At 40.1% G+C, this 63,351-nt stretch overlaps 4 protein-coding genes across 7 annotated transcripts in view; all 4 read left to right on the top strand.

Moving 5' to 3' along the window:
* Positions 1-2,644: 2,644 nt before the first annotated feature.
* Positions 2,645-10,561, top strand: cops2 (COP9 signalosome subunit 2). The gene is made up of 13 exons (XM_005939138.3): positions 2,645-2,804; positions 3,287-3,400; positions 3,502-3,579; positions 3,669-3,794; positions 3,888-3,977; positions 4,063-4,140; positions 4,421-4,595; positions 4,723-4,901; positions 5,322-5,374; positions 7,675-7,772; positions 7,856-7,938; positions 8,823-8,881; positions 9,958-10,561. Exons 1-13 carry the CDS (start codon positions 2,751-2,753, stop codon positions 10,100-10,102), a joined length of 1,332 nt encoding a protein of 443 aa, XP_005939200.1. The 5' UTR covers positions 2,645-2,750; the 3' UTR covers positions 10,103-10,561.
* A 117-nt stretch (positions 10,562-10,678) lies between these two features.
* secisbp2l (SECIS binding protein 2-like) lies at positions 10,679-29,051 on the top strand. Of its 2 annotated transcripts, none has more exons than XM_005939137.3 (18): positions 10,679-10,940; positions 13,908-14,101; positions 15,453-15,780; positions 15,899-16,037; positions 16,618-16,841; positions 17,516-17,540; positions 17,695-17,807; positions 18,125-18,235; positions 18,340-18,450; positions 20,628-20,795; positions 20,954-21,095; positions 22,088-22,263; positions 22,345-22,477; positions 22,586-22,748; positions 23,451-23,671; positions 25,567-25,721; positions 25,847-26,066; positions 26,500-29,051. In XM_005939137.3, the coding sequence occupies exons 1-18, from the start codon at positions 10,920-10,922 to the stop codon at positions 27,093-27,095; spliced, it is 3,240 nt and encodes a 1,079-aa protein (XP_005939199.1). In that variant the 5' UTR covers positions 10,679-10,919; the 3' UTR covers positions 27,096-29,051. The 2 variants fall into 2 exon arrangements, with proteins under 2 accessions (XP_005939199.1, XP_005939198.1); XM_005939136.3 differs by having other exon boundaries at positions 17,692-17,807.
* A 1,287-nt stretch (positions 29,052-30,338) lies between these two features.
* On the top strand, positions 30,339-45,545 carry LOC102299430 (SHC-transforming protein 4). 3 transcript variants are annotated; one of them, XM_005939135.3, is made up of 14 exons: positions 30,339-30,701; positions 30,901-30,979; positions 31,058-31,620; positions 34,655-34,725; positions 38,039-38,099; positions 38,198-38,317; positions 38,419-38,472; positions 39,959-40,010; positions 40,107-40,233; positions 41,764-41,947; positions 42,690-42,762; positions 42,969-43,065; positions 43,164-43,311; positions 43,397-45,545. In XM_005939135.3, exons 2-14 carry the CDS (start codon positions 30,928-30,930, stop codon positions 43,559-43,561), a joined length of 1,767 nt encoding a protein of 588 aa, XP_005939197.1. In that variant the 5' UTR covers positions 30,339-30,701; positions 30,901-30,927; the 3' UTR covers positions 43,562-45,545. The 3 variants fall into 3 exon arrangements, with proteins under 3 accessions (XP_005939197.1, XP_042083411.1, XP_042083412.1); XM_042227477.1 differs by having other exon boundaries at positions 30,901-30,983; XM_042227478.1 differs by lacking the exons at positions 30,339-30,701; positions 30,901-30,979; positions 31,058-31,620 and adding an exon at positions 33,105-33,411.
* A 16,614-nt stretch (positions 45,546-62,159) lies between these two features.
* Positions 62,160-63,351, top strand: part of fbn1 (fibrillin 1) — a 62,018-nt gene continuing 60,826 nt past the window's right edge. Inside the window, exons 1-2 of the mRNA XM_005939134.3 lie at positions 62,160-62,497; positions 62,676-62,951. Coding sequence (XP_005939196.1) covers positions 62,764-62,951 — 188 coding nt within the window. The 5' untranslated portion in view covers positions 62,160-62,497; positions 62,676-62,763. The remainder of the gene's footprint in view (positions 62,498-62,675; positions 62,952-63,351) is intronic.

Below are 63,351 nucleotides of genomic sequence, written 5' to 3'. Positions count from 1 at the left end.
TATTGTGTATCTGGAATGAATTTTAGGTCTCTACGTCCATCCCATGGGGAATGGGAGCAGTAACAAAGGTGTTGCGTTTATATTTTTGTTGAGTGTACAAGCAACTTATTTCTATGCATTTTCTAACTAACATTCACACACCAATGGATGCATCAGAGAGCAACAAGGACCCAAGAATACTTTGGCACACACACTGGAGCAGCCAGGATTGAAACTACCAATACTCTAATTAGCAGAAGTTTAAATATTTAGTTTAAATCTTGTGTTGTTTCATGAACTCACCTAACGCAGAATAAAGTGATTAATGAATAGTATTTTTGAAACCTCTGTAAATTTATATAACACTCCCACATATATATATAACCCAACACTTTCAAACTCACCCATCTCCTATAGGCCACACAAAGCAAATACATAACACACTATGTTAGCGTGTGAAGCATAAGGAGTGTGTGTAGACTTGGCTGCAGTGACTTTGCAGCTCTTTGGAAGTTGGATTTGAAATAACACCCCCAAATGATGGAAGCCGTTGCATAAAATTAAGACACGCTTCTACATACCTTGTAAAAATGAAAACATCTACCAAAAAGTAAAAAGAGAAAAACAAGCAGGCTAGTCACGCATCTTGCTCGAGTTTAAAAGTACGAGCCGCTATGATCGCCTAAGGGTAGACTGCACAAGGTTTGCAACCCTGCATACTGCTGGGGTGTGATTGTTTGTGCATTTATTTTAATACGTGAGTAATCATCTACAAGGGAGTTGGCATAGGGACAACAATGGCTTAATGTGTTAGGCTCTTCTGTTGGCAAAAGTATACAAAAGAGGCAGCCTGCTGGAGGAGAGAAGGAGTAAAAGAGACAGAAAGGTACATAGGCGTTTGCTGTCACGTGCCATGATGGAGATGTATTAAAGACTTTTCTAATGTTTACTAGACTGTCGTGAATGTGATTAAATTAACTCTGCAAAGGTTATTAGGCTCAACATAAAACACTTTTTGGCATCAAAAAATTAAACGGCTTATGAACTGTAGTGTATACATTGATACCAAGGGAATAATATCATTGTACTAATTTTAACAATTAATCCTAAACAGTTACTGAAAATAAGAAGGGATGCTTATGTGTGTTTATAAGGTTTAATACCACACTTCTGGATTGCTGAATAAGCTTTGCAGATTTGCATGGAAAGGTTAAACATCATGATGAACTTGTGTTTATTATACCGTCTGCCTGACTCAATTAGATAAATAAAGTCTTTGGCATTAAGTTGGACCTTGAAGTGTAGTAGAATGAGCTTTGCCCTTCAAATACTATAACATGTCCTCACCACAGCTGGGTCATGCAGTTTTTAGAGACCGTCACTGTGTTACAACATTACTTAGCCTGTGGCCATAACATTGCACTTTAGGTATGTGAAGATGCCATCTAATTTGAGAAGGCGTGTGGGTGACGTGATTACAAAACAGGGCATGTTAGCACCCATGTGTCTTTTATCTCAGACCCACAACTTTTCTGGAATTGTTGATTTGTGCAGAGAAACACTGCTTATTTGTGAAGCTTTTGTGTTGATGCTAACCTAGTGCAATTAATGAAATGATGACAGACACACCACTGATGCTGGAATGACGCATTTCATGCATGCAATAAAGAGGTGCACCGAAACTGTATTGCGTCAAATGCATACATGTCCATACCAATTAGAATATTTTTCTTTCTATTTAAAAATCTGCAGAATTACATTATATAGAAAATGCAATGACTGCCTTCCATGATAAATGACTGGGGATAGTACACAACTATGGCACATTAATACACATACATTTGCATATGGAGTATAAATATGAACCTTTTTGATACTTTAAAACTTAGTCAGTCTGTGACTATAACTTTCTTTCCTCTGGTATTGATGTTAGTGATTCATGTCTGGACATTGTAAATATTATGGCCAACCTGACTGCGCAGGATGATCGACTTTAGTTTTTCACCCACACTCATCAGGATTTTTTTTTTAAATAAACTTATGACACATAACTTGATGACACAGGAAGATGATTGCGTAAATGTTTGCAACTTGAACTAAATCAGTTCAGAAATAAAATCTTTCACATGGTTCAGTGTGGAATGACCCCCAGAGTGAGACAGAGAGGCTAAAGCGGGAAGACATGCTGCCAACGGGCTCTTTGTGTGGCAGCCAAGAGTGTTGAGGAGTCACGAAATCCTGTTGCGGTGAACTTGATTCACAGAGCTAACTGAAATCTAACAAACACAGATAGAATTTAAGTGGATGTTAACTAGCTGAAAAAAAGTACATTATACATTGTACTTATTTGAAAAAAGTACTTTTTTTTCAAATACTACATTAGTATTAGTACAATGTTAGTGCGCTTAAAGGCCAATTAGATTTTTTTAAATCTAAAATAATAAATTTCATATTCTTAGTGACAAGGTTTGCCTTTGAAATCAAAACACTTCAGTTTAACCATAGTACTTGAGTAAATGTACTTTTCTTCCACTAACAGTAAATCTAGTCAACAAGTCAAAAGCATTGTTATAAAAATTATCTTACTGTCATGTCACGTTATGACGTCCACGTGAAACCTCACGTATCAGTCGTGATCCAACAGCGCCATCTATAGACGGAAGTGTACCCTGCGTCTTACCGCCCCGACCCATCACCTCACTGCTGCAAAACACAGCACAGGCCGGGCTACAGCAGTCTGTCTGTGAATAACAACAAGGAACACCAGCAAGATGTCTGACATGGAAGATGATTTTATGTGCGATGATGAAGAAGATTACGACCTGGTATTTATAAATAAAATTATTCTGCTTGCTTGAATATTGTTAACGTTTGTCCGCTGAGCGCTGACACAAGTCCCGACAGTACATGCTAGCTAATGTTAGCGCTTTAGTTAGCCTGCTGGCTAGCACCAAGTTGACAGCGAATGAATAAGGTTAGCTTCCTAGCTGGCTATCCATAGTTGGTTTTGGCTGATATGCTGCTAACTGATATTAATATACTTTAAACACGTAGTTTAAAGCGTATCCAGCTGTCATTTGGATTTGAACTGCAGTCAGGAAAATCAAGTCAACTGGCTAGCTAGCAAGCATGCATGACAATAGCTAACATTAGCTCATGGTTAATATTAATAGAATATTTTCACAGGCGGTCTGGCATGCTTAGTTTTTGCGTTAACTTGCTGAGAGTTTGTGGTGAACATGTGTTTTATACGTTTGAAGTGACTTTTGCGATCTAAGTTTTTACATTCTTGTATACTTAAACTTAGGAATACTCAGAGGACAGCAATTCAGAGCCAAATGTGGACTTGGAGAACCAGTACTATAACTCCAAAGCCTTGAAGGAAGATGATCCCAAAGCAGCGCTTAGCAGTTTCCAGAAGGTGGAGTCATACGCCAGAACAATAATTTCTTCTGTGTAGCTCTCTATTCAAGTTACTTAAAAATGGAATTTACTAACGTATGTTGACTTTGGTGTGTTCAGGTGCTGGAACTAGAAGGAGAGAAAGGAGAATGGGGGTTCAAAGCACTTAAACAGATGATCAAAATCAATTTTAAGCTGGTATACTTTGTAAAACCTTTCACCATTGTCTTTTACACTTACCCCACAAATTATTGAGAGGTGGTTTAATGTGTTTCTCGACTCTGTAGACAAACTTTCCAGAGATGATGAACAGGTACAAGCAGCTTCTCACGTACATAAGAAGTGCTGTTACCAGAAACTACTCAGAGAAGTCCATCAACTCCATTCTGGACTACATCTCTACCTCCAAACAGGTGTGGATAGACTGTTTGACATGCATATGTTTTGGGGACTTGAAGCGTTTACCGTGTTCAGTGTTTTCTAAAATCTACTTCTCTTGTCACTAGATGGACTTGCTCCAGGAATTCTATGAAACCACACTGGAGGCTTTGAAGGATGCAAAAAATGACAGACTGTGGTTCAAAACTAATACAAAGGTATGCAACGATTTCCCACTGATTCCAGGTAGTCTTAAATAATTCTCTAGTAAAATAAATGTTCAGACTTTATTTTTTAATTCAGTTGGGGAAACTGTACTTGGAAAGAGAAGAATATGGGAAACTGCAAAAGATCCTTAGGCAACTACACCAGTCCTGTCAGGTAATTTGTTCTGTTAATCTTTATTTTGCAGAATATGGAATATGTGTCTTTGGTTTTATCACAGCATTGTCTTGTAGATCTAATTAAATGCAACGTGGTTGCCCGGTTACTTCAGGCTGAGATAATATCCATTTCTTAATTAAGAGTTCAAATAAGTCTTAATTCACTACTTTTGTTATCATGAAGCTGCTGGTATGTTAGAAGCGTATGTATATTTCACAATAGTAATTATTTAATAAATGGTTGCTTCTCTTTTTTTATTTTTTTTTATGAACTACAGACAGATGATGGCGAGGATGACCTAAAGAAAGGCACGCAGCTGTTGGAGATCTATGCTCTGGAGATCCAAATGTACACAGCACAGAAAAACAACAAGAAATTGAAAGCCTTGTATGAGCAGTCCCTTCATATTAAATCTGCCATTCCTCATCCACTCATAATGGGAGTTATTAGAGGTATGAAGGTGTAGCTCACAGAGCAGTTACATAGTTTAATGTGCAACTGCTACACTATATATTGTCAAGCTTTTTGCTGCATTACTTGTGGTTTTTGCTTTTTTGTTTTTGTTGTGGTCCTGGCCAGAGTGTGGTGGGAAGATGCATCTGAGGGAGGGTGAGTTTGAGAAAGCTCACACAGACTTCTTTGAGGCCTTTAAAAACTACGACGAGTCTGGAAGCCCACGAAGGACGACATGCCTGAAGTATCTGGTCTTAGCAAACATGCTTATGAAGTCTGGAATTAACCCCTTTGACTCTCAAGAGGTGGGAATTAGTTGTTTTATAATTTTTTGTAAGGTTGCTTTCCGTAAATGGTGATAGTGTATCTAGTAATATAAACAACACACAGATTAGCTGGTTGCCATACGTTTTTGCAGGGTTTGTTGTTGTTGTTGTTGTTATTTTGAAAAGACATCCAGTGGATTTTATTCATTAATTTGTAAGTTGAACTGTTTTTACACGAAAAAAAAGTGCACATGCAGAATTACTGAAGCATTCATGAAATGTGCGAACTGCTAATATTGTTATCAGATTCATTTGTTTGTATGCATGATCTGAGGCAAGGCTAAATTTTTAAATACTGATCAGTCACAGATTTGTGCGTGTAACATTTGTATGCATTGTTAATGAATGAATAATGTTTTATGCTTAAGCTGCAAATAAGTCCTTTTTCCCCCCCCCAAGGCCAAACCATACAAAAATGACCCAGAGATCCTAGCGATGACAAACTTAGTAAGGTAAGCATGCATTCATATTCTATTCACTAATAGTACAGCATGCATCACAAAGTTAGTTAAGCGCACAAATTGTTAAACATAAAAAATAGTGCAGGTGTTGTTTAATCCAAAAAACACCTTTTCCGCTAGTACTTACTCAGATCGACTCAATGCAACTAGACTCTACTCTGTTTTGGTCATTTTCCTTTAGCTGAAAGTCCCTCGATGACATTTGTATGCAACAGGAATACCACAGCAACAGTGATGGTATATATTCTGGTTGGTGTATTGCTTTTTGTCAGACACGGGGACCATGGTGTTGTTTTATTTTTTAGCCTTTTCTCGTGTTGTGGGGTTTCAAAAATGTCTGGTTTGATTTTCATAAACGAGATGCTGTCGCGCCTCATTAAGCGATATCACTGACTAGGCAATCGGTGGCTAGTCTGTTGATGTCGCATCTTTGGATAGCCTCAGATCAGTTGGAACCCTGGCTGAATAGGTTTTTTAAAAAAAAGTACCTGGTACAGGTACTACCACCTAATGGAAAACCCTAAGTCGGTACTAGTTAACAAGGGCTATAAGTTATTACATACAAGTAATAAGAATAATCTAGTCCTGAACGGGTCTTAAAATGAGTTAAATAGAACATCAGATGAACTACAAAGTATGACATATTATACTGTGTCGTCGTTTATTTAACAAAAAATAGGGCAAAATGCAGAAACGGTATGCTGAAAACAAAGCTTTTTTAAAAAAAGAGGAGTTCATTGTTGATAAAATGACTGCAAGGTGCCCAGGTCACGTGGCACTTTGCAAGGCAAGCTGACCGCCCCCGTGCTTGACAGTTGATATGAGGTGTTTTTCCTGATATGCTGTGTTTGGTTTTCTTAAAAGGTTGTGCTTTCTGTTATGGTCTCCACCTTAGCCTCCTCTAGCCAAAGGATATTGTTCCATAAGTCTTGTGGTTTGCTCAGATTCACTTTTGCAAACCTAAGCTATGCTGTCATGTTCTTTATAAAGAGAAGATGTTTTATCCTCGCAGATCTTCCAAACAAGCCATACTTGTTCAGTCTTTTCCTCATTATACTGTCATGAACCTTGACATTTAACGTGTTAACTGAGGCCTGTAGAGTCTGAGATCTAGCTCGTGGATGTTTTTTGCAAAATCTCTGAGCATTCCACAGTCTGACCCTGTTGGGATGTTCACTCTTGAAAACACTTGTCTTGAATTTTTTCCACTTGTGAAAACAGTGGTATGGCAGACTTCATATTGTTTGGAAATTGCCTTAGAAACCTTCCCAATATGATGAGCAGCAACACAAAAGATCATTGATGATGCCTTTCCTCCTTGGCGTTGTGTTAACACACACCCAAATGCTCCAAACTGCCAAAACATCTGCTTTCATAGAAGTGGTCACACTTGCTAATAATCAGTTAATCAAGCATATTTGATTCACAGCACATGCTCCTACTTACCTTCTGGATTTCTATGGAAATAGTAAGGATGTATTTAGTTTTTCTCAGACATTGCTTCTGCATTTTGATTTAGTTTTTGTTAAATAAATAATGACAATGTAGAACGTATTGTTTTGTAGTTCATCTGAGGTGATATTTACCGACCTGATCCTTAGTAGTTGTATTTATCTGCTAAGGGCCAGATTGTTTTTATTACATAATGATCTCTATGATCACTGTGTGGTTGTTGCTTGCACACTGTCTCCAGCTCCGTCACTAAACCGTGTCTGTAAGGAGAGAACAAGCTTTAACACAAAAAGAGACTTCTAACTGGCAGAGATTGCCATCAGTCCCAGGCACATCATGTATAAAAATCATTTCTCGGAAATCCCACGTTCTATTCAGGTTTACTTAGGGTGTGTGGGTTAATAATTTAAGTTGTGCAATCGCATGCTAGTTGTAATCGTTTTTAATAGCCTGAACAGTGATATATTAACAAAACTAGTGGTAGTAGGCTTATTCATAGCAGCTCGCAAAGCAGTAAGAGGATTTTTATAAATGATCAGCCCATATTTTTTTTTGTCTTCCTGAAACTTTTACTGGTCTTCTGCTTCTTTTTTTACACTCTTTAGTCTACATGTTTGCATAAACAACAGGCACAATCTTGTGTTCTACGATTAAATTTAAGACTTATTACATAAACAAGAAGCTCGGAATGCACGCTCAAAACTGCAATAAGAATAGTGTTTACATAAAAATGTAACATTTTCGCAATGTGTTTGACAGCTTTCAGGATGAGAGTTTGTGTGTGGGTCACGGGGACACCATAAATACAGTAAAACAACAGTGACTGTTTTCCCTTTCAGCGCCTACCAGAACAATGACATCACTGAATTTGAGAAAATCCTGAAAACAAATCACAGTAACATAATGGACGACCCTTTCATCAGAGAGCACATAGAGGGTGAGTGGTGAACGTGACTTCAGTCCACGTGCTCAGTGAATGAGTTTGAAAAGTGTATCTGATTATGTGATGTTCTGTTGCAGAACTCCTGCGCAATATTAGAACTCAAGTACTTATTAAACTCATCAAACCGTACACAAGAATACACATCCCTTTCATATCAAAGGTAAGACCAAGGGCAATAAAGTTGTCCCATACATTGACTCTGTCTGTAGTCTTTCCTCTTTAGATAACCATTTATGCTCATTTGAATTTTTTTAAGACTTTAAATGGGTTCTACTGAAAAGCATTCACTCATATTCAAGACCAAAAGGCTAAATGTGGAGTACAGAACAAAGATGGTGTTCAGACAGAATCTCATGTTGAAATGGTGATTCTGGTTATACGTCACATTCTTTATTATCAGTCTAGCAGTCTTCGCTTTCAAAACTGAACACAGTGTATACACTATGGGAAGAAAGGTGTAAATGTGACTCAGGTGTAAAAAAAAAAGCTCCATTACTTTTAGTTTAACATCATTGCCTTGGAATGTGCAGCTGTCATTCCGGCACAGATGAAAGGAGCTGATTTGGTGAGAGGCATACGTTTCTGACTGAAAGGAACATTTGGTTTCCCTTCCCAGTCTGTCACTGTACTTTCAGTCTTTAAAGATTAATGGAATCAAGTATAACAGAATTAAATAAAATACTGTTTTGGCATCAACATAACTTTATCCTGATGAAATCAGCATATGGAAGTCAACAGGTATATAATCACATTAATGGATCTCCAGAAAGAAGTACTAAAATAGTATGGTTCTGTGGTATAATATGTAAAAGTGTGAATTCAAACAAAAAAAAGAACTGAAATGTACATTGTAGGTTTATTTCCCCCGTTTATTTCAACCTTGATTAGCAACGTTTGGTTTAAAACAGAAAAGAGAGCTAAAGTGTCTGATAAACTGATAATCTTCACATAAGTAGGGGAATTATTAATAATTCAGAATGTTTAGGTATACTTGTTGGCGTGCATCTGAGTGGATCGGTCTTCACTTCTTCCTTTGTGTTTCAGGAGCTGAACATTGATGTGTGCGACGTGGAGAGTTTGCTGGTGCAGTGCATCTTGGATAAGTAAGCTTCTCACATGTGTGCTGAGAAATTGAGCAGAAAAAAGATCCTTCCTGTAGATAGATGTACTTCCTCATATTTTGCATCCTTTGGCCAATAAGGGAGTAAGGCGGGTATGAATACACAGTTTCAGTTAGATCTTCAGTTTAATTTACAGTCTTACTGTAACAGTGACCTTACGTAAATGCTTGTGTAAATGACATGCCAAGATGTGAAAACAACACACAGCGTGTTTTTACTTTTAGTCATTTTCTTGTTGTCATCTGCAAGGTTTTGCTACAAGATTTAAAGTATCAGGAAAAGAAAAACCACAGTTATTATTTTCTTTTCCTAAATATGGTTTTAAAAACTGAAATCTTTAAGTTTTGCTTCTTTGTCTTCTCAGTTATTCTGCCTTCGAAGGGAGGGCGTATGTAATCGCTTCCCTCTGCTTGTTCCTCTGTTTGTCTATTTGTTAGTAATCTAGTGTCCACAGTTTGCAAGATATCACATTTTGGGTGATGTTAGATTCCAATAATGAGCTGATTTAATTTAGGTGAGAATCAGGTCAGTTTCAAGTTCAATGTGAAAATCAGTAAAAACGTTATATTACTCACAATTAACAACAATATTCTGGGTCTTGGAGGATATTAGTACCTATGTTGGCTTAAGTATTTGAACCTTGACGGACCTTATTAGCGCCCCAAGGTCATTGTTGACTTTGAAAAAAAAAAATTCAAGAAACCATATAGGGTAGTCATGACAAGGCATGGAGAGGGCTGTACAAAAAACTGTTTTATTTTTTTCTCATGCGCTACAAAATGTCACAGTGATGCCATAACAGGGTGATGTCATCATATTGTAATAAAAGCAAAAAATTTTGTATAGCCGTTGCTCTTCGGTGGGGAGTTACACTCGCTGATTGGTCTTGTGTTCTGTATTTTCTTATGTGTTTTTATTGTATTACATGGTAATGGTATTTTTAAAAATAAAAATTGCATTTTAGTGCTGCACTTTTTAAAAATTCACTGAACTCCTATATAAAATCAAGTGGAAGTCTTGTAAACACACTGATACTTTTCTTTCCTTTTCCTTCACAGCACAATCCATGGACGAATTGACCAGGTGAACCAACTACTAGAACTGGACTACCAGAAAAGAGGAGGAGCTCGTTACACAGCTTTAGACAAATGGACAAATCAGCTGAACTCCTTGAACCAAGCCATTGTTAGCAAGCTCACATGATGGCCTGTAAAATCAAGAGACAAGGAGAAATGGCATGTTTGAATACATCCATAAAGTTATGCTACTGTGCTCCTTCAAGTTTATCCTCTGAGACAAGAGGCACAGCACAGGCTTTGAGAATGCGTCAATATCAAGAAGACCTCCAGCACTCTTAAGACAGTGTTCAGAGTGTGTTGTTTTGTGCTGATAAAAGGAAATCACTGGCACTTGTTTTTGTTTTCCGTGTTCCTAATTGGCAAATCCTTCCATGTGCAACACAAAGTTGCTTAAGTTGTGAAACAAAACCTCCAAATGTGTATGAAAACCTGTACACAGTATTTTAATGTATGCTGTTGCCTGTTGGTAATAAAGATTTCTCTCAGCACTAAATGAGTTCAGCTGCCTTTGACTAGCTACAAACTTTGTGCTTTGGGAATTTGATCAAGTAGAATTGAATAAATAAAGGTTTTGAAACTGTTAGCATTGAGATTCATGAGCATTTTCTTTCATGTTACTTTGACTTCCCCTTTGAAGATATTTTTGTGCGCTCGTGACGTAAAACGGTTTCCAGTCGCTTGAAACTTTTTGGACCTCAACGGCTTCCGTTCCAGGTGACACCCATTTTCCCCCTGACAGCAGTCCGCTCCTCGACACCAGCTACTCTGCTGAGAGCGCAGCTAGCTGACGCAGCAGCAACAGTTAACGGTGGGGGTCTGCTTAGAAACTGGGTGTGAGTGACTGTTGGTTATTAATATTTACAATGAAGAAATTAAAAATACTTCAATCCTGACGTCCACACTGTGGTCGATGACGGTCTGGCGCGGCGGCGGTGACTGACATGGACGCGAGTGACAACAAGGTACAGTTTATTTCAAATTGGTGGGTTTTTTTTGGAGTGTTGCTAACGCTTTAGCCTTTAGAAATTGATAAATAACGTTAGTTTATATCGAGGCCCCAAAAATGCGGATCCTGTTTGCATTGTTCTTGAAGCGATAGTGTAATTCAAATGGCTTCGTTGCGTAAATGAGCTTTTTGGTGTCATTATTCGTACTAAAGCTACAATGAGCTTCGGTGTTTTGTCAAGCGACAGCAATAAAAGCACTCCTCTTATTTGGCTAGGAAGCTAATAGTAAAACGGCTAACGGCATTTAAAGCGTTAAGGGCGATTTTTTTTTAAAGGTAGCACACGGTGTGTTTGTTCTCTATTGTTCCAGCATTTTTGTTTCTGGTCATTTTTTTGTCTTGGGAATATATCTGTGGCAGTACTCCTGTGGTTATGGACAGACTTGCTTAAATGTTAGCACGGCTTGCTAACTAAAGCTAACACCTTTGCTGTTCTTTGAGGGTGCTTGTCATTTTAGTCTGAGCGATAGGTGGGCGCTAGCAGTACTTTTTTTTTTTTTTTAAAGTGACTGTGTAATTGTGATCGTAATTTCTTCGAGACTTCAGAAAAAGGTTTCAGTCAGGTGGGTATGTTTGCATGAGTGCTGTTGTCATCGGGGAGGCGGAGAGGTTTCATGGATCGTCAGCAGAGGAATGTCTGGTTCTTCTGCATGTCTGTCATTCCTCTGACGCTGTTAGCTATGCAGAAAGTTGACTTTTCTGTTCGGAGGCTTTTGTTGCCAGTCTCTCAAAATAACCTGGCATCAAAATTGCTCCCTCTTGGTGATTTTTCTGGATGAGACAGGTCAAATGCGATCCTTTTTTCTAAGAAAAGACACGTGACAATGCTGATGATGTTCCTCTCCTTATTTATGTGTAACATTCTCGCTGTCCACCCTGGTTTAAGCACACAATCGCATGCTGTTTGCCGGTGTTTGACAGCAGCTGGTGTGAGAATAAACGCTTGCACAAACAAAGGCTTGTGAGATCAGTAGCCCCCAGTCCATCATCCCCAAGGGATGCACATCTGGGTCTGACCTCATTGCCCTTTTTTCAATCACAGCCGACGCATTAACCATCTCAAAAACGAGGTTAAATCAAGCTATGAATTCTGACCAGCTATGTCTTCCTTCACATTGTTAGCTGGATTCTCTACTACTGTTCAAAATGCAAGATTCACCCAGAGTGCACACAAGGCCTCCATATTGTGGCTTGGCTGATAATTAGCTTATCCTGTCGTACTGTCCCTACTTTATCCTCTCAAACTTAATCCTGTAACATCATCCTGTCAGCCATAGTATGCAATCGCATACATTTAGACCTACTGCTGTAGTTCTCAACTCTGGTGGAAGTATCGTTCTGGTCATGGACATTGCTACCGTTCTCTGGGGGTCTGTGAGTTTCAGAATCTTTTATTTATGGCTGTGTGATCGTCACCAAATTGGCAGAGCAGGCTCCATTTACCATAACTCTCTTTAGATTTAATGAGCTCCATAGGTTACATAAGAAAAGGTGGGAACTACCCACAGACAATAGCAGTGGGAGACAATAGCTGTCTGTGACATCCCCGGGCTGCACTGATACTCCATTCATGCATCCCGACCACAGTTTCACAGAAGTGAGGGGCCATCTTTGTACTCTGAACCCTGTCACCTCTCTTCATCTTTTGCAAAATGGCAACTTAGACCAAGGTCTCAGAGGTTTCTCCCGCTCTTGTAAACAATAAAGGAAAAACTAATAACGCACAAGAGGGGTAGTTATATTTGGTCCGTAGTGCTTTACTTAATATTTTGCATTTTGTTAATATTAATCAAATTTATTTCAAATCAAGTCTTTTTTTGGGGGGCCTCAGGGCATTAGTGTTTTGCTTATTTTTCACCAGGACCTCTTGTTTGTTTATTTCGTCAGACAAGCATTTAAGGAGCATGTAATAAGCTGTAAAGCGTCTTTGGTGACATGATATTAAGTAAAGTTTTTGACTTCTACTTTGAATGCAAATTACTTCCAGACAAATGGCAAAGGAAACATTTTTAGGAGAGTTTGGAACTGAACTGTTAACTTATATTTTGCTTAATTTTTTTTAATTATTGTAACGTTCAAGGCCTCAAACATTATCTTTGAATGTATGATCGCGATTGCCCTAAAAATAAAAATGAATAGACATTGCTAGTTAGGTAACACCCATTATAAATGACATAAATGTGTCATAAAAATATTCCAAACTCCTCTTGGCTTCAGTCGACCATATAAACGGCAAGTGTTCTGTGTATGTCTCCCTTCCAGTTGGGTGTTAAGTCATATCTGATCTCAATGAAGTTTTATGTCCTTGTGTTAAGGCCCTCCTGTTTGTTTGTTTTTGTTTGTTTTGTTTTTTAGCTCTTTAAGACTGTAAACCAACAGAAACTGTATGAGGAAATGTGTGGCATAGTTTATGATTACTACAAAACACATAACACTGGTCAGTCTGCTGGTAGTCAGTGAATTGCACTTTGTCTCTTTTGGATGTTTGCTGCTATAGTATTAATGTTCCTGGGTATAAATTGTCCTCTGTCAGTGTTGTTTTGCAGTGTTTTTAGAATTAAGGTTGTAAAGTGTTTCCATTAGCTAGAATTTTTTTTAACGTGAGAGCGATAGCTTATCAATCATCACAAACCTGCCTGGGCAGAGAACATAGAAGGGTTTTCATGATTATATTGTTATGACCTGTTGCTTCATTCTACAGCTATCTCAAGTAGGTGTGGGGTTGCAATAACAGTACAATAATGTTATTTGTTGCTCTCTTTAGTTACATGTGTGGAAAATGTGATCAGCTGGCTCAGTGACTAGTTAGAATTTGACAAATAGATCTTAGGTGGAGATATGTTTCCGTCTTCTCATGGAGCCAAATATTGTCTGCCTTTGCTCAGCATCTGTCATTAATCTTTCTTCATTCATCTCTGTGCAGAATGTGAAGCTTTCACCTGAAGTGGAACCGTTCATCCCACAGAAGAAAGGTCTTGACGGATCACTAGTCAGCATGAGTCTTTCTGGCGAGGCAGGTGGAGGAGGGGGCGGAGGCAGTGGAGGGGTGGAAAGTACTCCCATTCCAAGCTACCTCATCACCTGCTACCCTTTTGTCCAGGAAAACCAACCCAACAGGTAGTGTTACTCTCCCAAAATGAGGGGACATTTGGGAATGGTAACCTTTAAGGCTGAAACCCTAACTCTTGTCTCTGAGCTGATGGGACTGGTGGTTCCAGGATAATTATGGATTTTTCCAGTGTTGCTAGTGTTGAAATATCGTCTCCCCCCCCCCGTAGCATTGTGGGAAGTCTGGTGACTTTTGAACTGCATAAGAACAATCTGCTCTCTTCTAAACTGTTCACCACTACTTCTATTTTTGGAGTAACTCATTTATTCTTTGTCACTAAAGTCATTGAAAAAAAACACACATTTCATTCCCAATGTTGTGCTTCACAAAATGAGATGCTGATCAGAGCCTTGAAACAATGCGCTGATTCTGAACCATTACATTGCTCTGTACTGTAAGACTGTTTAATTATGAATGGAAACCTCCATAGCTTTAGAGAGTTTATATCGAGGGGTAATCTGTGTTTCCAGTCCCTCTTTCTTTGTCCTGAGTGATCTGTTATATCCTGCGAACATCCGTTCTTTTGTTTCCTTCCCTACAATTTGAATGCAAGGAAATGCCCACTATAGCAGACTGGCTGTGAAAATGTCAACTGGATCGTTATCACCATTTGTGTATTTTGTGCATGTACACCTCTTACAAACCAGCATTACTTATGATAACCTTTCCATTATAGCCCTCTTATTTTGTAGAGGACATATTAATCAGTTGTCCCAGCAGTGCTACATGTTTTAAAAAAAAAAAAAAAACGAAGACACATTTTAAGCACTGGAAACAAATTCCACAAAGTAGAGATGCATTGGTATATAAAAAAAACAAATTTCAGTATTTGCCAATATTTAGCTAACTGACTGGTAGTATTATCGGTAAAAGGGAACAGCATTTACCAGTGTTAGTGGGCAATATTTAATTGTGTCACATCAGCCTTGCAGTAGTTGAACTTTCAAAGATGGTTTGAAGAGGTGAAGACTCTTAAAACATCAGGCCAGAATTCCAGGATTGGTGCATCCCCAGTGCAGAGATGTACACAATGCAGTGATGAATGCCAGAATGAGTTATACAGAGTATTTATTTCTCTTTCATATACCATATACCTACTTGGCTGTTAGTTGACCTGTGTTAAGATGACATCTAGCTCATGCAATGTTCTGTGGCGTACTGTATGTTGTTGTTTAGTGTGCTCAGGGAAGGGGGTATTGTTCTGTTTAAGTTGTTACAGAAAAATTTGAGCTGGCTTTAGACAACTTTCCACAAAAACCCTGTGGTGGAGAAGACATGCTTGATTTTCATGGTTGCGTTTAGTTGAAAGGGTGTAATATTGGTAATAATCTAACATGTCATTTTTCTGCTGCTCCACAGGCAACATCCCATGTATAATGGAGGAGAGCTGCGCTGGCAGCAGCCTAATCCTACCCCTGGTGGTCCATACCTGGCCTACCCAATCTTGTCTTCTCCCCAGCCGCCTGTCTCTAATGACTACGCTTACTACCAAATCATGCCTGCGCCATGCCCACCTGTGATGGGCTTCTACCAGCCCTTCCCTGGCACCTATCCAGGTCCAGTACAAGCTGGAGTGGTCAGTCCTGTGTCTGCAGATGTCAGTGAAAGACCCATGGCACTGGGGCCAGCATATGGAATGACCAGTCAGCGGGGGAGAGGCATGGTCCGGTCTAATGTTCTCCCAAAGGTGCAGAAGATCAACAGCTTTATTTGGATTTTGTTCTACTGATGTTATTCCACACTAAAACGTTTGCCCCCATTTATCTCTATCAACTTTGTGAGAATGCCCTTTCTTTGTTCTACAGCAACATTTGGGTGTGTGCCAGCCTACAAGAGGTCGTCGGCCTCCAACCAGGAGTGTAGCTGTACAGAAGGAGGTGTGCACCTTAGGGCCGGATGGCAGGACTAAAACCGTAATGTTGGTGGATGCAGCACAGCAGACCGGTACGAATACTGTGGCTATAATTAAAGATATGTTTAATTCCTAGCACTCAGGCTGTATGCAGGATTTATATAACAATAAACAATGTCAAATAAGAAAGACTTTTAAGTCTGAAGACTGAATAATCTGAGTTCAAATATGACTACGGTCAGTCATGTTCCTTTTTTCCTATCACTTGAAGGAAGCTGATGTTGAGCACATTCCAGACTTTGTTAGAGTTAATTGCTTTACGTAACAACAAGACTCTTTCCTGTCAGCGAGGAAGTAGGACACAATACCAGTAAGAGCTGGGTCTAGTCCTACAGGTTGATGTTGGTGATGTCTGTGCTTCTAAAAAAAAAAAATAAAAACAAAAAAAAGTGGAATGCTGATTTTCTAGTTAGAGAGGTTAACCTTTCGCAGACAAGTATGTCAGCAATATTTCTTTTGCTTGAGTGAGCTAACAAGCCTGTTTAAATAGTTTGACTCCACAGCTGGGATTTTATAACCATATAATAATAAAATGTCACATTGATGGTCGGAGTAAAGTTGACTGAAGTTTTATTACATTGACGGTCTAAGTTTCCTCTACCTTGTCCTCAGATTTCCCAGGTGAGGTATCAGGGCGTTGTGCTGCCGAGCGAGTAAGTCCTCTGCTGTGGAAAAACCGAACAAAGAGAAGACGGGCTTCCCATCCAGCTGAAAGCTACAACGAGACTGGTGCAAGTGAAGCCGATATAGACAGTGATAGCGGTTACTGTAGCCCCAAACATAACCAGGGAACCGGGGCGATGCAAAGAACAGCAGAGAACGCAGCAGCACCCATGGTATGTTGCCTACTGACAAAGTCCTCCAAAACCAATAAACTTACCTTTGAAATATATATTTTATCAGCAAAGGATATTTTTAACTCTAATCATGTGAAGGATAAAATAAACAAAGCTGTACAGATGTAAGATGGGAAGAGGAAGTTGAATATTTTTAAAGTCACACCGAAAGGTCAGTTACAGTGTATCTAGCTTTAGAAATGTGATATCTGTCAAAATATGTTCTGATGTGTACTTAGAGTGGAACTTAAATGATTGCTTTAGAGCAACACACAGCCTAGAAGCTGCATAAGCCTAAGGACTAATGAGCGAAAGTGATAGGTAGCATGTACATTTTTCATCAGATGTAGCTTAGATTAATTTACAATTTTATAGTAAAGGTGCTGAGGGCACTTTGAATCAGAGGATTTGTTTTTGTTATACTTGGAAAAAGTACAATAAAAGTATAATGTAGTATAAAGTGCCACATTTCCAAATTTCTCTTTTAGTCCATTTTTTTCTTTTTCATGTTTGCTATTATAGTTATAGTTATAATAGAGCCAATTTAAGTATATAGCAGAGCTGACACCAATGAGGGAGCTGTACTAAAGTCTTTAAACTTATTTGCCCACGTAGTGAAACACACAAATGGCTCAGCTTTTTTTTTTTTGTCCTTTTGTCTGTGTGTGTTATAGGGAGTAGAGGCTGGTGTAATGACTGGTAAGTTTGGTCTAAGATATTTTCTGAGCTCAATTTCACTTTGTGTTTTATACTGATATTTATTACGTATCCTGTAGTTATTGTATTAAGAAGGATGGAGGTGCTCCTTTTGTATGAGAAATACTTACCCCCCCCCCTTTATATTTACTAGCAGGTACCTGGGTAAATGTAGCATCTCAGGCTACCTCAAAGTCCTGGGTGGACAGAAACGGTCAGTTTCACAGAGCAGATCAGAGGAAGAATCCCGAGCAGAGAAACTTCTCACAGGTAAAATAGATCCCAGTGGAGCAGAGACAGACTTGTTCAGCATAATGTACTTTAAAGAGAAATAATTGTCATGTTTCAAAATTACATATATCATTAGCATTCTTTTTTTTGTTGTTGCCATTTTTAGATGCCTTGAAATACTGAGTCAGCTATATGTGTGAATTAGTTTATTTTGCTATTTTTGCTCTGGCCTCCTTTCCCAACAAGTTCCCCTCCTTTGATACTAGCTACACAAATAGACCGGGGTTGAGAAACTTGTTGAATACCAGTGGTACCCTGTCTGACTGGTGTGTTCACTCTCTGTTTCTGCCTTTCAGGATTACCACAGTGGGTGTCAAGGGCGTATGCCACTTAACCAGTCGGAACAAAGACATCCGCCAGTAGCAGTCACAGGCACAGACCTCACTCCAGAGCCCCTCTACTTTGAGGTGAGCGAGTGTTATCTGTGAATATCTCAGTACTGTTACCATGACATGTCTTTTTTTTAGAGAATTTGAATTTTGTGCCAAATGGATTTCTGTGGATTTGCTAGGATGAAGATGAGTTTCCAGATCTTGCTTCTGGTGGGGCCGCTCAGCGCAGCAACAAACCAGAATCAACTCCAGCTCAGACACATACGCAACCTAAGCTGCCCAAAAACCTGGTAAGGCAAAACCCCTTTTGAACACAGTTCTCTGTGCCATCATTTGAATATAAGGGCTGCGTATGTGTCCTTCTTATACAGGGAGTGCAGAATTATTAGGCAAATGAGTATTTTGTCCACATCATCCTCTTCATGCATGTTGTCTTACTCCAAGCTGTATAGGCTTGAAAGCCTACTACCAATTAAGCATATTAGGTGATGTGCATCTCTGTAATGAGAAGGGGTGTGGTCTAATGACATCAACACCCTATATCAGGTGTGCATAATTATTAGGCAACGTCCTTTCCTTTGGCAAAATGGGTCAAAAGAAGGACTTGACAGGCTCAGAAAAGTCAAAAATAGTGAGATATCTTGCAGAGGGATGCAGCAGTCTCAAAATTGCAAAGCTTCTGAAGCGTGATCATCGAACAATCAAGCGTTTCATTCAAAATAGTCAACAGGGTGCAAGAAGCGTGTGGAAAAACCAAGGCGCAAAATAACTGCCCATGAACTGAGAAAAGTCAAGCGTGCAGCTGCCAAGATGCCACTTGCCACCAGTTTGGCCATATTTCAGAGCTGCAACATCACTGGAGTGCCCAAAAGCACAAGGTGTGCAATACTCAGAGACATGGCCAAGTAAGAAAGGCTGAAAGACGACCACCACTGAACAAGACACACAAGCTGAAACGTCAAGACTGGGCCAAGAAATATCTCAAGACTGGTTTTTCTAAGGTTTTATGGACTGATGAAATGAGAGTGAGTCTTGATGGGCCAGATGGATGGGCCCGTGGCTGGATTGGTAAAGGGCAGAGAGCTCCAGTCCGACTCAGACGCCAGCAAGGTGGAGGTGGAGTACTGGTTTGGGCTGGTATCATCAAAGATGAGCTTGTGGGGCCTTTTCGGGTTGAGGATGGAGTCAAGCTCAACTCCCAGTCCTACTGCCAGTTTCTGGAAGACACCTTCTTCAAGCAGTGGTACAGGAAGAAGTCTGCATCCTTCAAGAAAAACATGATTTTCATGCAGGACAATGCTCCATCACACGCGTCCAAGTACTCCACAGCGTGGCTGGCAAGAAAGGGTATAAAAGAAGAAAAACTAATGACATGGCCTCCTTGTTCACCTGATCTGAACCCCATTGAGAACCTGTGGTCCATCATCAAATGTGAGATTTACAAGGAGGGAAAACAGTACACCTCTCTGAACAGTGTCTGGGAGGCTGTGGTTGCTGCTGCACGCAATGTTGATGGTGAACAGATCAAAACACTGACAGAATCCATGGATGGCAGGCTTTTGAGTGTCCTTGCAAAGAAAGGTGGCTATATTGGTGCTGATTTGTTTTTGTTTTGTTTTTGAATGTCAGAAATGTATATTTGTGAATGTGGAGATGTTATATTGGTTTCACTGGTAAAAATAAATAATTGAAATGGGTATATATTTGTTTTTTGTTAAGTTGCCTAATAATTATGCACAGTAATAGTCACCTGCACACACAGATATCCCCCTAAAATAGCTAAAACTAAAAACAAACTAAAAACTACTTCCAAAAACATTCAGCTTTGATATTAATGAGTTTTTTGGGTTCATTGAGAACATGGTTGTTGTTCAATAATAAAATTATTCCTCAAAAATACAACTTGCCTAATAATTCTGCACTCCCTGTATCAGGCAGTGATACCATCCCTGACATAAAACATGAACAGATGTGCCATTCTATTTTTTCTACATTAATAGTTAAATGTGATTTATATAAGCAATTTATTTTATTTTTTATTTTAAAAAAAATAGGAAATGCAAACGTTTTGATATAGATGGATAACTATTACTTCATACTTTGTGTATATAGCAAAGTGTCCAGCAAGATTTCTTTATCTAACTAGTGTCAGTGCACATCACCTCCTTAAATAAGTACAAACATTTGGAGTGTATCCTCCTACTCACCATCACTCAGTTGTGACACAATTATGTCTTTCAGTGTGTAAATGTAGTTGATAATTGAAGTTGTACATGATTGAGGGGAAATTGAGAGTACAGTTAAGATGTACCAAATCACACACAGGGTGGAAAAATTGTTTTCTGACAGCTGGATATTTTGTTGTTGTTGTCCCCTGATGGTTGTGTATCAATGCAGCCAAATCACCAAATATTGTATTGGGAAATCTTTGCATCTTTGCTAATGTGTGCATCTACTTTCATAACAGCTGGAAAATCTGCCAGAAAACTCCCCTATCAACATTGTACAGACACCCATCCCCATCACCACTTCTGTTCCCAAGAGGGCCAAAAGCCAGAGGAAAAAGGCTCTTGCTGCTGCCTTGGCCACTGCACAGGAATATTCTGAAATCAGCATGGAGCAGAAGAAACTACAGGTATGAACTCTGTTCCCTGGGCTGGAACAGGCTGGAACTCACCACTTCATGGCCTTAAAATATTATATTATTATTTTTAGCACACAAACCTGGTATTCTTCAGTTGTAATTAACCTTTTAAAAATTCTATGTACTTTTTGTCTCTTGTCATCTGACAGGAAGCTTTTATCAAAGCAGCAGGGAAAAAGAGCAAAACCTCTGTGGAGCTTGACCTGGGAGACATGCTGGCAGCTTTGGAGAAGCAACAGCAGGCTATGAAAGCCAGGCAACTCACCAATACCAAGCCACTGTCTTTTACAGGTATCGGGAAAGTTAATCATATGTTAAAAAAGTGGCTTAAAACCTACAATACAAATTGGAAATAAGGATTTAAGCTAAATCTATCAAAAGTAAGCTCTTTACTTTGAGGCTTGTAGTAGGTTGTGCTCTGTAGATTTGTAGTGATTGTTGCCTAATGCTGCAGAATTTGTGTTGCTGGCTTGGTAACTGTAACTGACTGTTACCTCTGTGTCCAGACAAACCAGGGCTGCACAACTATGGCCAAAATTATATTTTTACAGTTATTTTGTTCAAGAGCATCTCTTAGAAGAAAAAAAAAACTTCAGAATGAAGTCAGGACACTGCTTTCACCACTACAGTGTATTCCTGTTGATCTTTCTAAATGAATCTTAGCAGGAAAGTAAGATGAACTCTTTCATTCCATTAATTATACCCACATGATGGATGTGAACATATGCAGCAAAGCATTCAACAGCTATGAGATCCCTTTTATATCCTGTGACGTTTTGCATACAGCATGGGTTTTGCTACTTTGAAAAAACTAACTGCACGAGAGGAAAAGTTTTTCCTAAAGCATTTGTAACTGTTCTTAGTGGACATGGATCTTTGGCATTAATTCTACTGCAGTTTGTCATGTGTTTTCAGGCAGTTTGCAGGATAAATCTGAAGTACTCCATTTAACAACTATGTAGCAACTGGCTGCTTTGAGTTACAAGTTCTTTGCCTTCTGCTGTGCATAAAGTGCAGGAAACTTCAAGCTGCACACAGTGGGGAGCAGCTGTGATTGGCATGTGGTTGAAGTTAGGCAGCACTTAATTTGCTTTGCATTTTTTTTAATTGGCAGAACATGGAATTTAAATGTTGCCCACCTGCTCATGTTCATGTAATTGCAGGAAGCAAAAATCGTGATCAAGATAAAAATTTGATTTGTCATGCAGCCTTGAACCAAACATCACGACCCCTATGTTCACACACATCTACATAGACTTAGATTTCATTCTCTTTGTCTGCAGTTGGAACAACTACTCCCTTCCACAGCTCAGGCTTTACCAGTGTGCCGTCTATGTTGAGGGGTCATCAGCAGTCGCACTCGACCCCGCATAATGCCTTGGACTCCACTGCACCTCGTATAAAGAGAGGGAAGGAGAGAGAGATCCCCAAAGTCAAACGACCAACAGCCCTCAAGAAGGTTAATAATTTAAGAAAGTATATTAAAGTTCTCTTTAAGTACCTTTGTGTTAGACATTATTTTTTCTCTTTGTTTATGTAGATTATTTTGAAGGAACGTGAGGGGAAGAAAGGGAAGCCATGTGCAGAACAAGAGTCATCAAGTCATGACGAACATGGGGATGAGTGTCTACATTTTACTGATGATCTTACACAAGAGCCTGCTTCTCAGGAAGGTCAGTGTCATTACCAAGAAGTGAAGTAATTCAGTACCCACGCTTTTCTTTTTTTAATCCGTTATAAAGTTCCTCATTCTTATTTGTGGTCTGTTTTTTGTGATCCAGAAAATGGTCTGAGTGTGCCCAGTGATACATCCCTTTCCCCAGCCAGTCAGAACTCTCCTTACAGCATCACCCCAGTGTCCCAAGGTTCTCCTGCCAGCTCGGGTATCGGAAGTCCCATGGCTTCAAATGCCATCACAAAGATCCACAGCCGACGTTTCAGAGAGTAAGTGCTCACTATTACCCCGCGTGAACTGAAAAACTGTGACTATCGAATGGGGCAGACCTTTAGTAAGAAATGCCTGGAATGTCTGCAAAAACCCAGTGTGGTAACAAAACTGGTTAGTAAAGCAAATACTCGCCCCACTCAAAAATCACAGAGCCTCGGCTTGTAAGACGCATACTCTGAATGTTATCGGGTGTTTTTAAGGGCGGATCTGTACAATAAAGAATTGTAGAGTATGGCACAGATGCCGAGCGCATTGTCCTCTCTCGGCAAAAATGTATGCCAGCGGTCACAAATACAGCATTGTCCCTCTCTGGCCCCTGATCTGGGCCTATTGTGCCAACCCACTCGTCTAGAACAGATTTAGCTTTTAAGTCTTCAAAAGGCCTCTGTAGCCACACTCCTCCTCTCAGCTATGACCCCCAGGACACTTGTTCCTCAGACCACACCAGTAGAACTTCCAGTAGCAAAGTATAGTAGCATAAGCATTATGAACAAAGAGGCAAACAAAGCTGTCATGAAGAGCTGCTTAAACTTTGAAAGTCATTTAAAGCCTTGTAGGACATAAGTCAGTCCCAAGTAGATATCTCCTAGTCCTTTTTTGTTAGCCATAAGACACTCTTCAATTAACTGTTACAATTAAAAAAAATGTTTAGCATTTTATTGTCAATTTCATTTTCTTTCTTTCTCCCTCTTCTGCAGGTACTGTAACCAAGTGCTGAGCAAAGAGATCGATGAGAGCGTGACTTTGCTGCTACAGGAACTGGTTCGCTTCCAGGAGCGAGTCTACCAGAAGGATCCGACCAAGGCTAAATCCAAGCGTCGCCTGGTCATGGGTCTCAGAGAGGTCACCAAGCACATGAAGCTTCATAAGATTAAGTGTGTCATCATCTCTCCCAACTGTGAGAAGATTCAGGCCAAAGGTGATTATTGCAGTAATACCTCCAGCATCAAGCCATATTAGGTCATATTGTCTAAGGTCTGACCAGCTGAGCTGCCAATAGGTTTGAGTTCATATGATTATTTGTTAATATATTTATGTTGCAATTGGAAATCAGTCACATGTTGCAGCTAACAGAGAAATGTCTGTTTTTAAGGACCATTACAGCAGTTTTCATATTTTAGCTCTCCAGCCTGTTTTAATTCACTGTTTGTGGCCTAATAGTCATTTTCAGGAACAACAAAAAAATAAATGATAAAAAAAAAGCTAAATAAAAAAACTATACTACTTATTTAGCACTAAACAGCTCACACACTGAGCAATGACGAAGCTCAACCAAAAATGGATTCAAGAAGGGGAATGCAGTACCTGTGTTTGCTAGGCCAATGTGGTTATTTTGTTGCCACGAGATATTAGAGGTACTATTGCATTACCACAAGTAATGTGGTAATGTGTGACCATAAGATCAAATGCACATAGCCACATGTTAGTAATGCATGGCCACAAGATATGTCATTTCCTGCTGGCCATACTGGGCAAGCTCTGCAGTTATTATTATATGAAAGCCGGTTTATCTGCTTTAGATTAATTAGATTTTTTGAGATCTAATTAGGGCAGGTTACCATCACTGATTTCTACAACTAATTCAATTCTGATTCACAAGATCTCGATTTCATTTTATTCTATTCGATTTTGACTCGGACAGTCAGAAAAATCAGAATTATGAGCATTTGTCTTGGACTTGTACTATCTAAACCTTGTAAATTAAAAATATTTAATTCCAAATTATTTGACTATTTCTTTGCAATTAGATCGTTTACACCGAGTTTGTATGTACAAAAGCAGAGCTGACACTTGTTAGACTTAATCAGAGGTGCAAGCATCACAGCAGATGCCTTTGTGTCAGAGTAATTGAGGATAAAACCCAAAAATATGAAGGAGATTTTCCTGACCAGGCTTTTTATAGCAGATAAGCACCTTGAAAATATTCTGCAGTAGATCAAAAACGGAAGGAAGTGAAGCAGAGCAAAGTTACAGAGGTTTTATTAGAGACACAGCAAAGTGCTTTGTGATTTGGCATAATTTGTAAAAGTTTACATCTCTTCAGTACTGAACAGCAGAAATTAGGATTTCTTGTCGGGGAGGGGAAAAAAAAAAAAACCCAACACTGAACACAAAAGTAGACTTGACCATAAAAAGCAAACAGATCTTTGATGGGAATCTGGTCTTGAAGTCAAGTGAGAGAGAGGAGGAAGTGTGATTGTTATCATGGTGGAAGTAAAATGGCAAAAGTAAGAGGGAATACATGACAATGTTTTTCAAACATGACGTGTAGTTTTGGTTTTCTTCTGCTGCTGGTTCAGTGAATTTTGGTCAGAGAGTAACAAAACGTGCAGTTTCGGAATCTGTGAGATATCGTCTTTCACCACCCGACGGCATGTCCGCGTATGTGCCGTTGTGTGACCGGGGGAGTCTGCGCTTTGTGTATACGTTTTTGCGCAGAGTCTGTTTACCTGCTCTTTAATTGTTTGCTGTTTTAGCTATCTGGCGGTTGTTGAAATTGTTTTGTGAGCTTTAAAGATTCTGGTGTTTCTGGCAAAATACATTTATATTTAAAAATCCATGCATTGTACTGTGTGCATATTTTATTTATTTTACCACGGTGTATTAACCCGTGATCGTCACTCATGTCATTGTGGGAGCTCCAAATGTAATGTTTCTACTGTGTGTGTGTGTGTGTGTGTGTGTGTGTGTGTGTGTGTGTGTGTGTGTGTGTGTGTGTGTGTGTGTGTGTGTGTTGGTTTTTTGTTTTGTTTAGTTTTCTCTTCTTCCCAAGTGTGATACATCTGAGTCACTGATTGTTTTTCTGTGCTGCAGGTGGTTTGGATGAAGCTTTATACAATGTAATTGCGATGGCCAGGGAGCAGGAGATCCCGTTTGTGTTTGCCTTGGGCAGAAAAGCTCTCGGACGCTGTGTCAACAAGCTGGTGCCCGTTAGTGTTGTGGGCATTTTCAACTATTCTGGAGCTGAGGTAGGACACTCATGTCATTTTAAACCTTTATCCACATAATCTGCCCAAGTTGGTGATGATGATGAGCTCTCTGTATCTTTTTGTTTGTTTGTTTGTTGTTGTTTTTTTTTAAATGCCTTTCTCAGGGACTCTTCAACCATTTAGTTTCTTTAACCGAAGAGGCTAGGAAGGCCTACAAGGACATGGTGTCCGCTCTGGAGCAGGAGCAGGCTGAGGAGGCTCTGAAGAATGACAAGAAGGTCCCTCATCACATGGGGCATTCCCGCAACCACTCTGCTGCTTCAGCCATCTCCTTTTGCTCCATCTTCTCTGAGCCCATCTCAGAGGTTAATGAAAAAGAATATGGTAAGCCCTGTTTCTGTTTCTTTACTATTTGTTTTATGTTATCAGTGTTATCAAAGAACCTCTTTGGCAGTAGTAGCTGGTTGGAGTAGAGTTCTGTTTATCTAAATGTACAGTATACTAGTTGTTACAAACCTAGGTTTAAAGGTTGAACAGAATTTTCTGTGGATAAATCCTGGGGATGGTGAGATGATTAATGGGGAAACAAGGTAGGCAACACTAAGGTTTAGAGAAATATGGTTGTTTTCTTCGACTTTTCATTAATTTAGACTAAATTCTAGTTCTATTTGGAAGTATTAACAACTCAAACATGTGAAAGGTTGGGGACCACTGGTGTAATGTTTTTAAGATATTGTGTAGTTTATTGAGTTACTTTCCTCACCTGTAATGTTGGTGATCTGAGAAAATGGACCGTGTGGTTGTATTTTTCCTTCAGAGACCAATTGGAGGAGCATGATGGAGACTTCTGATGCCCCAGAGCCTGTAGACAGCGAGCTGAGTCGCCCTTCACCCTTAACAGGCACCCAGAGAGACAGTCAGGCCCCGCCAGTTACCAACAACACCGCCCCTCTTGGCGCTACCGTTCCCCAGCCCAGGGCTCCGGCTCCAGAGAGAGATGAGGTCCGAGCTGACGACAGGCTGGAGCTGGCCTCTCAGCAGAGCACAGAGACAGGCTCGTTGGATGGAAGCTGCAGGGGGCCGCTGAACTCATCCATCACTTCCACCACTTCCACCCTGGTTCCTGGGATGTTGGAGGAGGCTGAGGAAGAGGAGGATGAGGAGGAGGACTACACTCCTGAACCCATTTCTGTAGAAGTGCCCACTCTGAGCAGCCGCATTGAATCCTGGGTGTCCAAGACCCTGGAAAACCTCCAGCTGGGAAAGAGCCAAGAAAGTACTGAAGAGGAGGAGGAAGAGGATGGAGAAGAGAGGGTACAGAGTGAGGATGATGAGGACCTTGATTCAGCAGAGATCACAAAGACAAAGATGGAAGGCAAAGAACAAGCGGAGGCTAAAAAGCCCACTGGTTGAAATCACTTACACACGTACATTCCCTCCCTCTCACACATCCCTCTTCACAGCAACCAGCAGCCCTCCTCCTTTGTGTCTAGCCCCTGACACAAGTCATAATCTCAGGTATCCACCCAGCTGACCAATGCTCTCTCACTCACTCTCACACACACTCACACATCACAGAGAAACTGACCAACGTAAAACCACACAGTCACAGACCAAACAGCTAACAAAGTCTGAGGGTTATAGATTCACACCAAAACTCATCTGATGATTTTTAAAAGGATGCCCTCTTTATTTTTCTTTTCATTTTTTTTTTTTGGCCCCATAACCTGCAACACTTGAATATAGGGTGGAGCGTTCCCTCCTCCACAGCTGAACTCTTTCAGAGTCAGGAACATTTGTGGGAGCGAGCGATGAGCGCTCAGTGACGTTGAGCTGGTGTCTGCAGCTCACAGAGGAGGAAGGTTGGAACCTTTCAACTCACATCTTAACTTTATTCAGAGCTCGGAGGGTTTTCAGCTCTGCAAGTATTTGTGTGTTTGTGTGTGCGCTTTGGAGGCACAGTTTGCATTTATTTTGCTCTGTCCTTTTGCTTTAGCTATGTAAATAATGTGTGTGTTTGTGTGTTTAATTTCACCTCGCTGCTCCAGGAGGAAAAGAGAGAGAGAGGGCGTTTCTTTATAACTGCTTAGTTGGCAATTAGCTTTCATCACCGAATATTACAGTGTCAGGGGTTCTGTCTTTGTACCAAAACCACTCCCGCGCATCAGTTGTCTCTGTTTTTTAATGTTTAAATAAATAAGTGTCTCATTCTGTATTCAGATGATTTAAATTACTTAACTTCTAAGAAGCAAATCAAGCTTTGTGAATATAACCTTGTCTAGGTGGTTCTACTACAATATGTAATGTTTTGTCATATTGATCTTGCCTATTGTCAAATTATTTGGGGTTTGTTTTCCTCTGAATGGAGTCCTAGTTCCTAGATGCTGTCCATGCTTCATAAAAAAAACAAAACAAAGAAAAATGCTCCTGTTTTTTTTCCACTCACTCGTGTTCTCTGATGGCGGGGCTCTCAAGCCGTCTCTTACCAAGGTTCCCAGCATCATTATCATCAACACTGAGATCTTTAATCAATCCCGAAAGTACATTTTCCCTAGTAAATTATGAGACACAACTTGGTTGTTACTTTCTCAATAGTAAAGCACTGAGCCTGTGTGTGTAGTTTACAGCTTCATGAAATAATTGGGAAACTGGATGCTGGAAGACAAACGTGTGAACTAAAGAAATTTGTCTTTGCCCCCCCCCCAAACAACATTTGATTAAAACTAAAATCCTCAGTGCTTCACTACCGCTAGTTAAATAAGTCATCACCAAGTCATGCACATGCCTTTGTAAATATAATTGTACAAAGGAGATTTTGATTTTGCATTGTATTAAAAAATACAATCATCCTGTTCTTCAAGCCATTTGGTGGGTTAAACATTGTAATAGTTGGAATCCAATTAGATAAAAGTATTCGATCGTGAATCATGGAGAGGTGTTGGCCCGTCGATAGTGATGCAGTACGTCAGGCTGTATGCAATGTGGAGATGGGACGCGACGGTGTACTGAATATCATACTTGGGATTTTGAAAGTATTTCTAGTTTGATTCAAGGTACGCTGTGTAGGCATTTTTTGGTATGACTTCCATCAAAGTGTTTAAAGTATGTTATTTGACAGCAAATGTGTTTTTTGCACTATGTAAATACAGTACTGGTAAAGGTCTTGTAACTAATGTGAACAAAGAAAAAAAAATGGTTCAATGAAGTACTTTTTTCAGCGTGTTCCTCATCTTTACATGGATATTTAAGATGGTCTCCTTAAGACTGTACATCATTAACAGCATTGTTAGAGGCTGTTTCTCATTACCCTGTTGTCACTCTTAACCTATGGACTGATGATTAACATCATTAAAATGTTGTTTAAGAAAATCTTCTGACTGGTGCCTTATCTTCTCTCCTTTGTTAACCTAATTTGGGTTTATTTATAAAGAGCCAAATGTGTGTTCTTTCATAAACACATGCAGCCTGAAGATCCCCACAAAGAAAGAAAAATGATCACAATAACAAGGTTAAAAGAACCAAACACTAAGTTTTAAACCAATAAAAGATGAAAAAGTCTAGAAATTAGATTAGTTAAAAGTTCAATTGAATGCCAAATGAATCAAAACACTGCACAAGAGCTGAAAAGGAACAACAGAATTAATCCGCTATGAGTTTCATAATAAAACTGATTTTGCTCTTGTGGTCGTAAAGGGATGGACATGTTAGCTGCTGCTGCTGCTTCAGGGTTCAATATGTTGTGCATTCAGAGATGCTCTTCTGCATACCTTGGTTGTAATGAGTAGTAATTTGAATTTTTCTCAGCCCAAAGCAGTCTGGCCATTCTCTTCTGACATAAGTATTTTCTCCCACTGAACTGCCGTTCGCTGGGTATTTCCGCTAGAAAACAAAGTATTCTGATTCAGATTTTCTCTTTTTAAGATCATTCTCTCCAAACCCTAGAGCTACACTGATTTGCTGCAGCGTGGTGGTTGCCATAAATGTGCAGCTGAACAGAGCTACCAAACAAAGCAGCTCCGAGCTTATAGTTAACAGACCAGCTGATTACTGAAAAATGTGGTAGCAACATCATATAGATTGTAGTTTTAATAAACGGCCACTAGGAAGGGACAAAACTCTGCCGTAGACATCACTCAGATTTCAATATTGCATACTCTTTGACAATAGCTAGTGGTGTGTAATTATTATTTTATGGAAAAAGGTAAAGCTCCATGGTTTAAAATGCTTTTACTGTGGAATTTGAGAGTATGGCTGCACTGTCGCAATCTGAAAGACAATCTTTCAATCAGGAATAACACCAGTATGTAAAACACTGTTTAAATGGCGCCTGGAATATTGTTCTGATCGGGATCAAAGGGAAATGCAAATGCTTCAGTTAAATCCTCTTCCTCCTGTGTGTTAATTTGAACAATACAGTCACTATGGGGTACATTTTATTGTGTAAATCATGTCAGTCATGGTACCAGTGATAAAATGTTATTTTCCAAAGTAAGCCAAATTAATGATAATTTATTTATAAAACATCTCTAAGGTGGAAGTCATGTTAGAAGAAAGGAATGGAGCACTGCTTCAGTGTAATACTGAGTGTGAGTGTGTGTGTGTGTGTGTGTGTGTGTGTGTGTGTGTGTATGTGCACAGCATGAGTCACCCTGCCTGCCTGTGATTGGATGGTAGTTTATGGGTGAGGGAGGAGAAAGAGAGCCTTTGGGGGCCGTCTGTCAATCTCTCCTCTGCTCCATTCACACATTCATCTGCATGCAGCGTCATGAGAGAGACAGGGGTAGTGAGCGAGATCTCATTCATAAAAAAAGAGAAAGTTCATTCATACACGCTGCACAATCCTGCTGCGCCTCAGAAAGAAAAGACAGAGGGGAGGAAAGTTGATGTGAAGGTGAAGCTGGGAGCCTGGCAACTGACTGAGAAAGTGTGTGGGTCAGTAGGATGGGGCTGTACTCTGCATGACTAGAGTGGAGCAGACTGGACTCTAGACTTAACAGGACATCCCAGAGTCCTACAGTGGTGAGTTGAATCTGCACAGCAGGATTCCCTTTGAATGATCTGACGACAGAGCGCACCCGACACAAAGATAGTTTTCAGACGCTCCTGAAACCTGATGTTATTTCTTCATCTCCTTTTACCAAAATCTTTAGTTAAAATTCCTTAATGGTGACCTGAATTTTCAAGTTTCCTTTCTTTTTTTTTTTTACATTTATTTCAGCGTTCTCCTTTGCTCTGTTTCCTGATTATGAGAGAGCAAACCTTATCCAGGTTGAAATCACAGACGGGACTCCTACCAGGCAGGTCGCTTAATCAGTACAATGAAAATCACAGTGCGGCTGATTTGATTCTGACACTTTCTTTTTCATCTTCTACAGGTATGCTGAAGCGTACTAAATACACTCGACTGCGCAACGATTCTCCAACATCTCTGGAGGAGAACCCCCAGGGAATGTTGCCCCTGAAGCAGGACCTCTGCTTAGACTCTGAATTCAGTCAGCTGGGACTTGGGATTACTACACACCACGGACCATCCACCCTGAGGGATTTCATCCCCCGCATGGCCAACATCCGACTGCAAAGCCCTATTTCCCGGCAAGGCCTAAAAGGACAGACAGACACAGCCAGAGGCAGAAGCATCAGTGCCCCTACTGACAAACCCTTGTCCAGAACAGAGTGGGGTTCAGGAAGTAATGAGAGATTTTGCACTCACGCTTCCCTCAACGCTCCCCTATCCACGGGCCAAAATCTAATCCACCCTGCTTTGCTCTGCACAAAAAGACCTATCACCCTACAACGGATGGCAAGCCTTCCTTGGACCCCTGGATATCCTCCCTGCTCACATCACAGAGGTGGTCTGTGCTGTGTGAAGATTTCCTCTGCAAAAGGTGATCGTACAGTGGTGGGGACAGGAAGCAGAGCAGTTCACCATCACATCAAGGTACCTGACCCTGCACATGTGCATGATCAGATAGAGTAAACCAACATTTTACTTGCCCAAGTAATTCATATTCTTAATTTTGTTAATGTGTGTAAAATTCTTTGTGTGTAGAAATTACCAAAATGCTGTGCAAGCTCCTTTTCTCTGTACTATGCAAGTCGTCATGACCTGAAGATATGCCAGATTTCAGCAGTGTTAAATTACTGTTTACTTAGTGCCACGGCCAAAATAAATACACACACGTGAACATGGAAAATACACATATGCATACACTCTCTGCTCTATCCACACCGTCACACTCACAGTCACTCCCCTCCTCAGTTAGAGCCTCCTATGTAGGCAGTAGTGACTCATCCTAGCTCTCTGCTTCCCTCCAGTTCAGTCCTGCTATGTGTGTGAATGCATGTGTGTGAATATATCTAGTATCAGCATGCTGTCCTAGAACAGAACCCATCTTGTCCCGATGGCAGAGGTGTGTCCACACAGGCCTGTGAGCTGACCACTGGTGGAAATGAGAATGGACTGTCTGATTGACCTCTATAAACAAGCACACACATATGTTTCTTCTGCCCGCTCAACCCACCCATGTATACATATATTGATTTAGGTCTGGTTTTTATCAATGGACTTACTCATCCTGCCTCCAGCCTATGAGGTCTGCGATACTGAATTTCCTGCCCAGTAGAAGTGGGACTCGTCATAGTGTATTTGAGCACATGGCCTGAATATTGCCTGGTTGCTTCTCTGTCTTCCTCACATCTATATAGTCTGATAAATTCAGTTACAGTCAGACACATGTCAACATTTACCTCAACTCTGAGTTGTCTGGCATTCTAATAAGCTAAAGTAAGACTGTAAAGATTGTACTGGCTACTTGTCGCATGGTTAGAATCTGCTGACAGGTCGCACATTAAAATGTAGTCACAGCTTTTACTTTCTGCTCACTTGCTTTGCTTAAAACTGCCATCTTGCTTTTGCTTTTGTAAGCTTGAGACTTACTTATTTCTTGGGTATTCCAATCAAAATTTGCTACAAAGATTTTAAAGGTTAGTTTTGGGCAGTAATAACTCAAAGTAGCAAATCACTACCTCCGCCAAGGACTGTGTGCCTGTCATTCAGTTTTAATTTTTAAATGTTATTTATAATGTTATTTGTAAGGTAAAGTCCCTACAATAATACAGAGAAAACTCCAACAACGAGCATGTACAGGAAGAAAAATTCCCTTTAAAATGGAAGAAACTACAAACTTCTTAAACTAAGAACAAATATAAATATACACAGAGTACAACATTCCCTTTAAAGTAAATACTGCACAGAGAGTGAGCTGCCTTAGCAGAGGTTTATGCTTTCAGAGGTCTTCTTGTTTTGTTTTGTTTTGCATGATTTTATCAGTCTTTGTTGTGGAAGGATTTTGACCCACTCTTCTTTGTAAGGTTGCTTCAGTTCATTGAGGTTTGTTGGCATTCGTTCATGCACAGCTCTCTTACGGTAAGTTTCCAATACAGCATTTTCTGTTGTGTTGCATTCTGGACTTTTGGTTGTTGCAGCACTTTTAGTCTTTTCTTTTTCAGCAATTCTGTTGTAGATTTGCTGCTGTCCTTGAGATCATTGTTCTGTTACTTCACCCAATTTTGTCCAAACTTTAGCTGTTGCACAGATGGCCTCATATTTGACTCCTAAATATGTTGCTATACAGAGGAGTTTATGGTTGACTCAGTGACTGCAAGGTGTTCCGGTACGTTGGCTGCAAAACAAACCCAAATCTTCACCCCTCCACAGCTGTGCTTGACAGTAGGTATGAGCTGTGTTTGCTGATATGCTGTGTTTGATTTTTGACAGTCGTTGTGCATCATGGCCACACATTTCTGCTTTGGACTTGTCTGGCCATTGTCCCTAATGTCTTGCGGTTTTTGCAGATGGAACTTTGCAAACCTAAGCCACGCTGCCATTTTATTTTTAGAGAGAAGAGGCTTTCTCTTGGCAATCACTCAGAACAAACTTGTTCAGTCCTTTTCTAATTGTACTGTCATGAACTTTAACATTTCACATCCTAACTGAGATCTGTAGAACCTGAGATGTAGCTCTTAGGTTTGCCGGGACATCCACTCCCTGGAGTGACATAGTGTTAACATAGCTGAATACTCCAGACCAGCAAACTACCAAAATGTCTGGTTTTTTAGTGGTGGTCACACTTCCAGATGATCATTTAATTAAGCGCATTTGATTAGCACCACCTGCTTACCTTCTTAATGCCAGTGGAAGCAGTTAAGGTGGAGTTAGTTTTTCAGTGTCCTGTGAAATCTCTTTAAGCATCACTTAAATAACCCTGGGGTACTTTCTTCTGAATAACTAAAATACCTTTATTTTAATAGCATGGTTATATATAACCAACAGACAAACAAAAACAACAACTCCAGTGTGTTTCAGAATACATTCTTTGAGAAGTTAAACCGATTTCAGGAAAACAATGACTTAATTTGGATATGAACTTTAAATTTCTGCTCTGCGTATCTAATTTATTGATTGTTTTCAAACTAGCATTTCCATCCCGTCTCACGTGTTCTATTACACTTTTTTTTTTAAACAAAATTCCCATTCCCAGCCACAAAACTCTAAGAATGCACATGGATGGAACTTAAATGACTTAAACACAATGCATAAAACCACTTTCTCTCTCTATCAGCTTTCTGGAACCTTCTCGAAGGCCCAGTTATTTCCATTCCTCTTGACTCGTTACAGCTATGTGTAAATCTATGTTGTCTGCCGCAAATCAGCTCATGAACTTTTCACCTTTTCTGCAGAATCATTTTCTTCCATCATAAAAACTAAAAGTGAGGATGCAATAACAGAAAATTCATGAAAAGTGACCAGACTCCTGTAAGAGTGTTGTGTTTCTTTAATCTATTTTAATTGTTGTTGAAAGTGCGCACCTCCGAGTCCTCAGGACTCTGTTGGATGTTCCTGAGACTTTTATTACTAGTATTATTATTATAATATATTTTTCCATTGTTTTTTTTTCTGTGTGTTTTTCTAGTACATGGGTAGTGTGGAAGTGACCCAGTCCATGAGAACCCTTGACTTTGATACAAGAATGCAAGTTACACGGTAGGAGGTCCTCTCTGCACCCCTTTCTAACAAACACAAACAAACACAAATACGAATATATACATCTAATGATATAATACATGAACGTATAATACATGCAACATAATCCTGACTGCAGGGGAATGCCATATATGGATTAGGTGCTGTTTCACTTGCACACAGATGAGGAAAAAAAGTGAGCAAAATTGCTTTATCCTGAACTCATTTAACATATATTTGCCAAGCTAACCATGTGTAGCTTATTTCAAAAATGTTTCAAAGAGGGAAATCAAATTAAATGTATAATATTTCATAAACGGGGCTTTCTCCTCATCATTTGATATTGAAATCCTAGTGCAGGATGCCATAACACAGCCCTCTCTGTTTACAGAAGCGCTGTTGAATGATGGAGCAGAAAATCCAATTAGATGAATTTCCTCCTAATGATCCCTCAGTCTTATTAAAAGAGAGAGAGGGAGACAAACCTCAATCCAATTCTTACAATGTGTTTTCAAGAAGAAAAACGGTCTTCCTGGAAATCAGCATTGCTTCCTAGGTAGTGGGATGTTCCATTCGTGCGCGTGGGGGTGTTTTTTTGCTTTGCCCTCGCTGACCCAAGCGTCAGAGATACAATCTCAGCTCAGATTGACTTGATAAAAAAAAGAAACATACCAGGAATATTTTGAAGTGTTACTGCTTTAACACTGCAGATGGAAGTTTGTGATCAGCTATTCTAGTTATGTTTTTTTTGTTGTTGTTCTTCTGTAATTTTTTCTTCACTACAGTGATTATTGCAAGTTATCCTTAAAAGAAGGATTTATAAGTTACAAGAAAACTGAATTTGTAAAAAGCTAAAAGCAAATTAACAAAAACAACATCTTGCAACTAGTTAGACTTCTTAAAAATAAAGATGAGGAGGATTTCGTAACACTGTAAAAGACCACGTGGGCAATGGCAAGCAGCGCAACAATTTAATAATGTTTCTAAATGCAAAATTGCAAAGAATTGGAAGATTTCATCATATCATTAAAAGATTCCAAGAATCCAGAGAGACATTGGCGAAGGACAAGGCCAAAAACCAATATTGAAAGGGTGTGATCTTCAAGACCTCAGGCAGCACTGCATTAAAAATAGACAATACACAGATTTTATAGTGGAAATCCATGTGTGGGCAGCTGAAACTCACTGCTAGTGTAGACAGTTTGTGTCCTGGTCCACAAATGCAAATTGAAAATATGCCATACAATTAAAAACAAACTAAGAAACAAACAAAAGCAGTTTAAAAAAAAAAAGATCCATAAAGGCCGCTACTGTACCTTCTTTAAGCCAAAGCTCATTTAAGATGGAGCGCAGATCACCTGCCTCCATCTCACCCTCCATCCTCCTTTGTCATACCAATCTGCATGTCCTCCTTCACTACATCCCTGAAACTTCTCTGCAGTCTTCCTCTTTTCCTCCTGCCTGCAGCTCTATCTTCAATATCCAGGATATCCGCTATACCTGCCCTCTACTCTCAGTACACATTGCAATGTTGTCTGGAAACAGTGTAGTCCACAGAGACTCCTGCCTGACCTCATCTGTCAACCTGTGCGTCATCACTGCAACCTCAGGTCTCAGAGCTGATCCCTGATGTAATCCCATCCCAACCTTGAACCCGTTTTTCCCTCCAGCTGCACACCTCACCACTGTTTCGCTGTCTAACCTGCTGCACATCCTTTCCAGCTCCATCTCTCTGCCTCTGCCAATTTATACAAGTTTTTGAATCTTGCATACAACTCAGTATAAGCCTTTTCCTTTGCCTTTTTTTACTTCTCTCTTTCCTCCCAGTGCTGCTGTCCAATTTCTTATTTCCCCGATATCCCACTTTTTCTTTGCTAATCTATTCCTTGGAATATTTTCCTGTACTTCCTCATTCCACCACCAGGTCTCCTCGTCCTCTATCCTCCATCCAGAGAATACACCAAAGACCTTTTTTGGACTTTCCCTAAGTACTACAGCTGTTCCATTTCCTGTCATCTGGTACCTCTTCTCAACCGACCAACTCTTTCAACATTCTTCTTTCTTTCTTTCTTTCTCATTTAATCCTTGGCTCTGTCTTCACAAACGCTTTTTCTTGATTTCCAAAGTAATCATTCAGACTACTAACCAATGCTGCCTGGCACATTCTCTCCTGCCACCACCCTGCAGTCTCCTATCTCTTTCAGGTTGCAGCTTTTGCATAAGATGTAGTCCACCTGTGTTCATCTTCTTCCACTTATATACATTACCCTATGTTCCTCTCTTTTGTTGAAGTACATGTTTACCACAGAATATTAACCAAAAATTCAGAAAAAGTTATTAATTGACTTGCATGTAATTGAGTGAAATAAGTATTTAATCACCCAGCCAGAATTCTTGCTCCTACGATTAGCTGTGTGCACATGTAACACACAGATTACAATCAATTACGGATACTCCTGATCTCATCTTGTTACGGACAAGACCAAATACCTGTCAATGGACATCAGGGACAAGATTTTAGACCAGCACAAAGATGGAATGGGCTACAAGACCATCAGCAAGAAGCTCAGTGTGAAGGTGACAACTCTTGCTGCGATTATTCAGAAATGGAAGAAGTTTAAAATGACCGTCAGTTGCCCCTGGTCTGCAGCTCCATGCAAGATCTTACCTCACAGGGTGAGGATGATCCTGAGAAAGATGGCGAATCAGCTCAAAACTACACTGGAGGAGCTTGTTAATAATCCTAAGACACTTGGGACCGCAGTCACCAAGAACACTGTTAGGAACACACTGCGATATGCAGTGGATTGAAGTCTTGCAGCACATGCTTAACAAGGCACATGAACAGGCTCGTATTAAGTGAACATTTAGATGATTCAGAGAAGGACTGGGAGAAAGTGCTGAGATTGGGGGAAGAGAAATGCTGAGCATGTGTGCAAACTTAGTGACCAACTACACGAAATGTCTTATCAGTGTGCATGCCAACAAGGGTTTCTCCACCAAGTACTAAGTCATGTTTGGCTTTTGAATCAAATACTCACAGCGACATGCAGATAAAAGGATACCTTTTGTGTAATATGTTGGGGTTTTTTTGGTTGTGTGTACTAAATGTACTCCAAAACTAAAGTAATAAAGTATTGCATTTGAGTAAGTATATTTGGTTACATTCTTCCAGCAGTGCATGTATATGTGCTTTCTGTAGTGTAGTTTTCTTCCTCTCACATGCACATCACATGTCCGCAGGGCACACCAGATCACATACAAAGGTATCTCTGTGTTACTGTGTGCATGTGCTTATGTACATGCTGATCTGTGTCTATGTGTTTGTGTGCAGAGAGGCAATCAGCAGACTTTGTGCGAGGACATTGCTCAAAACAGCAGTGAAAACTAAAAGGGTAAGGCTTGTGTGCGCAGACAGGCACACACTCATACTCACACACTCTCTCTTTCTGCCACGTTCAGCTGGAATAACAGTGGTTTTTGTCATCATTAGCCTGTTTGCAAGGGACTGTCTTCTGTTCTGGGTCAGACAAACCTGCAGTTTTCTGGAAGAAGGATCATCCTCACTGTCTCCACCGACAGTATGACTCTAATCGCTGCCTCGTCCTTACAGGTGACAGTGTCAGCATGTTAAACCCCATCAAAACAGCCTCATGTCAGGTTTACTGCCAAACCTATCTGCTATTGTATCATTTCCTCTTTTCTCTTTCACAGAAGATTGCCCACCACCCCATGCAGACCATTTCATTTGCCTCCGGTGGAGATTCAGTATGTTCATATTCTCAAATCTTTCCCCTTGTACACGTTGATGATCAGATAGGGACACAAACAGGGTAGCAAGAGCACAATCACACACACAGTGAGTAATTTGATTTAGTCTGATTATTGCATTGGTGTACTACCATTTATGGAGGATTAAATCATTTCCTGCCTCAACTCTTGATCATTCTGCTCTTTTAATTAGTGGTACAAGGTCAGGATCTGAAAGCATGCTACAAATGAAACTTCAGACTTTGGCAAAAATGTCTAAACATTCCCTTGTGATTAATTTTAATGAATATGATTTATGCAAAGAACCTCTGATATTCAACAGTATATTATCCCCAGCATTCAGAGTGTGCTGGGGGTATACTGACCTTTATTTTGTTCAATTTAATTTGGATTCTTCATTCTTGGGAGTGTGTCACGTGAATGTTTTGCCTGTTTCAGAAGCGAAGCCTTCCAGAAAAGTTTGACAACCACCTCCTTAAGTGTTTAAAGCTTGTTGGTACTATATAAAAGAGCTGGCAAATATAAAGAAAAAATTTTATTTGATGGGTTATTTCTGCTAGAACTGTAGCAGTGATTAATCATGTGACTGCTTGTGAGTTTTCTCTTAAGGATTACTCTTTCAAGTCTGAGTCATTTAATAAATGTGTCTGTTTACGGTTTTACCCTTAATTTGGCTCATTGTAAAACTCTTGAATGTAATTCTTGTGCTAATTAATTGCTAAAGGCGACAAATCATGAAATCCTTTGCTGTGACTTATGCACTCATCAGAGCTAACTGCCTTCATCATCTTTACACCTTGCCAAGCGCTTATCAGACTAATTACTCAGGTCTATTCTTCTTAATTTGTTTCCCTCTGTGCGCACATATATCCACATGACAGGATTCAAGTTATTTGGCCTGAGTGAAAATTTCCTGTGCCCTAAAAATGTGTGTAATGAACATAAAAATCAATGCAGATCTGTCTGTAGGGCATGTGGTTATTAGCTGCTGTCTAGGTCAAACTGCATTTTGATTGGCCTTTTAGTTCAAACACAGATTCACTACAAATCATGTGCAGAAATATACACTGACTAAAGATGAGAGAAAATAAGAATGCTAGTTACTCTCTGGGAAAGACAACACCAGCAAAGCTGTGGATGGGATTATAGCTCACTGTTTTTAATTAATTAGCCATACTAATCTTGTAGTGTGCTCTAAGCCTCTGCTCAGCTGGCTTGGGCACATGAAAGATAGCAAAGGGGAATTAAATTCAGTCTGACACAGAAGCTTTATGGTGAACCATATTCAGCTTACTGTGCTCTTGTATTAGGCTGAACTCTTCAGACGAAGCGTACACGTGGATGAGCATTAACTGAAAATAATGGGTGAAAATATAAATATAAATTGAGCTTTCCACATGGAAAAAGTCTATCGAGTCATTTTTTGCATTTATAATTTATAATCATGCCTTTTATTGTGTTTTTTCTCTCAATTTGTTTACAGGACATGGCAGATTACATTGCTTATGTAGCTAAAGACCTTGCCAATGACAGAGGTATGAGAGAGAGTTTGCTTTGAGCTGGCCTTACACTCAAATTTCAATTTACTGATTGTTATGAAAATAATGTTTGACTTTTGCTCTCTATGGCAGCCTGTCACATCCTGGAGTGTCCCGAGGGTCAAGCCAATGAGGTTATCAACAGCATCGGTCAGGCCTTTGAGACGCGCTTCCGCCACCTTCTCAGCCAGACACCATCGGTCCTGTCCACCAGTTCCAGGTTATAGCTCTTACATGTATATATATTATATATTATTATATATATATATATTATATATATGTATATATATATATATATATATATATAAAATATTATAGTATATTATGGATTTGCTATTAAATATAGAAACAATATTATGCAGTATTTACTGTATGGGGCAGGGATAGTGGTGGTGGCCCCATGATCGGAAGGTCGGGAGTTCGAAATCCACTGAACAGCTACCCTGAGGTACTCCTGAGCAAGTTACCATCCCTACACACTGCTCCCCGGGCGCCCAATGGCTGCCCACTGCTTCACAGAGTGTATGGGTTAAATGCAGAGAGGAATTTCCCCACGGGGATCAATAAATATTATTATTATTAATATTATGTCAGTGACTCTGAGTGAATTCATATGTACATATAAGTATAGCTGAATATATGTGTATATGTATGATTGTATATAGTGCTATAAGTATTGGCCCCCGTCCTGATGTTTGCATATTTGTTACATTTAAATGCTTCAGATCAACAAATAAATTTTAATATGAGACAGAGAACCATAATCAATACAAAATGCAGTTTTTAAATGATACGTTTGGTTTATTAGGGCTAAAAGCTATCTGAACCTACTGGGCCTTTGTGAAAAAGTAATTGCCCTCTAAATGTAATAACAGGTTGTGCCACCCTTGGCGACAAGAACTGCAATCAAGCACTCATGATAACTAGAATAACTGAGGTGTGGAGGAATTTTGGCCCACTCTTCTTAGAAGAATTGTTTTAATTCAGACATACTGTTCATGTTAAACAAGCATGATTTATGCTTAAGTATCTCAATCAGATCATTTTGGCCTAATGAAAGTCCAGACTTTGAATAACCCATCAATATTTTTTTGAACCATTCGGCGTTGGACTTTATGGTCTGTTGAAAAAACCAAAGCGTCATTAAGCTTCAGGGCACAAATTGATGTCCAAACGTTCTCCTTCAGGTATTTCTGCTAGAGAGCAGAATTCATGGTTCCAGCAGTTTCAGCAAGTCCTCCTGAAGCAGCAACGCAGCCTCAGACCACTACACTACCACCGACATGTTTGGGGCACAAACCTTCCACAAAGTTCAGCTTTATCTCATCGGGCCACAGAATATTTTTCCAAAAGTCTTGGGGGTCATCAAGATGCTAATTGGCAAATGTGAGATGAGCCTGTGTGCCTTCCACTCCTGGGAAGGTTCACCACTATCTCTCACTATCTCACCCGGATATATGTAAATTAGTTTGTTTATCGGTTGTTTTTGAGATCTTTTAGCCTGTTTCACTTTGTCAGACCAGGTTCTATTTAGGTGATTTGTTGATTCAGCAGGTCTGGCGGTAATCAGGCCTGGGCAAGTGAAACTGAACCCAGGTTTCAAAAAAATGTCATTAATTATGGTTAATTCATGGTTTAGCAAGGGAAGGCATATCAGGCATATCAGGGTATCTTTATCTGATATTAAAATGTATGTCTTTTCTGTCCTTCCTTCCTTCTACCAATACCTCAACACTATGTGTATATTCAGACCGGCACTGAGAATCTGTCACAAATGGTGCCCAGAAGAGTTAATAATAAACCAAAAGGCAAACCGGGAAGGAGAATTCAGTGAACACCGTGACTACTACAATGTGAACCCAGGAGACCCAGGTGGAATAAAAGACTTTCAGGTCACAGAAGAGGAGAGCAAAGAAGATGCTAACATTCACAGGGTAAGACTTACCTGTAACACCAAAGCACTAATAATTTACAGTCACTTGAGTTTGTGTATATAAGGACAGGACCTTGAACACAATTTGTTCAGAAAGAAAAGTTCCCATTGTTGTTGTAAAAGCTTAAAACCACATCTCTTGGTGCTTTTCAGCATTTTTAAAGTGGTCGACTAGCATGAATACAGTTTAGTTTTTGATAGTGTTATGTCATAGCTTGTCACATTACAATTTGAAACATAATTATGTTGCAATGCATGAGACTGCATTATTTAAACTTATATTGTATAGGATGTACTGTAGACTATAATCACATCTATGGACTAAGTTCACAAACTTAGCATTGGCTAAAAGTTTTAGCATTTAGCCAACAGATAAGCTGGATCTGATTACTTTGTAGTAATCGCTGTAAATGCTGAAATGCTTTTCCAGGAGACTTTGTAACTTATACAAGGTCATTTTTAAATGGCAGCCAAAACGTGTTTTTTTTTGTGAAGAAATACAGAAATGATGTTGTTGAGCACAAATGTTGATCCCAGAGGAGAAACACTTGAGCTACTTCTCACCAAACATCACCTCACAAGTTTTCTTCACTTCCCAGAATTACCAGATGATAATTTCCTGTCATGACTGCTCATCTCTAAAATGTTACCAGCGCAGTTGCCCCTAAACACACACACACGTTCAAACGTGCACAGCCAACAATATGTGTCTGGTGTGTATGACTCATGGTGTGCCATTGCAGGTCTGTTTCCCTCGGCCTGTTTCCCTTTATGAGAACTGCTCCATCACAGATGAGACTCCAGCTCCACCTGCAGGTGAAAATCAACTGCGTTATCCGAGTCCAGTTTCGAGTTTGTCCCTCAAGTACAATTATGACTTCTATGCCTCTATGATTCAGAGGAAACTGTACTTTACTTTAACTTGATTATTAAAAATCAAATAAAGTGAGCAGTGCTTCAATTGGGGTTTAAAGCTGTTGCTTTTCAACTGTTGTTTTCTTCCTCTATCTAATCTCCATCAGATTTAGAGCAGTCTGAGATCAATATTGAACAACGCTCTTTGCTCACTGAGACGCGGGTCCAGAAGCTGATCCAGGAAGAAGGATGGTTCCACGGCAGGTTGGTAATCAATATCTGTTTGACTATGAGTGATGCGTCAAAATGCTGCTAATTCCAAGGTCATTCTCTCCCGTGGAATTTTGTTTGTTTCATCCCAGGTTGGGAAGAGAGCAGGCGGAGTCGCTTCTCACCTGTAGCGGAGATTTCCTGGTCAGAGAGAGCAGCTCTGCTGCCGGTCAGTATGTACTCAGCGGTATGGAGGGAGCTACTGTGCGACACCTACTGCTGGTTGATCCACATGGACAGGTACAGCTCTGCTGGTGGAATTCAAATATCGTTTAAAGAAGAGAAAGAAAGCAACTTTTAAGCATATTTTCCATTTATTGACCAGGTGCGGACCCGTGATCAGGTGTTTCTGAGCGTTGGCCACCTGGTGCGATTCCACATGGAGAATCAGATGCCCATTGTTGCTGGAAGCAGCGAGCTGTGCCTGAAACAGCCGATCCTGCAAACACACAAACATTCACAGACTGCCAGATGCATGGTCTTGAATTAGCAGTGGTTTTTGAGATGAAACACAGAGAGGCCTAGCAACAACAAAAAGAAGAAGAAGAACTTTTAAACCTTTAAACACTTTCAGCTGCCTCAAGAGAAGAGCACCCCTGGACATAATTTCCAGTGAGCTGTGATCATTTTTCCAAACTGTTGGGACAATTTTGCATTATTTGCCCATTATATTATTTACTGTGTGTTTTGTTTTTTGTTTGAGTAAACTCTCAAGTCACTGCTTGTGCCTGTATTGAGAACAGCCTTTGGCCTGCAGAACATCCTGTCTCGCTCTCAGGCAGTTTGCTATTATTTACTCAGTGTCTCAACACAGTCTCTGGTGTTGGCAGGAAATAACCAGAATGTTGGCAGGCTTTCCAAATCCTTTTCTATATACTATATTTGTCTCGTGCTCATTAGTTTTGATTTTCTTTTGTTTTCGTTCCCACTTTCCATGCTTAACTTGAGAAAAATAACTTTTCATCCCACTTGTTTGTTGCATACTGAATATGAAACTGCAGTGGTCTTTGTATCTAGAAGCCCCATTTAGGTCCACATTACATGTGGTTAAACACATCTTTGGTTCTTTTACACAAGTGATTAAATCGGATTTTGTTGGTGATTTATTTGACGTTAAACCTCTAACCAGAATAACAGAACTTTGTTTTGAAATCGTGTTGCAGTCCATCCAAGAGTTCCAGTCAATTCACGCCATAACAAAAAGATATCAAACTAATGGAATTAGCTTCGAGTGACTAGGGATTGTACCACAAAATAAACAGTTCCTCACAACATTGCCCACATTATTGTTCAATTTAGAAAAGCTAAAAGCATTCAGATGTCATTGTATTCACGATAACATTTAACTGAATAACTTGGCTGTATTGAAATTTTCTTTTTTTCCCCCATTTACTACAAAAACCTTAGATACCCTGCATAATTATGAGTTGTTATACACATACAGTCACCAACCCCTTCGTCATGCATGTAGACATTCCCAGGATGACGATGACGTTTAAATTGAGGATCAGAATGGGAAAGAAAGATGATTTAAGTAACTTTGAATGTGGTGTGGTTATTTTTGTCAGATGGGCTGATCTTATTATTTCAGAATAATACGACCAGCTGACTCACCGAGATTCTAGTGGATTGGGAGATTCACATTGTGGATATGCAGCTGACAAATCGTCACATCCACATGTACATATAGTGATTTTGAATCATATTGGCATGCCATCCTATCAGGTCAATATGGATCAAACTCCCTGAGGAATCTTTCCAGCACCTTGTTGAATCGGTTCCATGAAGAATTAAAGCAGTTCTGAAGGTAAAAGAAGAAGAAGAAAAGTTGATGTTATGGATGATTCATCTTCTGTACTTCATGGGCTGAGCTCACATGGTGAAGCTTGAAAGCAATAGCCAATAAAATGTATTATTATTATTTCGTAAACTCCATGTTTAGGATCAGCATGGTAATTGCAACTTTGTGCAACAATTTTAAAGATTCTGGCTGTTTTATTGAACATGATTAGGTTTGGCCTTGGGAGTTTTGCTCTGTTTCATTAGTTTACAAAATTTAAACACTACCAGCTTTTTGATTGTGATAGATAAAAAAGAAACATGGAGAAAAAAAATTCCCTTGCATTTCAAATAAGTGGCCTCAAATGATTTGGACTAAAGTGGACAGAATTGAGCCCGACTTTGAAGTAAACCCCAAAACATCAGATCCTAGTCAAAAGGTGTGAATATCAAACCATTAATCGCATTATCAAAAACACTGTAGCGTATTTATTTAACACATTATTACATATTCAGAGAAGAGCTTTGAATGCCTTTCTAGAAGCCTGGAGAACTATTCCTGAAGACTGGTTAAAGAAACGACAAAAAGGCTGTCTAAGTTTTTACCTTATGTACTATATTTCCATGTATAGTTGCAGATCTTTCAATAAATCCATTAACTTACTTTCCACTTGGAAAATATAAAGAAATCAACATTTTTACACAATGTGTGTTTCTTAAAAGTCATTATCATTTTATTTTGAATTTTGCATATAATATCTAATTATTTCTTCTTTACTGAAAGAAAAAAAAAGGATGTTTCACTGCATCCATGTTTCACAGGATATTTCACACCACAAGGTGGCGCTATCAGTCTTTACAAGAGCTCTTCATCCTATACTATACCAGCACATTTTCCCCTGATTGGTCAAATAGATCTGGATAGTTTTCTAAAACTGTATCTCCATTTAATCTTATATGCAATATAAAGCAAATTCACAAGAGCTAAATACAAAGAGTGAAACCTTTTTGCATTTCAGTGTCTGTTTTAATGATATTCACACAGATGTGTCTGAAAAATCAGTGAAAATAGCTGGTAATAAACAGCCTATAACAACAACTGCAGCGCTGCTCCCTCAGATTTCAGCACCCTGTCACTTATAGATTTCGGTGTAGTAAAAAGAAAATGACTGTATGCTCAAAGTATGCAGTGGACTGTTTGGGGCTGTGCTGCCCTCTCAGAGAGACTTGGAGGGTCTCACCCACACTAATCACCTTCAGCACTGTTTGCCAGGCTGAGACTGAGGAACAACTGGTGGTTGATGGGTAAATAAACTGCTCTGCCAATAACCGAGAGAAAAGCGACAAACACTGATAGGATATCTAAAGAACAGCAACACTCGAAGCCTTTTGTTCGGTAACTCTTTTGGATGTTATCACAGAACCTACATGCCATTTAACTTCCCACAATTCTTGGTAAAGAACAGGAAATGAACACACTTGAAATATTGTCCCCGTGTTTTCCTGAACACTTTATGCAGAAGGTAAATGTAATAATGATATCTGCGTCATTTGATACAGTCAGTAAACAGGGAGGGACTGAATGCATCTCTGTCCAAACAAACAAAAAAAAAAATCAGATATCATCTTTTAATATGAATGCTGTCACAAGGGTGAAATTAAATAATTTTACAACCAAGAAATGCGGTTTTCCTGCTTCGCTCATGCCCATGTGGATTCTCTCTGAGTCACACGGACCTCACCCAGAACAACTCACCAAAAACAACAATGACCTAGTGTGTGATGCCATTCTTTCAGACTTGTGAGGCCTGGTGAGGGTCACATGTTGTCAAACTTGCGAGGTCACCATTTGACCTCTGGCCCCTAGCTTGCAAAGCTGCGGAGTGTAACTGTACAAGACAGTCAATTTATCAGACTGGTGTTGATAATTTGAACAAAGGAAATGCTTGTCTATAGATAACCCTCGACTCTTGGACTCTTGAGCAGGATAAAAGCATACTTTTACTCTGATATAAAAAGAAATTTGGCACTTTCAGTGAAAGGCAGTAATTTTAAGTGACTTCAAAGACACCGATGATATTTCAGTTAGAAAAAAAGAAGGTTGGACATTCAACATTTTAATAGATATATGATCGGGAGGTTTTAAATGGTAGTACTGAGACATTTTTGGTCCCAGCCTTCCAAACATCTGTTCGCTTCAGGTTCGTGGGAGCCTATCCCAGCTGTCTTAGGGCGAGAGGCAGGGTACACCCTGGACAGGTCGCCAGTCTGTCACAGGGCTAACACAAAGAGAAAGACAATCATTCGGACTCACATTCACACCTATGGGCAATTTAGAGTTTCCACTTAACCTAACCCCACTAACTGCATTGTCTTTGGACTGTGGGAGGAAGCTGGAGTACCCACGCAAACACGGGGAGAACATGCAAACTCCACACAGAAAGACCCTGGTGGACCTAATTCCTGGTGGAAACCACTTAATACATAATGGCCACTGTGGATGACTAGATAACAACAAAAATCTTAAAAGTGACCGTTAAGACAAAGAATATAATGTCACAAAATGGATAAGTAACCAATTTATCACTTGCTCTGACCAAAAAAGTTATTAAACTAATCCAGGAAACCATCGGTTTAATAATTAATAATAAAAAAGTCAGGGTTGTGGTCCACCGCATAACTTTTACAGCCCTCGAACCCAATAATTAAAATAATTGAATAATGTCCAGTACGTTTCACAAAATCTCCACTGTGTCAAGCTGTAATTCATTATTCAATCATCTGATTAAGAACATGACCCCCAGTAATAGATGCAGACACCCTTGGACATGAGATCTCCCTCCACCTCGCAACATGAGCCCATGAGGCCTTGAGTTTTCGCTTGCAGAAAGATTTACTGTTAGAGTAATTTAAATATTCAGCTCGACCAACAAAAGGAACTTTACCTTAAATGGTGTAAGCACATGTTGAGCTTTCCTTTGTTAGTGCATATGTGTGTGAGTGTGTTCTTTGAACCGATATCGAGACGTTTCCTCAGAAAAAGGAAATGATAAACTTTTTGTAAAAAAATCTTCAAGTTCTGTGGATTTAGTTCAGATCCAGAGCATTAATATAAAAGCCTGAACTTGAAGTCCTTTTGCAGAATAAACCTGAGTGCTGATGAGCCGGAGGGCATTAACTTTGCACACACACACATACACACATACAGATTGCTCAAATGACAAAGCATTCCCAGACCCTGAAGCGCCTTAATGGAACAATTAAAGTCATAAAAAGTGCCCAGAATACGAGAGCATGAAATTGTTCCTCGTTTCAATGTTATCAGAGTCACACAGAGTTCAGATCTGGAAGGAAGCAAAGCAAGACTTGGCCCACTGACTGGGCCATGTTGCAGCACTTATTGCCATGCCAAAATCTACATGTATGTTCCCCCAGAGGCAGCCCAGAGGTGGAGACACGTGAGTCATGTGAGATTTGCAAACAAAATGCACAAAAAAATATAGAGACCGACGCCTTTGTGCCTGTTTCTATTTCCTGTTTCCACAAGTCAGGGACCAGTGAGGGTGTGCTGTGAAAGAAAGAGAGAGAGAGCCACGAGTCTCTGTTAAATGAGTATACAGTGAGTTGCTGTTGGCTCGGGTCTGTGTAGAATAGATGAGTGTGTGCGTAACCCCCACAGCGACTGCCTCGCTCCTCAGCAGCCCTCAATCTGAGATTTTACCTCCCTGTGCTCACAGGCTCTTTACCCTGGCTTAGCATGGCAGCTTGGCAGGCCTTACTGAGTGGAATCGCACACATATGCACACACACATGCACACATGCGCAACACACTTTGTCCTCGAGCACAAAATGCCCTGGAGTTTCTTAACCTCTTTCAAATCTTCATCTTTCCACTCTCTCTTTATCATTGCCCCACTGGAAACTAGGTCAATGTCAGTTCATGTCATTAGCTTCTGCTCCAACTGTGCATGTGTGTGTGTGCTCTAACTGTGCATGTGTAGATGGACTTACAAGGGTGTGCATGATCATGTTCAGTTAGCAGCCATGCTTATCTGCCACTTGGCTAAAGAACTTCCTTGAAAATGTTTGTTTTCATGATCTGTGCCGGTGCATTGGAAATGAGTCTGTGCGCATGCGTGTGTGTCTCTGTGTGAGTGAGTGAGTGTGTGTGTGTGACACGGTGATGATGAGGGGGTGGGGGATTCCAGGATTTTTGCACGAGGCAGCAGACAGATGTGGGAGACTTGAATCAAAACTGTTTTGTTGGCTAACTTCAAAAGGCGACTTCTCCAGAGTTGGTCTCTTTTTGCTTTCCATTCCTCTGTCATTCGCTCATGCTTTGGCCAGCAGCTCACGCTTCTCCCCTGTCTTTCAAGCAGAGGCTTGGAATTGAGCAAACAGCAGGACGGATGTTTCAGTAAATCTTTATCATAACTTTGTCTTTGCTCCGGAGGACCTGTGGTCTCTATAGGACCTCAAAAGGCATAATTAATAGTACACCCTAATTCACGTCTTTTCCCCCACTTTTTAAGAGAACTCCTGCTAAAGATTTTGAACAGAGGTCTCAAAGTTTCAGGGGAACCTTCTCGTAAAAGTTTACTATATAAACTGAAATCAGTCTTTCATCCATTTGTGACTGGTGCTGACTTTATTCATGTAATTTACAGTACAATTCACAAATCTCCCAAAAGTCTGGATTAGGATACGTTCTTGCAGTTTTATTGTTTGTAATTGCATTAGGAGGCTCAGCTTCAAATCAGCTGCTCTCAATGTTTAGTCCGCATCAGCTGATAGCTAAGCAGATACTTTTCTAGACATCCAGTGAGTAAACCTCACATGGAACATTATCTTGCATTACATATGCAAGCAGCTTTGTAACCCACCTCCACTCCAGCTCCTTGTTTTCAGGTTGTGCCCAACTTAATCATCAATTTGACAATCCCATCAGGCTCAGTCATTGTGTTTGTTATTCCAATGTTTTAAATGCATAGTACTTAAATGAAGCCTGCTGCAGTTGGTAGCATAGTGATAAATTATTACAATTTTTTTTTTTCACAGTAGTGAGATTTATGCTTGGAAACAAGGCCACAACAAGGTAAAAAAGCCTTGAAGCCACAGCTCTTTGTTTTCTCTTCTGTTACTGCTCTTTCTTCATCAGCAGTAACAATCCCCTTCTCAGGCATCCTCCTCACCTCCTCTCTGTTCTTCCTTTTGCAAACAAAGAATGCATTCATACTTGATGTCCTAAAATAAAGTTATAACATTAAAACTGGAGTAAAGTGTATTTGTCTGTCTTTTTGCACGGGGTGTGTTTATGGTTCTCTCTGCAAGTGTGTGTCTCTTACAGATGGCAGTGAACCACCAGCGGGAAACAGGGAATGTTTTCCATCCCTAAGATGGTCAGATTCTTGTGGGGGGACACTGACTCTGCATAAATCGCACGTGGAGGGGAGATAAGTAGGCAAACTAGAACAGCTTGCATTGCTACTATTGAGTGTACCCCGCAGACCCTGAATAAATCTCTGAGTATTCAGCATGTGAACACCTGGCATCACAAACTACAACCTAAAAAATAAATGTATGCAAATACAAATGCCAAAAGGTAATTATTTAATGTTGAGTAGCTTTATAAACTCGCTTTATTTAATACGGCTCTTCAGCATTTTTAGAAAACATTGCATTGCAGCCAAAAGAATAGTTTAGATGAGGATATTTTTAAAGCCAATAAAACTAGTGCCTCTGCAGCTAAGGTTATATCTGTGCTTTGTCTACAGCATTTATGGCCATTGTAAGAGCTGTGAGTGGAAGGCTTGGATACTGCTGTTGTCCTAAAAGTAAGGACAAAGGAAAAATTCGCGCTTTGGGGTTTGTCATTTGAAATTCATTGAAAGGTGATGCAAACTTGAAACAATATGGCATTCAACAAAAGCTTGAGCCAGAATTGTACTAGGGACCTTGCAGTCATCAGGAAACTGTTCCTCGTAAACACACTTTCATCAAGGATTTGAAACAAATATTTTACATTTGTATCTATCCCTCTATCAAACCTGTTGCCTCTGATTTTCATTCTAGTTCTTGTCTAATTTATCCCTGTTTATTTCTTCTTATGAGGCTTCAGTGAACGGTTATTGGATCAAATGAAATTTCAGGTGTATCACTCAGGTCCTGTGTCAAGTCTTTGGCTGATTTATTCTTATTTCTTAAGGAGAGCCTTGCCCAGTTCATTGGGTGTGCCACTTCTTTTGTCTTCCACTTGTCCAGTTTCCTCAACTTTTTTAAGAACACACTGCACACCATGCTGAGATTTGCCAAGTTACTGCCAAGCTTATAGCTCTTTGGGAATCACCATTTTGGTGCAAAAATACAATTTCATGCCTATTGTATGATTGTGTTATCTTTGGCAATTTTCATAGGCTCATCTAAAGAAATGGGATTTGGATTCAGTTTGGAAACAAAAAAGTCTGCCAAATGTAAAGAAATCAGATTTTGCACACTCTTGTATTTAGCTTTTACTTTTGTATTTACTCATTTGTCTGTTTAATCAATTTTCAGCTCCTCACTTTTAAGTTGCCAAGCAATCAGTGAAGCCTCCAGGAAACCATTGACCTGGGTCAATGAAAAGTCAAGCACACACACCCAATAAAAACAACTTGTCCTTTCCCCCCTAATTTAGCAAGAGTATGGATTAAACAACAGACATTTCCTGTATACTGTGTTACTTAGTGATATGAAGAGATGATGACGGCTAATTTAGTTACTTAGGACAGCACAAAGAAAGAATTCCTTTTTATTCACCAAAGAGATGTTAAGGTGTTTCTCTCAGCTAACTCTGTATTGGTACAAAGCACTTTTTCAGTTGCCATTTTGACAAGTAATAGTGGAAAAACACAGGTGTTACTAATCACCTTAATTAAGGGTCTGTTGTGTTTAGGGACAGAACATTGATTAAGGTGATTAGTAACACCTGTGTTTCCACTTTACTACAAACCCAAATGGGTGCAGTGAAACAGGTCTATGCGGTGCATGCTTGAAACTTTCTTGATTGGGGTTTAACGGTTCCATTAATACAAGTTCTTTTATATTGATTACACTAGGGTAGCGGGCTTTTCTGATGTAATGTCCTCTTTTCTCAATCAAGGGTCACACAACTGAGTATTGCTGAAAAACATTTGGTTTACGTAAACCAGCTATTAAAACTCAGCTCCCAGGACTCTCAGGGATGACTCATGCTGTCATCCCCGCATTTCTCCTCTCCTCCTACACATGGGCCTTTTTCCTTGAAAGAGGCATCCTCACCGTGAAATAGACCAACTACAACATTTCATGAGCCCAGAAATTCAATTTTTCTTCTTCCGTGGAAACAAAATTTAAGGGAAATGAGTTCACGCAGTGCCTAGGTACACATAATGAAAATGATCCATTTGGAGACGAGAAGGGATTCCTCCGAGTTATTTTGTGGTTATGTTTGAGTTCGTGCTGCACCAGTGCGCAGTCTGTAGTGTGCTATGTGGCAGTGAAGGGGACGATTTGTGATGACAAAGTGACTGAGCCCAAACATCTGAATTGCACCAGTACATTATCCTCATAGAAAATACAAATACAGAGCACCGGGCAGCCAAACTCACGTGTTACATGCATACACACCCATGCAGAAAGAAAGAGTGAGAGAGAAGGGAGGTGGGGGGGTGGTGCTAGTGGGGTGTGTGTGAGTGTGTGTTGGGGTGAGGGCGGGGGGGGGTTCGTTTCTGCTGCAGCTCATTTTCTTGAAATATTTCATATGAATATTGGCAGCAGTTGTGCTGCAGAAGACAAAAGGAAATGAACCGTGCGTGCCGGAGCCAAAGACAACATACAGTGTGAGAAAGTCTTGCTGCAGTTGCTGCTCACAGCACAGTGAGAAGCAATCTCAATCTAAGCTATTAAAAACTGCCAGGGGATATGTGAAACACAAGGGCAGGGAGATGAGCTGGTGAAATGATATTTTGGGTTGTTGCAGGAGATCGGCTCGCGTCCCATACAGCAAAACAAGTGAAATATAAAACGCAGGTTGTGTTATTACTAAATGACAGTTAGTTGGTATTCTGAGGGGGAGGGAAGAATTGAGGGGTTGTGAAGAAACAATAAGGCAGAACTTCTACAGTGTTTATCTAATCTCTGTTTCAGTCTTACTATTTCAGGCTTTTTTTGGTTCAGCCATTTCAGGACAGAGGAGTAAACATTCCCTAAAATGAAACCCACGCTCAGTTTCTAAAAGTCAGGAGATTAGCTGAGAGACTGAAAGAAGGATGGGGTGATACACAGAGGTGGGTGGTGGAGAGGAGGAAAGTAGGGTGGGGTGAGGAGGTGGTGTCTTACTGTAAATGACACCCACTCTGTGTTGAGGAAGAGCAGAGGGCGACCCTGTGATGGGAACCATGACACGAAGAAACAATCCTGCCGTAGACTCTGACATCAGTCTGTGAGTCTGGGAATACAGCATGAGCCATCTACTCATGCGTGCTCGTCCTATACACATGTCTGCATTGTTATATTCAAATTACTTTCTTAGCATCAAAGGGGGAAATCCAGGAGTTTTAAACATGCTGGTCAGAGCAAAAGTCTGGGGAATGTTACTCATCTGGTGAACACATTTTTAGATTATCTTGAGTAACTCAGAATGCATTTACTGAAGTGGTATGACTTGAATAAGCTTAATTTGTCCGTGGGAGAAAAGTCTAGGAAGCCAAAGTAAGCCTGTACTCTGAAAGTACAGTTTTACTAGGATGCAGGATGCACTATGAGGTCTTTAAGATATGAAGGTGGCTGATAACTCAAGACTTTTTATATGAGAAGGATTAAATTATTCATTTCTCCAGAAGGCAATGTAGAGAAGTTAATATGGGATGTATATCTGTTATCTCTATTCCATGTTAGCACTCTTTTTTTCCCTTTTGTATCCAATTAGGTTTTTTTGAGCCTGATAGTAATGAACTGCAACAGTCCAGCCTCAAAGTAACAAAAGCATGATATAATATTTCACCATCAATCTGAAATGTCATGTTGCCAGTTTTAGCAATGTTGCAAATAGGGCTGCCACAAACGATTATTTTGATAGTCGACTAGTCACCGATTATTTTTGCAATTAGTCGACTAATCAGATCATCATCCATTGGACGTACAGCGTACAGCTTATTGCACCAGCAGCATCTGGTCTTATATAACCATCATTAGCTTACAGTTTGAAGTGTTTGTGCTAATTAAAAATAAAGACAAGATGGTAGTTTATTAATTTTTTAATGAAATTTGCAGATTGTTTCGGTGAAGTTTAATAAACTCCTTGCTTTCTAAAATATAACAGGACACCGGAGTATATTCTCCAGCGTCTCACACTTCTGATAATCAGCTGTCTGCTTGACAGTTTTAGCTGTGCAAAAACTATAACTTTAATCTCAGCCAAACAATAACATTTTTAAGTTATCTAAGTGACACACATATATACACACACACACACACACACACACACACAAAACCTGAATAGCGAAAGACGGCGGTGGGTTTGAAAACGATTTGCCGGGAGTCCGGTGTTCTCACGGCTCTAGTTAGCCTTGCCCCCGCCTAGCTAACAAGCTAGTGGGTAACAGACGTCTCCGAAAACGTCGGAGCGCTTTTGAAAATATGTGGTGTCTTGATAAACTGAGCAGATATTTGAGGTTTACACAGCTACATTCTCCCCTGAAAATATGTTAAACGTTTATTTTGTGACCCAGAAAGAATAATAAGAGTAATATTAAAACTAACTAGCTGCCGCCATTGTTGACAACTGCGCTGGGCTGCGCTATGAATTCTGGGACACAGCTTCTTCTTCGGGGTTTAACGGCAGCTGGCATCCTTGTACATGCAGTGCTGCCATCTTCTGTTTCAGTCCGTTATTACACTCTTAAATCCTACTACTCATTCCTGCGTCCTTTGTGATCTTACAAAGCTTCAAACGATGCGTCGACTATTAAATTAGTCGTCGACGATTTTAATAGTCGACATGACTAGTCGACTAATCGTGGCAGCCCTAGTTGCAAATATAAAAAAGACAGCCGGGCATGTGAGTAAACTTTAAAGGATATATAGTGATAAAAAATTATCAAAGAGTTCCACATGGTAGCAATGGAAACCAAGGCAATATTTGATTAAAACCATGTTTCTGAAACTTTTAGAACCAAAAACAAAAACTTCAGTTTCATTTTCGGACTAGAAAAGTACAGATTATCCAGGTCTTTCTGTCTAAGAGTTTAACCAAGTAATCTGTAATACACATACCTGAGTATAGCAGTGGAAATTTATGCATTGGCCGTGCAATGGTTACCTCTCCAGGGTGAACCCCGCCTCTCGTGTCAAGAATCGCTGTTTTGCAGGTAGGAGTTGGACCCAAAATGACCGTACAAACAAAAAACAGGAGCACAAAGAGTCCAAAAACAAAACGTGCACAAAACACACTGGCGAACAGGGAGCAATTCATGAATGATTCAGGGGGCCGACCCGGAGGACGGCAACACAGGAGTCCAAAACAGTTCAGTTCGGGAGTCCAGCCACGCGGAAGGCAGCAGCGGCAACAGAGCAGGTCCGGAGGTTGCCCATGACGGTTATGACACCCAGCCAGTGGCCTGGAAAGCTGCTGGCGATGTTGAGGCGCTGGATGTAGCTTGGACAGTGGCGTAGCAACCGCAGGACCAGGCGAAGCAGGCGATGGCATGGAAGCCAGAGGCCGAGGCGCTGCAGGCTGGATAGATCCCTCGAACCCTCCAGCGGAGACAGGGGGCTGAAGCGGTCCCTCGGACCTTCCAGCGGAAAAAACTGACCAGCTACGGGGGGACTAAACTAGAGGGAGACCGAGCTGCTACGGGGGACTGAACTAGTGGCAGCGTAGGAGACTGAGCTCGGAACTGAACAGGCAAATGAGCGACAGACTGAACAGGTAATTGAGCTATGGATTGCACAAGTGGCCGAACTAAAGGTTGAGCTGAACACTGATTAGCAGACTGGGCTAATGGCAACATAGGAGGCTGAATAGCAGACTGAGTTAATGGCTGAAGTTAAAATGGTGGCGGAGTAGATGACTGAGCTAGCGGGAAACACTGGAGACTGAGGCAGTGGCGGAGAAGATGACTGAGCTTCAGGCTGGGCAGTTGACTCAAAAAACACGGCCTCGGAATAAACAGTCCCTAAGTCAGAAAACTCTTGATTATTGTCTCTTTCACTCATCACAGCCGGCAACTCTTCTGACTTCTGGCTGTGGCGATGGGCGGCGGCGCTGCTTCTTTTTTGATGACAGCACCGATGGGGCAGGCGAAGATCTCCTGACGGGTTGAGTGCCACTGGGTCCATGTCTGGTCATGTCGTTCTGTCAAGAATCGCTGTGTGGCAGGCAGGAGTTGGACCCAAAATGCAAGCTCTCAGACACGAGGGATGAACTCAAAATACAGCTTTATTTGCTGACTCAAGGAAAAGATACAAAACGAAACTGGGAAAATATAAACTAAACTTCACAGAGATGCACACAAGGGAACACACAGCATGAGGGACAACACGACACTGACACAAAGAAACACAGGGCTTAAATACACTGGGGAATAACGAGGAAATGAGACACAGAAGGAGAGCACAGCTGGGGGAAATCAGAACTGACGAGACAAGGAAGCAAAGCAGGATACACTCACATGAGACACAGACCTTCAAAGTAAAACAGGAAGTATAACACTGAGATGCAGACTAGACACGGTGGAGACAGAGCAACTAAGAACACAGAGACATAAACCATAAGGCATAGAACTCTAAGAACCAAAAGGCTAAAGATGATAAATAATACACAGAGGGAAATACTAGGCACTAGAAACTAGACTCAATGAAGTAACTAAAGACCAACAATGAGAACATAATTCACAATAAAAAGTGACAAAAAACACAGGAAACTCAAAACACTCAGTCAAAAACCCAGGACCCTGACATCTCACCCTATGATAGCTGGGATAGGCCCCAGCATCCCCACAGTTGTTTGAATGCGATGGAGTATTGTTGCCTCACAGCAAGAAGGCATATTGAATTTCTTGAATTTCAAAATGTGAAACAACCACTTTGCGCACAATACTTGAGTGAAGGTAGGCCTACTTTTACTCACCACAACTGACAGATGGCTGCAGCAGAAGCCTGGTGATGGCTAATGCCAAGAGTTTTTTGGTGTTCAAGCCAGTGAGCTGCCTCTGACTCCCTTTAACTCACCCACAAACCACTTGGAATCAAATACTTAGAATTCAAAATCTAGTACTCAGAATTTCACCCTCATCTCAGCTTCTATCCAGGTCACACTTCTCTTGCAGAGGGTAATCACAGTTAGGTTCAGCAAGAGAGTTAAGGGTCCAAGATAACCAGGGAGAGGCAGTTTTAGTGTAAACCACTCCTGTCCCGTTTGCCAGTAACCAGTCTGTTATCTTGGTGCAATATGAAGTTCAGCTTTAGATGTCGTTCACTTTTACCAAGCATACTCAACAGTACTTCCAGTATTATTCCTATTATAATGGAGCACATAAATGTGGGTCCAAATAATATTTAAGTGCAAAGATAATGTTTGAGAACAGAAAAGCTGACATGGATTTTTTTTTTCAGAGAACTCAGGGAAAACAGCAGAGAGGAGAAATGTTGAGTGAAAAGTTGGGGGAATGGTATGGGTGATCCAGTTATTTATGTTTGAATACCATTAAAATAAGCCTGCCTAAAACTTCAATACGTTCTGTTACTACCTTTGTAAGAAGTGGCTCTTGACGGCATGACTACATGATAGAAGAGACCGATTTAAAGCTTAAAAGATGATTGCCCACAAATATGTGTAATGACTGAAGGGAAAAACCTTTTGCTTCAGTAATACATTGTTAAATGTACAGTTTCAAACGTTTTTATAAAAGTTGAACATTGCCAACAAAACATCATCCATTAGTTCTTTTTTATTTGCTAAGGTGTCAACTCACACCAGCAACCTGCAGGCTGTATGAATGCATAAACACAGATACCTGCTAATTAGTGCTAAATACCACACAAATAAAATGCTATAAACACTGACAAGGAGCAGGGTGCAAATCAGCAACCGAAATGAGTGAAGTTGAAGTCTGGCAGATAGCTAACAGCCACAGACACCTCAATGAACTTTTATCCAATTATATAGAGTTTTATAAAATTACAACATGTGTGTGTGGAGGATTTAGCTACTTTTGGAGCCAGCCTCAAGTGGCCACTCAAGGAACTGTAATTTTTGGCATCTCATAGTTTGTTTTTGGTTCGGTTTTCACATAAATCCCTAATTAACTTTGTATATCATTTGTATATTTTATCTACCCATACTTTCTCCACAGTAAAACATAGAAACATATGTTCAAACTGAGAAAATGTAAATGTTAAAGGTAGAGATGGACCGATCCGATATTACATATCAGTATCGGTGCGATACTGACCTAAATTACTGGATCGGATATCGGAGAGAAATAAAAAATGTAATCCGATCCATTAAATATCACGAAAGCACCTCACAAAACTTGTGACACGCTGTAACTCACCTCATAACCTTAGCAGTAGGAGCAGTATGCATCATGTGATAGAGCGGCTGTGCCAGACCTGTCCACGGTCTGGTTGAGCATTTGGAGCTTCGCTACCAACCAGGCATTTCATCTCCGACAAAATGATCCCAGACAGAAGTAAAGCAAGTGTGTAAGTCCATCTCTGAATGTTTGTAAAGCGACTGCCTCTCTCTCTCCCCCTCTCCTGCTGCTACTTCAATCATGAAACTGCTTAATGATCAGCTGATCGGCTTTTCTGTCGCCAGTCCGTCTCTCTTGTTTGTTTTTGGCCCACTTTGCACCAGAAAGAGGAAACCAGCGGCTGAACAACAGCAGCACGTTTAAGCTTGATAAGCTGTTGTTAGAATTTATTTAATATTAGTTTCTACACCAGGATCTTTTTCTACGTAGCTAACTGTGCAGGGGCGGATCTAGCAAAGTTTAGCCAGGGGGGCCGATAGGGCATTAACAGGGAAAAGGGGGGCACAAAGACATACTTTTCTTTCTTATTCTCATTTAAAATGTCTAGCTTTTATTAAATAAATATCTGACACCCAAAATTTTAATCTGATGTAAAATGTATAGAAGTCCATTACTGTATATAGTAACTATTAAGTCTAATATACCCTAGTAAGCTATAGTACTTTTTCCTTTGGGAAGGCACCATCTGTGCAGTCTGCAGTTCTGTTAGAGAAAGATGTTGAATCTATTTAATTATTCTTGAAAAATAATTTATTTCTGTGCATTTTTTCCCACACTGCATCAAATTAAGGTTGATTAAATTGATTAAGCATCATGAGGTGGAGCGTGAGGGGTGATTCCCTATTTTTTATTTTTGTTGTTGCTGGGAGTTGGAACCCTATTAGTTAGGTTGCTTAATATTTACGCTAAGTACTCTTTCAAAAACCAGAATAGGGAGGATGGTGCAGGTTTAAGTTTATTAGATTGATCAGTATTTGTACTGTTGCACCCAATGTGACCCAGTGTCCTATATTGAGATTCACAGCCAGCTAAACTCTCTCTTGCATCACTTCCTCCAAGGAACAGGCACGTGTTGTATTTGGACAGGATTTAATGCAAAAAAGTGTGAAACTGAAATGTTACAGAATACAGAAATGTCACATAAACATTAGCTTGGGTTGAACTTAAGTGGACATATAAAACACATCAAATGTTTCCAAATCGCTTCAATAATGTCATATACCCTGTCTGAAAGGTAAACACAACTAAGAAACTTACTCATATTGCCACTCAAAGAGATTTAACGGAGTGGGTGGCTTTGGATCGGAAGAAACACACCATGTCTTGCTTCACTCATGAGCAAACACTTCCTATCACACTTCTTTTAGTGACTAATTGGCTCAACATAGCAAACTGTGCAAACCTGCGCCCCCTATAGGCCTGGAGAAATAACATACAAACAGTTCCAGTACAGTATTGCTGAACTATGAAATATTTTTTTTACATACAGGTATAACAGAATAGTTTTAGTGTTGTTGTTTTTTAAACTTGAGTATGAACTTATACAAAATGCAGCAAGATATTAAAAAAACAGTTTTGTTGATTAAAAAACACTATATCGGATTCATATCGGTATCGGCAGATATCCAAATTTATGATATTGGTATCGGTATCGGACATAAAAAAGTGGTATCGTGCCATCTCTAGTTAAAGGTACAGTCAGCTGTTTTTTGAGTTTATTTAAAAGAAAAGAAATGCTGTACTCATAAATATACCTCGGTCAGTGTGTAATTATGTTTTCTCGGTTTGTGGAAGTCACCATGTTGGTCGCCACCTTAAAAACAGAGGCTTAGATGAACTGTTCTGCCTATTCCCTTTTTATGTGTTTGTCTAGAGACTGACCACATATGGAGTACACCAAAGGTGCAGGAAAAGAGAAGGCGTAGGCATTTGCATGCTGTGGAGACAAATGTTACTGAAAAAATAAAAAGAATTTATTTATTTTTGTTCTTGTCCTATGCGCACAGAGATTTCTCCAAATCCTCTGAATCTTTTCATGATATTATATACTATGACAAAAAAAAGTGTTTTTTATACCCAGTTATGTTACTGACTTACTGCCAATTAACTGTTTCTTTTGGTACCACTTAGTTTCCCTGCCTTTTGTTGCCCCAGTCCTACGATCAAATTCATGAAATATTAAACATATGTTTGTCTTAAGCTTTTGTAAAGGAAGGAGTCCTATATCAATAATTAACAATTTGCATTTGGGTATTATTAACATATTATTAACATAATCCTGTGTCAAGAATAAAAAAAAATGTTAAAAATCTGCAATCAAAGCCAAAGGAATCAAATTTGGGCTATGAATTTGTGAAGCACATTTTTCAAAACCTGTATACAAAAGAGAGCACTGGCTGGTGGAAAATGTGAGTTTCCATATGAATTAAAATAGTGAAAGTTACACTTAAGATAGATCCGCCTGCAATATTTTGGTGATCTGCTTTGAGGTTCACAGTTTTTATAGAGCGAGCTGCAATAGCCCAAAACGGACAGTGAAAGCAGATGCCTTTTAAGATGCTTTTCAAAGACACTGATTAGAAAAAGTTGGACTGGATGAAGCTATTCAAGACCAAACCTGCTCTCGGGGAGCTGCCTCACAGTTGGTCGTCTTTAGGCAGACGCAGATTCTTGGCAGTCCGCTCAGGAGCAAACGTGGTCTTGTACGCAGTGATGAAGAGGCCTTGCAGAGGGCAGGACTTTCCAGAGTAAAGAAAAAGCAGCACAGCATTGTTGAGACTAAGTTTGAGTTGGTGGCCAGACATCCAACTGGAGATGTCAGCAGGCCTAATGGAGATGCGTGCCTCAACCTGAGTGTCAAAGAAAAGAATAGCTGTGGAAGCTGATATAAACTGTAATGCAGATCAACTCCACATAAGGTGGGACACCTGTTGGAGCAGCTGAAGCAAGTTGTCATCAACGTCTTTACAGAGGGAGGTGAAAAATGGACAAAGGGTTACATAAAACACGGAGAATTTAGTGTGTTGTCTCAACCTGGCAATGGCAACTTTCTGTGGTGATTTCATGAGGCTTCGTTCAAGCTATAAAATCTAAAATGCAAAACTAACTGGGCTGTGCTCAGACTCGTGTGAAAGGAGAATGCGCATAATAGAAGGAAAAAAAGACAGTGATGAAAGCCAATGCAATGGAACACATAGCCTATACAGTGTCAAAAACCTTTTTTGTTCTTCTTGGTTTTAGAGGGATAGCAGACTGGAGCGAGGAGCAAGTTTGACTCTATATTTGCTGGGTGTGGCTGCAGACATGAAGCAATGCGTGTGAAAACTATCACTGGACTGAACAAAATTCCTCAAATATGGACAGTATAAATATCCACCGGACATATATCAAGAGGAATAACAGTGACTTGATTTTTTATTTTTTGAGGGGATGAGCGAAAGAAATTACATTTCTTTAATATTTATAACTACTGGAGAGAATGGTTCGTCTGATTATCGTTTGGAACTGTTTTGTGTCACCACGTTTAAAGAAAGGAGGAGCAGGTGTACTGGTTTCAAAGATGAAAAAAAGACATGTTATTTATATTATTCAGACTTTAAACAAACATATAAACGTCTTCATCCTCCCGGTTTTTTCTGGGCTGACTCTGTCGTTATAGTGTCGCTGCATGCTGAAGGTCCGCGGCTTAAAGTGCATTTTTAAACTCAAGATTTTTATTGTATCGCGAGAGCAGGGCACGGAAGGGGGGAGTTTGGGGAAAGTTGAGCTGAGCAGGGATGAGGAAAGACCTCAGCTGGAAAGGAGAGACGCAGAGAGTTTTACCATTCTCATCCTCTGGAATGCATCAGCTAACTTATCTGTGCACAATTCACGCACAATTGGATGCGCTCGGGCAGACTTCAAAAGTTGCATCTATTTATAGCCTAGGAGCCTAAGCGACGGTTTTCAGTGGTTTTTTTTCTTTTCCACAGTTTGCTCCTACACGTTTTTTTGTTTTTTTTGATTGTTTTTGTTTTGTTTTGTTTTTACCTGCAAGTCAAAGTGCAGACAGTCCTCTGTCGAGTCCCAAGCGAATCTCCTATTCGGGAGACAAGGTAAGGAATTGGCTGGTGATAATTTTTTATTTTTTTTGCATGCTTTTGCAAACCTATCACCACCAACCCAGTGACAACAGCAGAGTGTTTTTTATTTGGTTTTTTGCCCACGATTTCTTGCAGTCTCCACTGTCTCCTTTCAAAATGTTTTTCCCCTCCTGCATTTATTGTTGTGCAGCTTTGACTCCAGACAGGAGAGGTCGACGGGGCTGGGAAACTACATAAGGTGATTTTTCTTCACTGAAGTCGTACACTTGAGAGTGGAAATGACAGAAATTAAGCGTGGAGGACGGCTGCTGCAGTTGGCCGTGACTGTGGCTTTACTGTCGCTCTGTGCCGAGGCTAAAGACGCAGCAGAGGTGGCAGATACCGAAATCACTGAGTTGGCGACGAAGCAGACCGACACCAGAGCCAGTAGGGCCAAGAGGAGGGGAGGGACGGACGTCCTCAGAGGGTAATGTGGTTCTAATAATCCGGCAAAGTCAGTTTTGGAAACCTTTTCTTTTCTTTTAAACTTGGAGCAGGTGTCTGTCCTCACATGTTAATTGGTGTGTGTGTGTGTGTGTGTGTGTGTGTGTGTGTGTGTGTGTGTGTGTGTGTGTGTGTGTGTGTGTGTGTGTGATTTTGTGTATTTTTAAAAAGGCAGACTGGGACCCATGAGTGACATTGTCTGTGATGGGAAGTTTGGAGAAAAGGTTTAGTAATTAAATACTGGCAAGAATATCACATTCCTGCTGACTGCAATAATAAATTACATCCAAACAAAGGAGGCCATTGGTCGTGTGGCTGTGGCAGAGAGAGAGAGAGAGAGGGGGAGAGAGAAAGAAAGAGAGTAACAGCCTAATCCTCTTTCT

The sequence above is a fragment of the Haplochromis burtoni genome, unplaced genomic scaffold, assembly GCF_018398535.1.
Source record: "Haplochromis burtoni strain Fernald_Lab_line unplaced genomic scaffold, NCSU_Asbu1 Contig_263, whole genome shotgun sequence".
In the NCBI taxonomy this organism is placed as follows: Eukaryota; Metazoa; Chordata; class Actinopteri; order Cichliformes; family Cichlidae; genus Haplochromis; species Haplochromis burtoni.
The sequence above is the reverse complement of the archived record's forward strand: the minus strand, read 5'-3'. Positions and strand labels throughout refer to the sequence as shown.

Coding starts and splice junctions, on each gene's coding strand:
- cops2 (XM_005939138.3), top strand. CDS start 2,751: ATGTCTGACATGGAAGATGATTTTATGTGCGATGATGAAGAAGATTAC. Junction 3,795..3,887: donor ACATCTCTACCTCCAAACAG/GTGTGGATAGAC, acceptor TCTTGTCACTAG/ATGGACTTGCTCCAGGAATT. Junction 8,882..9,957: donor GTGCAGTGCATCTTGGATAA/GTAAGCTTCTCA, acceptor TTTCCTTCACAG/CACAATCCATGGACGAATTG.
- secisbp2l (XM_005939136.3), top strand. CDS start 10,920: ATGGACGCGAGTGACAACAAG. Junction 16,038..16,617: donor GGATGCAGCACAGCAGACCG/GTACGAATACTG, acceptor CCTTGTCCTCAG/ATTTCCCAGGTGAGGTATCA. Junction 22,749..23,450: donor CACAGCCGACGTTTCAGAGA/GTAAGTGCTCAC, acceptor CCTCTTCTGCAG/GTACTGTAACCAAGTGCTGA.
- LOC102299430 (XM_005939135.3), top strand. CDS start 30,928: ATGAGAGAGCAAACCTTATCCAGGTTGAAATCACAGACGGGACTCCTA. Junction 38,318..38,418: donor TCGCTGCCTCGTCCTTACAG/GTGACAGTGTCA, acceptor TCTCTTTCACAG/AAGATTGCCCACCACCCCAT. Junction 42,763..42,968: donor GACTCCAGCTCCACCTGCAG/GTGAAAATCAAC, acceptor AATCTCCATCAG/ATTTAGAGCAGTCTGAGATC.